Below are 72,089 nucleotides of genomic sequence, written 5' to 3'. Positions count from 1 at the left end.
TTTTCCATTTACTGTATAGTTCACTCTTGAATTGGATCTTCCAAAATGCATCACCTCGCATTTGCCCTGATTGAACTCCATCTGCCATTTCTCTGCCCAACTCTCCAATCTATCTATATTCTGCTGTATTCTCTGACAGTCCCCTTCACTATCTGCTACTCCACCAATCTTAGTGTGGTCTGCAAATTTGCTAATCAGTCCACCTATACTTTCCTCCAAATCATTAATGTATATCACAAACAACAGTGGTCCCAGCACGGATCCCTGTGGAACACCACTGGTCACACGTCTCCATTTTGAGAAACTCCCTTCCACTGCTACTCTCTGTCTCCTGTTGCCCAGCCAGTTCTTTATCCATCTAGCTAGTACACCTTGGACCCCAAGCGCCTTCACTTTCTCCATCAGCCTGCCATGGGGAACCTTATCAAACGCCTTACTGAAGTCCATGTATATGACATCGACAGCCCTTCCGTCATCAATCAACTTTGTCACTTCCTCAAAGAATTCTATTAAGTTGGTTAGACATGACCTTCCCTGCACAAAACCATGTTGCCTATCACTGATGAGCCCATTTTCATCCAAATGGGAATAGATCCTATCCCTCAGTATCTTCTCCAGCAGCTTCCCTACACTGACGTCAGACTCACCGGTCTATAATTTCCTGGATTATCCCTGCTACCCTTCTTAAACAAGGGGACAACATTAGCAATTCTCCAGTCCTCCGGGACCTCACCCGTGTTTAAGGATGCTGCAAAGATATCTGTTAAGGCCCCAGCTATTTCCTCTCTCGCTTCCCTCAGTAACCTGGGATAGATCCCATCCGGACCTGGGGACTTGTCCACCTTAATGCCCTTTAGAATACCCAACACTTCCTCCCTCCTTATGCTGACTTGACCTAGAGTAATCAAACATCTGTTCCTAACCTCAACATCCGTCATGTCCCTCTCCTCGGTGAATACCGATGCAAAGTACTCGTTTAGAATCTCACCCATTTTCTCTGAGTCCAAGCATAACATTCCTCCTTTGTCCTTTAGTGGGCCAATCCTTTCTCTAGTTACCCTCTTTCTCCTTATATATGAATAAAAGGCTTTGGGATTTTCCTTAACCCTGTTTGCTAAAGATATTTCATGACCCCTTTTAGCCCTCTTAATTCCTCGTTTCAGATTGGTCCTACATTCCCGATATTCTTTCAAAGCTTCGTCTTTCATCAGCCGCCTAGACCTTATGTATGCTTCCTTTTTCCTCTTAGCTAGTCTCACAATTTCACCTGTCATCCATGGTTCCCTAATCTTGCCATTTCTATCCCTCATTTTCACAGGAACATGTCTCTCCTGCACTCTAATCAACCTCTCTTTAAAAGCCTCCCACATATCACATGTGGATTTACCTTCAAACAGCTGCTCCCAATCTACATTTCCCAGCTCCTGCCGAATTTTGGTATAGTTGGCTTTCCCCCAATTTAGCACTCTTCCTTTAGGACCACTCTCGTCTTTGTCCATGAGTATTTTAAAGCTTACGGAATTGTGATCACTATTCCCAAAGTAGTCCCCTACTGAAACTTCAACAACCTGGCCCGGCTCATTCCCCAACACCAGGTCCAGTATGGCCCCTTCCCGAGTTGGACTATTTACATACTGCTCTAGAAAACCCTCCTGGATGATCCTTACAAATTCTGCTCCATCTGGACCTCTAACATTAAGCGAATCCCAGTCAATGTTGGGAAAATTAAAATCTCCTATCACCACCACCCTGTTGCTCCTACATCTTTCCATAATCTGTTTACATATTTGTACCTCTATCTCACGCTCGCTGTTGGGAGGCCTGTAGTACAGCCCCAACATTGTTACCGCACCCTTCCTATTTCTGAGTTCTGTCCATATTGCCTCACTGCTCGAGTCCTCCATAGTGCCCTCCTTCAGCACAGCTGTGATATCCTCTTTGACCAGTAATGCAACTCCTCCACCCCTTTTACCTCCCTCTCTATCCCGCCTGAAGTATCGATATCCTGGGATATTTAGTTGCCAATCATGCCCTTCCCTCAACCAAGTCTCAGTAATAGCAATAACATCATACTCCCAGGTACTAATCCAAGCCCTAAGTTCATCTGCCTTACCAACTACACTTCTTACATTAAAACAAATGCACCTCAGACCACCAGTCCCTTTATATTCATCATCTGCTCCCTGCCTGCTCTTCCCCTTAGTCACACTGACTTCATGATCTAGTTTCTTACAGGCTTTTGTTACTACCTCCTCACTGTCAACTGACCTCAATTGGTTCCCATCCCCCTGCCACATTAGTTTAAACCCTCCCCAACAGCGTTAGCAAAAGCACCTCCAAGGACATTGGTTCCAGTCCGGCCCAGGTGTAGACCGTCCAATTTGTAATAGTCCCACCTCCCCCAGAACCGGTCCCAATGTCCCAAAAATCTGAACCCCTCCTTCCTGCACCATCTCTCAAGCCACGCATTCATCCTGACTATTCTTTCATTTTTACTCTATCACGTGGCACTGGTAGTAATCCTGAGATTACTACCTCTGAGGTCCTACTTTTTAACTTGGCTCCTAACTCCCTAAACTCTGCTTGTAGGACCTCATCCCGTTTTTTACCTATATCATTAGTGCCTATGTGCACAATGACAACTGGCTGTTCACCCTCCCCCTTTAGAATGTTCTGCAGCCGATCTGAGACATCCCTGACCCGTGCACCTGGGAGGCAACATACCATTTGGGAGCCTCGTTTTCGACCACAGAACCGCCTGTCTACTCCCCTTACAATCGAATCCCCTACGACTATAGCCCTTCCACTCTTTTTCCCGCCCTTCTGAGCAGCAGAGCCAGCCACGGTGCCATGGACCTGGCTACTGCTGCCTTCCCCTGGTGAGCCATCTCCCTCAACAGTATCCAAAACGGTATACTTGTTTTGGAGGGAGATGACCGCAGGGGACTCCTGCGCTGCCTTCCTGCTCTTTCTCTGCCTTTTGGTCACCCATTCCCTTTCTCCCTCAGCAATCCTAATCTGCGGTGTGACCAATTCACTAAACGTGCTATCCACGACCTCCTCAGCATCGCGCATGCTCCAAAGTGAGTCCATCCGCAGCTCGAGAGCCGTCATGCGGTCTAACAAGAGCTGCAGCTGGACACACTTCCTGCACGTGAAGGAGACAGGGTCATCAGCCATGTCCCTGAGCTCCCACATTGAGCAAGAGGAGCATGATACGGGTCTGAGATCTCCTGCCATTTTTAATCTTAAGTTTAAACTTAGTTAAATTAAAAAGGAACGAAAAGTTTTTACCAATCACAATAAAACCAGAGAAATCGAAAAAGCCTTACCTTATAAACACCCCACCGAGTCCTTTTTTTTTTGGTTAGAGGAGGAGGGCGGGTGGGAGACACCACAAGTGTGGTGTCTCGGGTTCAGAAACCGCCCAAATATATAGTGTTTTACTTACCCAGCAGCCCCCTGGCCTCCGCCGAAAAACAAAAGGAAATTAAATTTACTTTCAAACTGACTTTCCCAGCTGCTCACACGCTGCTCCCGAAAAAGCTGCTGCACTGAAAGGAAAGTTATTTTAAACCGCCCAAATATATAGTGTTTTACTTACCCAGCAGCCCCCTGGCCTCCGCCGAAAAACAAAAGGAAATTAAATTTACTTTCAAACTGACTTTCCCAGCTGCTCACACGCTGCTCCCGAAAAAGCTGCTGCACTGAAAGGAAAGTTATTTTAAACCGCCCAAATATATAGTGTTTTACTTACCCAGCAGCCCCCTGGCCTCCGCCGAAAAACAAAAGGAAATTAAATTTACTTTCAAACTGACTTTCCCAGCTGCTCACACGCTGCTCCCGAAAAAGCTGCTGCACTGAAAGATCCTCTATTTCCGCAGGAGAGGTAGCAGAGGACTGGAGGACAGCGAATGTGGCACCATCATTAATTACAGGCCATTGAGTCGAGCATCAGTGGTAGGGAAAGTATTTGGGGAAAAAACTGTGAGACAGGATTAATCTCCACTTGGAGAGGCAGGGCTTAATCAGGGATAGTCAGCATGGCTTTGTCAGGGGGAGATCGTGTCTAACAAATTTGATTGTGTTTTCCGAGGACATGACTAGAGTTGTAGATGAGGGTAAAGCAGTTGATGTAGTCTGTGTGGACTTCATGAAGGCTTTTGATAAGGTCCCGCATGGGAGATTCGTTAAGAAAGTAAAAGCCCATGGGATCCAGAGCAATTTGGGAACTTGGATTCAAAATTGGCTCAGTGAAAGAAGGCAGTGGGTGATAGTAGAGGGTTATTGTGCGATAGGAAGCCTGTGACCAGTGATGTACCGCAGGGATCGATGCTGGGACCCTTGCTGTTTGTAGTGTACATTAATGATTTAGACGTGAATGTAGGAGGTATGATCAGTAAGTACGCAGACAACACGAAAATTGGTGGTGTTGTAAATAGTGAGGAGGAAAGCCTTGGACTACAGGACGGTATAGATTGGCGAGTAAGATGGGCAGAGCAGTGGCAAATGGAGTTAAATCCTCAGAAATGTGAGGTGATGCACTTTGGGAGCTTTAAGAAAGCAATGGAATATACAATGGATTGTCGGACCCTCGGGAGTACAGAGGGTCAAAGGGACTTTGGGGTGCTTGTCCATAGATCACTGAAGAATGTAGATAAGGTGGTTATGAAGGCGCCAAGGATACTTGCCTTTATTGGCGGAGGCCAAGCATATAAGAGCTGGGAAGCTATGATGGAGCTGTATAAGATGCTAGTTAGGCCACAGCTGTAGTATTGTGTGCAGTTCTGGTCACCACATTATAGGAAGGATGTGATTGCAGTGGAGAGGGTGCAGAGGAGATTTACCACGATGTTGCCTGGGCTGGAGCATTTCAGTTATGAATAAAGACTAGATGGGCTGGGGTTGTTTTCCTTGGAGCAGAGAAGGCTGAGGGCGGACCTGACTGACTATAGAAAATAATGAGGGGCATTGATAGGATGGTTAGGAAGAAACATTTTCCCTTAGTGGAAGTGTCAATAACTCCTGGGCATAGACTTAAGGTAAGGGGCAGGAGGTTTAGAGGGGAGTTGAGGACGGATTTCTTCACCCAGAGGGTGGTTGGAACCTGCAACACACTGCCTGAAGCAGTGGTACAGGCAGGAATACTCACGACATTCAAGCAGTATGCATATGAGCATTTGAAACACCATAACATACAAGGCTACGGGCTAAGTGCGGAGAAATGGGATTAGATAGGACGGGTGCTTGATGGTCGGCGCAGGCGCGTGGGCAGAAAGGCCTGTTGCTGTGCTGTAAAACTCTATGACTCTATATAACAATCTCTAACCTGCAGTCTATTTCTATCTCTCTGTTTTTGATTTTGAGTGTAGGGTTATCTGCAACCTGTCCACTTATTTTGTTAGAAACATCTTACTTTGTACATTTTCGCTTCAGATATATCTGTGTGTAGCTTGCACTCTGTCCCCGTCATTTGCTGGTCTCTGAGTGTAATTTTGCTTCTTTACATTTCATTGTCCGGTATATGAGTGTTGGGTTCAGTCTTTAGCCAGAGCACTGATTGTGAACTGAACTTTTCCGATGTCCCTTTTCTGTATTATTTAATAAAGATCTTCCTATAGTTTCTGACTGAGATTTAATTTATTCGTTTAAAGGACATGTCTTCCTAAACAAAGATCTCATTGAAAGAAAATTGAAGCTTAGCTTTCTGCGAGACGCACATGGATGACATGTGTTTTTTATTTGACATCGCATTGACAATATTTACTTTATAAAATGCAGCTGCATGGTACCAGAACTGAGGTCTGACCTGCAGTCGGAAACCAGGGTCAACTGCTTGGAAGGCCGATTTGCTCAGCAATATACCAACATCTCTCTGTGAGTTTGACATATGTAAATGCGTACCTTATTTATAGAAGCATTGAAAAGTTAAGACGCAGAAAGAGGCCACTTGACCCATCATGTCTATGCCAGCCGAAAAAAAACGATCCACCTATTCTAATCCCCGCTTCCAGCATTTGATCTGTAGCCATGTACTTGACGTGCATATCCCGACTCCTTTAAAATGAGTTGGGTCTCTGCCTCAACTAACCTTTCAGACATTGAGTTCCAGACCATCACCAACCTCTAGGAGAAAACGTCTTTTCCTCATCTCCCCTCCAATTCTTCTGCCAATCACTTTAAATATATGCCCCCTCGTCCCTGACCTCTCTGCTAAGGAAAATATACCCTTCACCTCCACTCAATCTAGGCCTCTAAACATGTTGTACATTTCACTTGAAGGAAACAAGCTTGCTGCAGGGTGATGCCGATCAAACAGGAGAGTAAGTCTGATTGGATGATGGGATTATTTTGTCAACTTCAATTCAGTAATGGCTTTGCCATTTTTCGTTGGTAAAATGTTGCTGCAAAGTTGCAGAATTAAAACACAGGTGCAATTGAACATTGCGTTCGCTGGAAACCGAACCCGGGTCAAGGGCTTGGAAGACAGTTACACTGACCCCTTTACTGCCATTGCTTACTTTGCAAAGCTTCTCACTCTTCATATATAGACCACACACATCCTAGCTGTTTGGAACTGGAATGTTTTGGATGAAACAATTAGAAACCATTTTAATCTGCACCTAAACACCACGTTCATGTTCCCATCATAGGATGGAATGATGGAATGGTGACAGCATTGAAAGCGGCCATTCGGCCCATCGTGTCGGGTCGGCTATCTGCAAGACCAGCTCACCTCGTCCCACTTCCCAACCTTTTCTCCGTAGCTCTGCTGTTTTGTTTACTCTTGATTTAATTATCAAATTCTCTTTTTAAGGTCTCGGTTAAATCTGCCTCCAACACACTCGATGTTATTACTTGATAATTTAAAATATTTATGAAGGAATGGCTATTTTCCGCCAGGAGATGGCACTTGCCTAAAATCATTTGGATCTTGCAACTTGTTTTTGCACATCTGCATCGCAATGGATGTGCTGCTGCGTGGGGATCTGGCCAAGCACGCCGTCTCGGCACGTGCAAAGGTGGTGACCAAGTAGACCAGCTCATTTCAGATCTCCACATTGTATAGAAATAAAGCACCAAACACAACATCTCTTTTAAGATCCACCGGCAGATTCTCTGAAAGAACTGCGACCACACCTCTCTTAAAGAATCGTTTTACTGTAGTGATTTCAAAAGCAACTCTTCAAATTTCAGACCGAGTTAATTTCCAGTTCTCTGACAAGCATTTTCACTGACCGGCTCCATCGCTGCATATTTTTAAAAACATTTTCCACTGTTCAACTAAATATCCACCAATAATCCGCTCTCTCCCCCGCACTCCGCCCCCCCCCCCCCACCCCCACCTCCCCTCCGTCCAGCCATGTCCTCGGACTCAATCAATTGCTGTCCCTGCACATGATCTTGATTTAAGTGTATGAGTCAGAGTGCTCCCATCTCCTTCACCATCTAGCCCTTTTTTACCTTTCTGTAATTATGATTTGGGAACAAATTCCATTTATTAACCTCAGACCCACCTGCAACCCAGACAAAACATGGATTATTTTGCAGACTCTTTCAGGGGTTGGCTTTTCACAGGAGTGTGAGGACTGGTTTCATTCCAACAGCAGGGCCTATGGGAAGGGATGTGCGATTTGGTCTAATTGGTTATCTTTAGAAAGATTGAGCTGAAATTTGTGGTGGTACACGATCTGAATGGGGCTTTGTTCCAGTCCGTTACAGGCAGTTTGAAAGTGATCGGGTTATCAACCTAACTTTAAAATTCACTCTGAAACTAAGTCTGTCATTGGTGAGGAAAATGCCGAATCAAGAATAATAGATGACTAACGTAACATACGTAAGAATTAGGTGCAGAAGTAGGCCATTTGGCTGATGAAATGTCGGGGGTGCTTGACAGGGTAGATGCTGAGAGGATGTTTGCCCTTATGAGAGAGACCAGAACCCGGACACAGTTTAAACATAATTCATGGCAGATCAGTTTGTGGCCTCAACTCTGCTTTGCTCTTTGCCCCCTAAACCTTTATACTCGCTTGTGAAATAGGAATTTGTGTAACTCAGTCTTAAAATTATGCAACGGCCCTGCTTCCACTGCTCCCTGACGACCCTCGAAGAACAAAGAAACAATCACCATGTTTATTGGTTGATTCCTTATTTTGAAACTGTGTTCCCTGGGTCTAATATCTCTCAGAACGGGAAACATCTATGTATCAGCATCCACCCTGCCATGGGCCCTGCAGATCTTATATTTTTCAATAAGATCACTTCTCATTCTTCTTACCGCCAATGGATACAGGGCAACCTGTCCAACCTTTCCCCTTAAGATAACCCCTTCATCTTAGCAATCAGTCGACTGAACCTTCTATGAACTGCTTATAATGCAACTTTATGCATTGAAGAGACGAAAACTGTACACAGTACGACAGATGAACTCTCAGCAACACCGTGTAACACTGCAGCAAATCTTGCTTACTTTAATAATTCATCCCTCTTGCAATTAATGGCATCATTCTATTTGCCTTACCAATCACTTGTGCGTGCATACTAACAATTTGTGTTCCATGTACCAGGACACCCAACTCTGCCCCGCAGAGTTCTGCAATCTCTCTCCATTTAAATAATAACTGGATGAGTTCACACTTTCTCACATGAAACTTCATCTTCACAATTGTGACCACTCACTTAAAGTATCTAAATCCCTTTGCAGATTCCTTGTGTAGACCACAGAGCTTACTCTCTTACCTATCCCTGCATCATCATTTAACAACGATACATTTGTTCCTTTCATTCAAGTCATTTATAAAAGCTTGTAAATAGTTGTGGCCCCAGAACTCAATCCCCTGGCACTCCACTAGTTACAACTTGTCAACCCAAAAATAGCACATTTAGCCCTACATTCTGTTTCTTGTTAGGTAACCAATTATCTTACAATGCTAAAATGTTACCCCCTAACCATGAGCTCTTATTTTGTGTGGCACCTTGCCAAATGACATTTTGTATTCTAAGTACAGCACATCAAATATTCCCCTTTATTCACTTTGGTTGGAACATCCTCAAAAAGCTCTAATAAGTAAGTCAACATGATTTCCCTTTCATAAAACCATGTTGACGCACCCGGATTACTTCACGATTTTCGAGGTGCCCTGTTGGACCCTCTTATTATCCTCTTGGATAATAAATCCAGCATTTTCCCTATAACAGAAGTTAGGCTACCTGCCTTGGAGTTTCCTGCTTTGGGGTGGTAGTGTATTTATTTATGTTATGGTGTGTGTGTGTGTGTGTGTGTGTGTGTGTGTGTGTGTGTGTGTGTGTGTGTGTGTGTGTGTGTGTGTGTGTGTGTGTGTGTGTGTGTGTGTGTGTGTGTGTGTGTGTGTGTGTGTGTGTGTGTGTAGTTAGATTTTTTTTCTGCAGCTGATCTGCTATCCCCACCCGCATCCAACCCCTCGCATGTTCCTATCTGTTATATATAGTTAAAGTACCTAAAATAAATCCCAGTTCCCTGCTGATTTCCAGCTGATAAACTGTCAGTGAGTATCACATTTTCTGTTGTTTAATAACAGTCACAGTCGAAAGCTGATACTCATTGAGGTTGCGTGTGTGTGTGTGAGAGAGAGAGAGATGGAGAGATTCAGAAAGTGTCAGTCAGTGCCTGGTTATTTATCTATTCTATGTCTCTCTGTGTTAATCTGTGTCAAGATGGGAATATTGTTTATATTTTGCAGTCTGTATTCCTATGTGTTATTGTGGCAGTAATTTTAATCTCTGCCAGTCTCTTGTGCTGTATATGAGTGTGTAACTATCAGTCTCAAGTACTGTGTGAGAATTAGATGAATGTTTTAGCTCAAAGTCTCTGGTGCTTTAGGTCACTGTGAAATTGAATCTATACATGTCCACAAAGTGCTGTTAGAGAGTCTGGCCATCAATTTTCAACCATTAGTCTCTGCTATTGTATGAAATGTGCCATTCATATTCTATCTGTTAGCATGTAGTAGGAAAAACGAGAACACAAGCACATAAGAAATAGGAGCAGAAGTGGACCATATGGCCCATCCAGCCCGCTCCGCCGTTTATCGATTCTACTTTTTTGTGCCCTGACTTACATAGAACATAGAACATAGAACATACAGCACAGAACAGGCCCTTCGGCCCACAATGTTGTGCCGATCCTTTGTCCTCTGTCAAGGACAATTTAATCTATACCCCATCATTCTCCTTTATCCATATACCTATCCAAAAGCCTTTTGAAAGTCCCTAAAGTTTCTGACTCAACAACTTCCCCGGGCAAGGCATTCCATGCCTCGACCACTCTCTGGGTAAAGAACCTTCCCCTGACATCCCCCTTATATCTCCCACCCTTCACCTTAAATTTATGACCCCTTGTAACGCTTTGCTCCACCCGGGGAAAAAGTTTCTGACTGTCTACCCTATCTATTCCCCTGATCATCTTATAAACCTCTATCATGTCACCCCTCATCCTTCTCCTTTCTAATGAGAAGAGGCCTAGAATGTTCAGCCTTTCCTCGTAAGACTTATTCTCCATTCCAGGCAACATCCTGGTAAATCTCCTCTGCACCCTCTCCAAGGCTTCCACATCCTTCCTAAAATGAGGCGACCAGAACTGCACACAGTACTCCAAATGAGGCCTTACCAAGGTCCTGTACAGCTGCATCATCACCTCATGGCTCTTAAATTCAATCCCTCTGCTAATGAACGCTAACACCCCATATGCCTTCTTCACAGCCCTATCCACTTGAGTTGCAACTTTCAATGATCTATGCACATAGACCCCAAGGTCTCTCTGCTCCTCCACATGCCCAAGAACCCTACCGTTAACCCAGTATTTTGCATTCATGTTTGTCCTTCCAAAATGGACGACCTCACACTTTTCAGGGTTAAACTCCATCTGCCACTTTTCAGCCCAGCACTGCAACCTATCCAAGTCCCTTTGCAGACGACAATAGCCCTCCTCGGTATCCACAACTCCACCAACCTTTGTATCATCTGCAAATTTACTGACCCACCCTTCGACTTCCTCATCCAAGTCGTTAATAAAAATCACAAACAGGAGAGGACCCAGAACTGATCCCTGCGGCACGCCACTGGTAACTGGGCTCCAGGCTGAGTATTTACCATCTAAGACCACTCTCTGCCTTCTATCAGTTAGCCAATTCTTAATCCAACTGGCCACATTCCCCACTATCCCATGCCTCCTGACTTTCTCCATAAGTCTACCATGGGGGACCTTATCAAATGCCTTACTAAAATCCATGTACACCACATCCACTGGTTTACCCTCATCCACTTGCTTGGTCACCTGCTCAAAGAATTCAATCAGGCTTGTGAGGCAAGACCTACCCCTCACAAAACCGTGCTGACTGTCCCGAATCAAGCAGTGTCTTTCCAGATGCTCAGAAATCCTATCCCTCAGCACCTTTTCCATCAACTTGCCTACCACCGAAGTAAGACTAACTGGCCTGTAATTCCCAGGGTTGATGGCATTGCATGTTTTTCTTTACATTAAAGACAGAAGTGCTTGGAACTATCTCTCCTGCTCAGGCGTTTCGTCTCATTGATAAAAATGCTGTGACATCTGTTGTCTGCAGTTATTGCTCTTAAATTCTTAAAGCTGCTGGATCTCTTACGGTGGCCTCAGTTCTCTTGTGGCTTTGGAACCTACCTTCACCTGATTAAAAGCACAAATTATTATTTGGATTAATGACACTCTGGCTCTGTCCCTGAGCCCAATGGCTTAATTTGTCCAATTATATGTCAATTTAGAAACTTAAAATGGAATAATTTCCAAGCTGCAGCGGGATTAATTTCATTTCTTGTCTCCAAGGGGATGGAGCCAAAGATTCTCAGATAAGTTACTTCAAGTAAATTTTAGAACAAACTTTCTCGATTGAAAAAAAGAACGAAACACTATTTTAAACTGTTTCCCCCCTAATTCTTTTGGTATCCTTATGGTTTAAAACAAGAAAATCTTGAGCAACATACCCGTGTATGTTGATTATAACAGGCACTTTGCAGCAAAATTATTGTCAGTTTTGGAATGTTGCAGATTTCTTTTTAATCTAATGCAAAGTATAACCGACAGGAGTATGGTAACGAATGGCATCGCACGTAAAGATCCCTCAGGATGGTTGCTTTGCCAAACAGCAGAACAATGATGGGCACAGTAGGGGGCAGTCTTTTGAGGTTTTTTTGTTGCTGTCTTTTGTTGTCCTGCGCATGACTTTGAGTGTTTGACGCTGACGCCGGGGGAATGAAGTCTGGACAGGTCTCTTCTCAGCACTGAAGTTCCTCTCCACGATGAGAGGAAAGCTTTCAAGCAAAGCATTGTTTTAGAGCCACCGTCCAACATCAAGCCACCGTCCAAAGGACTGTCACTGACCTCATCTCCTCTGGAGAGCTTCCCTCTACGGCTTCCAACCTCATAGTCCCACAACCCCAGACAGCCCGCTTCTACCTCCTTCCCAAAATCCACAAACGGGACTGTCCCGGCAGACCCATTGTGTCAGCCTACTCCTGCCCCACTGAACTTATTTCTTCCTATCTAGACTCTATCTTTTCTCCGCTGGTCCAGTCTCTTCCCACCTACATCTGTGACTCTTCTGACGCCCTCTGTCATTTTGACAATTTCCAGTTTCCTGGTCCAAACCGCCTCCTCTTCACTATGGACGTCCAATCGCTCTGCACCTCCATCCCCCACCAGGATGGTTTGAGGGCTCTCCGCTTCTTCCTGGAACAGATGTCCAACCAGTCCCCATCCACCACCACCCTCCTCCGCCTGGCTGAACTTGTTCTCACATTGAACAACTTCTCCTTCAACTCCACGCACTTCCTTCAAGTAAAAGGTGTCGCTATGGGTACCCGCATGGGTCCGAGTTATGCCTGCCTTTTTGTGGGATATGTCGATCGTTCTTTGTTCCAGTCCTACTCAGGCCCACTCCCCCAACTCTTTTTCCGGTACATTGATGACTGTATCGGTGCCGTTTCCTGCTCCCGCCCCGAACTAGAAAATTTTATCAACTTTGCTTCCAATTTCCACCCTTCGCTCACCTTTACATGGTCCATCTCTGACACTTCCCTTCCCTTCCTCGACTTCTCTGTCTCCATCTCTGGGGATAGGTTGTCCACCAATATCCATTATAAGCCCACCGACTCCCACAGCTACCTCAACTACACTTCTTCACACCCTACCTCCTGTAGGGTAGAATTCCATTCTCCCAGTTTCTCCGTCTCCAACGCATCTGCTCTGATGATGCTACCTTCCATGACGGTGCTTCTGAAATGACCTCCTTTTTCCTCAACCGAGGATTTCCCCCAACTTTGGTTGACAGGGCCCTCAACTGTGTCCGACCCATTCCCCGCACCTCTACCCTCACCCCTTCCCCTCCCTCCCAGAACCGTGACAGGGTTCCCCTTGTCCTCACTTTTCATCCCACCAGCCTCCATATCCAAAGGATCATCCTCCACCATTTTCGTCACCTCCAGCATGATGACACGACCAGTCGCATCTTCCCCTCTGTTCCCCTGTCAGCAATTCGAAGGGAACGTTCCCTGCGCGACACACTGGTCCACTCCTCCATTACCCCCACCACCTCGTCCCCGTCCTAGGGCACCTTCCCTTGCAATCTCAGGAGGTGTAATACCTGCCCATTTACCTCCTCTCTCCTCACTATCCCAGGCCCCAAACACTCCTTTCAGGTGAAGCAGCGATTTACTTGTACTTCTTTCAATGTAGTATACTGTATTCGCTGCTCACAGTGTGGTCTCCTCTACATTGGGGAGACCAAGCGCAGGCTGGGTGACCGCTTTGCGGAACATCTCCGCTCAGTCTGCAAGCGGGACCCTGAGCTTCCGGTTGCTTGCCATTTCAACACTCCCCCCTGCTCTCATGCTCACATCTCTGTCCTGGGATTGCTGCAGTGTTCCAGTGAACATCAACGCAAGCTCGAGGAACAGCATCTCATCTACCGATTAGGCACACTACAGCCTGCCGGACTGAACAATGTGTTCAATAATTTCAGAGCATGACAGCCCCCCATTTTACTTTCATTTTTAGTTATTTTTTCTTCCTTTTTTTTACATTCTTTTTTACATTTTTTACAATCTTTTTTTGCATTTATTTCATTTTATCTTAGTTTGTTCAGTTTGCTTACCCACTGCTTTTTTCAGGTTTTTTTTTAGGTTTGCACTTGCTGCTGTTCAATATTCAGTGCATCCACACCTAATCTGTACTAATGCTTCGTCTTTCAACACACCATGAACATGTTGTTTGCCTTTACTCCGTAGACCTTTTGGTCAGCTATGTGGCCTGGTCCAATCTGCACCTTCTCCTTTGTTATCTCTTGCCCCACCCCACCTCACTTGCTTATAATCTGTGATATTTATAATATTTGGCAGTTCCGAAGAAGGGTCACTGACCCGAAACGTTAACTCTGCTTCTCTTTAATACAGATGCTGCCAGACCTGCTGAGTGATTCCAGCATTTCTTGTTTTTGTTTCAATTTCCAGCATTCGCAGTATTTTGCTTTTCGTTGCTCAGGTACAAGTTGAAATCATTGTACAGCATTCTATTAATCAAAAGGCTGGACAAACCCAGCTCAGTAAGCGATGGTGGTGTATTGGTAAGCAGAACTACTTTCCAAGTCGTTGACCTGGGTTCTAATCCCGGCCATTGCAATCTTAAATTGCAGGTTTACTTTATGTTGCATTATTTCACGAACGAAAAAAATGTCAAAGCTTTGACAGAATTGAAATTGATAAAATATTCTTATCATCCAATCAGATTCATTCTCCCGCTTGATTGGCGTCACCCTGAGCAAGTTTGCTTCCTTCAAGTGTTTCTCCAATTTCCTATTGAAATCATTGATTGTCTCTGCTTCCACCACACTTGTGGACAGACTTTGCAGTTGCAATGCAGCAGGTAAAGCAAAAAGTGCATCCTCACATTTCCCTGCATCTCTTTCCCAAAACCATCAATCTGTGTCTCCTAGTCCTTGTACCATCAACTAATGGGAACGGGTTATCCTTGGCTAACTTACCTACACCTGCATCAGATCTCCCCTCAATCCACATTGCTGGAAGGAGAACAACCACTTACTCAGATAACACAATCCAGAGCCATCTATCCAAGCTTTTCAATAACAAAATAATAGTTGTGTTGTAAGTAGTATAGATAGGAGCATAACATCAAGAGACTTTGATAGATTAACTGATTGGCTCTGCCCAACGCACCAGATTTTCTGGATCACCTGAACACTGCTCACCGCTGTGTAAAGTTTAGAGTATTTTCATGGCTTACATTTATGCAAGAACTGCAATGTTAATGTTGGATTGTGAAGCATGACGGTCATCTTCACTGAACTATGTTAAAATGTCATGTTGAGAGATGTGTCAGTGTGGAAGATGCACGTAGCCATAGGAAAAAAAAAGGCAAGTCATGTAGCTGGAGGAGAATCCACAATGTGGGCGCGATGGACCGTGACATATTTTACATTTGTGCCAAATAAGGACAGCTAAAATAATAGGATTAATGATATGCTTTGTACATCAATATATTGAAGTCTGTTTGATCTGTTGCTTGCTTTAATATGAAATGTGTTTTCAAGACTATACTTTGTTTAAACCATTTTGTGAGAACAATGCGAGAGTCACCAGCACTCCTTGCATGGAGAGAGATGAGATAAAGGCAGAATTAAAGAAAAAAATGTCTGGGATCAGCAAGAATGTAACCTTTAGGATCCTTGCTAAAATAGAAAGAGTCGGGAAACATCGGTAATGTGTGTAGATTCAACCATTAACTAACAAGTGTCAAACAATGATGTCAACCTGGACCAATTAGGACACTTGGAACAATTCAAAACTAATATGGTAACATCCTTGCACCACAAGAAGGATAAAAGAAAGGGTGTTACAGGACATCGTCAGCACACTTAGAGAGGGGTCAACAGAAGATCGTTGGTACTTAAAAGGAGAAGATAGAATATAGTCAAAAAACACAGCAAGGGATGAAGAAGGAGAGAAGTCCGTGCGGCAGCAAGCACAGAAACAAGAACGGGGGTGTTGTGTGTTACTGAATATCTATTACCATTGTTAAGTATTAACTTTGTACATCTTAGTTAAGCCTAATAAACTCTCTGACTTGGTCACATAACTTGAGTTTGTACCTTGTAGGTCTATCTTGGTCAGGACTCTATAGGTGAGACGGGTTGGGCATTCTCTGTCTCACCTCTGTTCAGGTAATATCTAGCTGAAACTTACAGCTCTTTACTATATGCATACATTGCTGTGTATTTTGTCCTCCTTAAACTTCGAAATTGTGGGCCCGTTAAAAACATTGTTCTTCGTACAGTTTTCTGCGTCACTCCACTGCATAGTTCTGCCCAGTAAGCAAAAAGGATCAGTTCGCTACTGAACTCTAAAATAAAAGCAAAATACTGCAGATGCTGGAAATCTGAAATAAAAACAAGAAATGCTGGAAATACTCAGCAGGTCTGGCAGCATCTGTGGAGAGAGAAGCAGAGTTAACGTTTCAGGTGAGTGACCATTGATCAGAATATTTGCAGCACTTTCTGATTTTATTTCAGATTTCCAGCATTCACAGTATTGTGTTTCTGTAAACAAAATCGGATTGCTCAGGTACAATTTGAAACCATTGTTCAGCATTCTATTAATCAAAACGCTGAACCAACGCAGCACAGTAAGCGGTAGAAGTATAGTGGTGAGCATAGCTGCCTTCCAAGCAGTTCACCGGGGTTCGATTCCCGGCCATCGCAACCTTAAATTGCAGGTTTACTTTCTGTTGCAGTATTTTACAAACGAAAAAAATGTCAAAGCTTTGACAGAATTGAAATTGTTAAAATATTCTTATCATCCAATCAGATTCATTCTCCCGCTTGATTGGCGTCACCCTGGAGCAAGTTTGTTTCCTTCAAGTGCTTCTCCAATTAACTATTGAAATCATTGATTGTCTCTGCTTCCACCACACTTGTGGACAGACATTGCAGTTGCAATGCAGCAGGTAAAGCAAAAAGTGCTTCCTCACATTTCGCTGCATCTCTTTCCCAAAACCATCAATCTGTGTCTCCTAGTCCTTGTACCATCAACTAATGGGAACGGGTTATCCTTGTCTAACTTACCTGCACCTGCATCAGATCTCCCCTCGATCCACATTGCTGGAAGGAGAACAACCACTTACTTAGATAACACAATCCAGAGCCATCTATCCAAGCTTTTCAATAACAAAAGAATAGTTGTGTTGTAAGTAGTCTCGATAGGAGCATAACATCAAGAGACTTTGATAGATTAACTGATTGTCTCTGCCCAACGCACCAGATTTTCTGTATCACCTGAACACTGCTCACCGCTGTGTAAAGTTTAGAGTATTTTCATGGCTTACATTTATGCAAGAACTGCAATGTTAATGTTGGATTGTGAAGCATGACGGTCATCTTCACTGAACTATGTTAAAATGTCATGTTGAGAGATGTGTCAGTGTGGAAGATGCACGTAGCCATAGGAAAAAAAAAGGCAAGTCATTTAGCTGGAGGAGAATCCACAATGTGGGCGCGATGGACCGTGACATATTTTACGATTGTGACAAATAAGGACAGCTAAAATAATAGGATTAATGATATGCTTTGTACATCAATATATTGAAGTCTGTTTGATCTGTTGCTTGGTTTATTATGAAATGTGTTTTCAAGGCTATACTTTGTTTAAACCTTTTTGTGAGAACAATGGGAGAGTCACCAGCACTCCTTGCATGGAGAGAGATGAGATAAAGGCAGAATTAAAGAAAAAAATGTCTGGGATCAGCAAGAATGTAACATTTAGGATCCTTGCTAAAATAGAAAGAGTCGGGAAACATCTGTAATGTGTGTAGATTCAACCATTTACTAACTAGTGTCAAACAATGATGTCAACCTGGACCAATTAGGATACTTGGAACAATTCAAAACTAATATGGTAACATCCTTGCACCACAAGAAGGATAAAAGAAATGGTGTTACAGGACATCGTCAGCACACTTAGAGAGGGGTCAACAGAAGATCGTTGGTACTTAAAAGGAGAAGATAGAATACAGTCGAAAAAACACAGCAAGGGATGAAGAAGGAGAGAAGTCCGTGCGGCAGCAAGCACAGAAACAAGAACGGGTTTTGTGTGTTACTGAATATCCATTACCTTTGTTAAGTATTAACTTTGTACATCTTAGTTAAGCTGAATAAACTCTCTGACTTGGTCACATAACTTGATTTTGCACCTTGTAGGTATATCTTGGTCAGGAATCTAAAGGTGAGACGGGTTGGGTCTTCTCTGTCTCACCTCTGTTCAGGTAAATCTAGCTGAAACTTACAGCTCTTTACTATATGCATACATTGCTGTGTATTTTGTCCTCCTTAAACTTCGAAATTGTGGGCCCGTTAAAAACATTGTTCTCCGTACAGTTTTCTGCGTCACTCCACTGCATAGTTCTTCCCAGTAAGCAAAAAGGATCAGTTCGCCACAGAACTCTAAAATAAAAGCAAAACACTGCAGATGCTGGAAATCTGAAATAAAAACAAGAAGTGCTGGAAATACTCAGCAGGTCTGGCAGCATCTGTGGTGAGAGAAGCAGAGTTAACGTTTCAGGTGAGTGACCATTGATCAGAATATTTGCAGCACTTTCTGATTTTATTTCAGATTTCCAGCATTCACAGTATTGTGTTTCTGTTCACACAATCGTGTTGCTCAGGTCCAAGATGAAACCATTGTACAGCATTCTATTAATCAAAACGCTGGACTAGCACATAGCAGTAAGCGATGGTGGTATAGTGGTGAGCATAGCTGCCTTCCAAGCAGTTGACCTGGGTTCGATTCCCGGCCATCGCAACCTTAATTTGCAGGTTTACTTTATGTTGCAGTATTTTCCAAACGAAAAAAATGTCAAAGCTTTGACAGAATTGAAATTGATAAAATATTCTTATCATCCAATCAGATTCATTCTCCCGCTTGATTGGCGTCACCCTGGAGCAAGTTTGTTTCCTTCAAGTGTTTCTCCAATTTCCTATTGAAATCATTGATTGTCTCTGCTTCCAGCACACTTGTGGACAGACATTGCAGTTGCAATGCAGCAGGTAAAGCAAAAAGTGCTTCCTCAAATTTCGCTGCATCTCTTTCCCAAAACCATCAATCTGTGTCTCCTAGTCCTTGTACCATCAACTAATGGGAACGGGTTATCCTTGTCTAACTTACCTACACATGCATCAGATCTCCCCTCAATCCACATTGCTGCAAGGAGAACAACCACTTACTTAGATAACACAATCCAGAGCCATCTATCCAAGCTTTTCAATAACAAAAGAATAGTTGTGTTGGAAGTAGTCTCGATAGGAGCATAACATCAAGAGACTTTGATAGATTAACTGATTGTCTCTGCCCAATGCACCAGATTTTCTGTATCACCTGAACACTGCTCACCGCTGTGTAAAGTTCAGAGTATTTTCATGGCTTACATTTATGCAAGAACTGCAATGTTAATGTTGGATTGTGAAGCATGACGGTCATCTTCACTGAACTATGTTAAAATGTCATGTTGAGAGATGTGTCAGTGTGGAAGATGCACGTAGCCATAGGAAAATAAATGTCAAGTCATGTAGCTGGAGGAGAATCCACAATGGGGGCGCGATGGACCGTGACATATTTTACGTTTGTGACAAATAAGGACAGATAAAATAATAGGATTAATGATATGCTTTGTACATCAATATATTGAAGTCTGTTTGATCTGTTGCTTGCTTTATTATGAAATGTGTTTTCAAGGCTATACTTTGTTTAAACCTTTTTGTGAGAACAATGGGAGAGTCACCAGCACTCCTTGCATGGAGAGAGATGAGATAAAGGCAGAATGAAAGAAAAAAATGTCTGGGATCAGCAAGAATGTAACATTTAGGATCCTTGCTAAAATAGAAAGTGTCGGGAAACATCTGTAATGTGTGTAGATTCAACCATTAACTAACTAGTGTCAAACAATGATGTCAACCTGGACCAATTAGGACACTTGGAACAATTCAAAACTAATATGGTAACATCCTTGCACCACAAGAAGGATAAAAGAAAGGGTGTTACAGGACATCGTCAGCACACTTAGAGAGGGGTCAACAGAAGATCGTTGGTACTTAAAAGGAGAAGATAGAATACAGTCGAAAAAACACAGCAAGGGATGAAGAAGGAGAGAAGTCCGTGCGGCAGCAAGCACAGAAACAAGAACCGGTGTTGTGTGTTACTGAATATCTATTACCATTGTTAAGTATTAACTTTGTACATCTTAGTTAAGCCTAATAAACTCTCTGACTTGGTCACATAACTTGAGTTTGCACCTTGTAGGTATATCTTGGTCAGGAATCTCAAGTTGAGACGGGTTGGGTATTCTCTGTCTCACCTCTGTTCAGGTAAATCTAGCTGAAACTTGCAGCTCTTTACTATATGCATACATTGCTGTGTATTTTGTCCTCCTTAAACTTCGAAATTGTGGGCCCGTTAAAAACATTGTTCTCCGTACAGTTTTCTGCGTCACTCCACTGCATAGTTCTGCCCAGTAAGCAAAAAGGATCAGTTCGCTGCTGAACTCTAAAATAAAAGCAAAATACTGCAGATGCTGGAAATCTGAAATAAAAACACGAAATGCTGGAAATACTCAGCAGGTCTGGCAGCATCTGTGGAGAGAGAAGCAGAGTTAACTTTTCAGGTGAGTGACCATTGATCAGAATATTTGCAGCACTTTCTGATTTTATTTCAGATTTCCAGCATTCACAGTATTGTGTTTCTGTTCACATCATCGCATTGCTCAGGTACAAGTTGAAACCATTGTACAGCATTCTATTAATCAAAACGCTGGACCAGCGCAGCACAGTAAGCGATGGTGGTATAGTGGTGAGCATAGCTGGCTTCCAAGCCGTCGATCTGCGTTCGATTCCCGGCCATCGCAACCTTAAATTGCAGGTTTACTTTATGTTGCAGTATTTTACAAACGAAAAAAATGTCAAAGCTTTGACAGAATTGAAATTGATAAAATATTCTTATCATCCAATCAGATTCATTCTCCCGCTTGATTGGCGTCTCCCTGGAGCAGGTTTGTTTCCTTCAAGTGTTTCTCCAATTTCCTATTGAAATCATTGATTGTCTCTGCTTCCACCACACTTGTGGACAGACATTGCAGTTGCAATGTAGCAGGGAAAGCAAAAAGTGCTTCCTCACATTTCGCTGCATCTCTTTCCCAAAACCATCAATCTGTGTCTCCTAGTCCTTGTGCCATCAACTAATGGGAACGGGTTATCCCTGTCTAACTTACCTACACCTGCATCAGATCTCCCCTCAATCCACATTGCTGTAAGGAGAACAACCACTTACTTTGATAACACAATCCAGAGCCATCTATCCAAGCTTTTCAATAACAAAAGAATAGTTGTGTTGGAAGTAGTCTCGATAGGAGCATAACATCAAGAGACTTTGATAGATTAACTGATTGTCTCTGCCCAACGCACCAGATTTTCTGCATCACCTGAACACTGCTCACCGCTGTGTAAAGTTTAGAGTATTTTCATGGCTTACATTTATGCAAGAACTGCAATGTTAATGTTGGATTGTGAAGCATGACGGTCATCTTCACAGAACTATGTTAAAATGCCATGTTGAGAGATGTGTCAGTGTGGAAGATGCACGTAGCCATAGGAAAAAAAAAGGCAAGTCATGTAGCTGGAGGAGAATCCACAATGTGGGCGCGATGGACCGTGACATATTTTACGTTTGTGACAAATAAGGACAGCTAAAATAATAAGATTAATGATATGCTTTGTACATCAATATATTGAAGTCTGTTTGATCTGTTGCTTGCTTTATTATGAAATGTGTTTTCAAGGCTATACTTTGTTTAAACCTTTTTGTGAGAACAATGGGAGTGTCACCAGCACTCCTTGCATGGAGAGAGATGAGATAAAGGCAGAATTAAAGAAAAAAATGTCTGGGATCAGCAAGAATGTAACATTTAGGATCCTTGCTAAAATAGAAAGAGTCGGGAAACATCTGTAATGTGTGTAGATTCAACCATTAACTAACTAGTGTCAAACAATGATGTCAACCTGGACCAATTAGGACACTTGGAACAATTCAAAACTAATATGGTAACATCCTTGCACCACAAGAAAGATAAAAGAAAGGGTGTTACAGGACATCGTCAGCACACTTAGAGAGGGGTCAACAGAAGATCGTTGGTACTTAAAAGGAGAAGATAGAATACAGTCGGAAAAACACAGCAAGGGATGAAGAAGGAGAGAAGTCCGTGCGGCAGCAAGCACAGAAACATGAACGGGTGTTGTGTGTTACTGAATATTTATTACCTTTGTTAAGTATTAACTTTGTACATCTTAGTTAAGCCTAATAAACTCTCTGACTTGGTCACATAACTTAATTTTGCACCTTGTAGGTATATCTTGGTCAGGAATCGAAAGGTGAGACTGGTTGGGTCTTCTCTGTCTCACCTCTGTTCAGGTAAATCTAGCTGAAACTTACAGCTCTTGACTAGATGCATACATTGCTGTGTATTTTGTCCTCCTTAAACTTCGAAATTGTGGGCCCGTTAAAAACATTGTTCTCCGTACAGTTTTCTGCGTCACTCCACTGCATAGTTCTGCCCAGTAAGCAAAAAGGATCAGTTCGCCACTGAACTCGAAATTAAAAGCAAAATACTGCAGATGCTGGAAATCTGAAATAAAAACAAGAAATGCTGGAAATACTCAGCAGGTCTGGCAGCATCTGCGGAGAGAGAAGCAGAGTTAACTTTTCAGGTGAGTGACCATTGATCAGAATATTTGCAGCACTTTCTGATTTTATTTCAGATTTCCAGCATTCACAGTATTGTGTTTCTGTTCACATAATCGTGTTGCTCAGGTACAAGTTGAAACCATTGTACAGCATTCTATTAATCAAAACGCTGGACCAGCGCAGTGCAGTAAGCGATGGTGGTATAGTGGTGAGCATAACTGCTTTCCAAGCAGTTGACATGGATTCGATTCCCGGCCATCGCAACCCTAAACTGCAGGTTTACTTTATGTTGCATTATTTGACAAACGAAAAAAATGTCAAAGCTTTGACAGAATTGAAATTGATAAAATATTCTTATCATCCAATCAGATTCATTCTCCCGCTTGATTGGCGTCACCCTGGAGCAAGTTTGTTTCCTTCAAGTGTTTCTCCAATTTCCTATTGAAATCATTGATTGTCTCTGCTTCCACCACACTTGTGGACAGACATTGCAGTTGCAATGTAGCAGGTAAAGCAAAAAGTGCTTCCTCACATTTCGCTGCATCTCTTTCCCAAAACCATCAATCTGTGTCTCCTAGCCCTTGTACCATCAACTAATGGGAACGGGTTATCCTTGTCTAACTTACCTACAACTGCATCAGATCTCCCCTCAATCCACATTGCTGTCAGGAGAACAACCACTTACTTAGATAACACAATCCAGAGCCATCTATCCAAGCTTTTCAATAACAAAAGAATAGCAGTGTTGTAAGTAGTCTCGATAGGAGCATAACATCAAGAGACTTTGATAGATTAACTGATTGTCTCTGCCCAACGCACCAGATTTTCTGTGTCACCTGAACACTGCTCACCGCTGTGTAAAGTTTAGAGTATTTTCATGGCTTACATTTATGCAAGAACTGCAATGTTAATGTTGGATTGTGAAGCATGACGGTCATCTTTATGTTCAAATGTCATGTTGAGAGATGTGTCAGTGTGGAAGATGCACGTAGCCATAGGAAAAAAAAAGGCAAGTCATGTAGCTGGAGGAGAATCCACAATGTGGGCGCGATGGACCGTGACATATTTTACGTTTGTGACAAATAAGGACAGCTAAAATAATAGGATTAATGATATGCTTTGTACATCAATATATTGAAGTCTGTTTGATCTGTTGCGTGCTTTATTATGAAATGTGTTTTCAAGGCTATACTTTGTTTGAACCTTTTGGGAGAACAATGGGAGAGTCACCAGCACTCCTTGCATGGAGAGAGATGAGATAAAGGCAGAATTAAAGAAAAAAATGTCTGGGATCAGCAAGAATGTAACCTTTAGGATTCTTGCTAAAATAGAAAGAGTCGGGAAACATCTGTACTGTGTGTAGATTCAACCATTAACTAACTAGTGTCAAACAATGATGTCAACCTGGACCAATTAGAACACTTGGAACAATTCAAAACTAATATGGTAACATCCTTGCACCACAAGAAGGAAAAAAGAAACGGTGTAACAGGACATCGTCAGCACACTTAGAGAGGGGTCAACAGAAGATCGTTGGTACTTAAAAGGAGAAGATAGAATGCAGTCGAAAAAACACAGCAAGGGATGAAGAAGGAGAGAAGTCCGTGCGGCAGCAAGCACAGAAACAAGAACCGGTGTTGTGTGTTTTTGAATATCTATTACCATTGTTAAGTATTAACTTTGTACATCTTAGTTAAGCCTAATAAACTCTCTGACTTGGTCACATAACTTGAGTTTGCACCTTGAAGGTATATCTTGGTCAGGAACCTAAAGTTGAGACGGGTTGGGTATTCTCTGTCTCACCTCTGTTCAGGTAAATCTAGCTGAAACTTGCAGCTCTTTGCTATATGCATACATTGCTGTGTATGTTATCCTCCTTAAACTTCGAAATTGTGGGCCCGTTAAAAACATTGTTCTCCGTACAGTTTTCTGCGTCACTCCACTGCATAGTTCTGCCCAGTAAGCAAAAAGGATCAGTTCGCTCCTGAACTCGAAAATAAAAGCAAAATACTGCAGATGCTGGAAATCTGAAATAAAAACAAGAAATGCTGGAAATACTCAGCAGGTCTGGCAGCATCTGTGGAGAGAGAAGCAGAGTTAACGTTTCAGGTGAGTGACCATTGATCAGAATATTTGCAGCACTTTCTGATTTTATTTCAGATTTCCAGCATTCACAGTATTGTGTTTCTGTTCACATAATCGTATTGCTCAGGTACAAGTTGAAACCATTGTACAGCATTCTATTAATCAAAACGCTGGACCAGCACCGTGCAGTAAGCGATGGTGGTATAGTGGTGAGCATAGCTGCCTTCCAAGCAGTTGACCTGGGTTCGATTCCCGGCCATCGCAAACTTAAATTGCAGGTTTACTTCATGTTGCAGTATTTTACAAACGAAAAAAATGTCAAAGCTTTGACAGAATTGAAATTGATAAAATATTCTTATCATCCAATTAGATTCTTTCTCCCGCTTGATTGGCGTCACCCTGGAGCAAGTTTGTTTCCTTCAAGTGTTTCTCCAATTTCCGATTGAAATCATTGATTGTCTCTGCTTCCACCACACTTGTGGACAGACATTGCAGTTGCAATGTAGCAGGTAAAGCAAAAAGTGCTTCCTCACATTTCCCTGCATCTCTTTCCCAAAACCATCAATCTGTGTCTCCTAGTCCTTGTACCATCAACTAATGGGAACGGGTTATCCCTGTCTAACTTACCTACACCTGCATCAGATCTCCCCTCAATCCACATTGCTGTAAGGAGAACAACCACTTACTTCGACAACACAATCCAGAGCCATCTATCCAAGCTTTTAAATAACAAAATAATAGTTGTGTTGTAAGTAGTCTCGATAGGAGCATAACATCAAGAGACTTTGATAGATTAACTGATTGTCTCTGCCCAACGCACCAGATTTTCTGTGTCACCTGAACCCTGCTCACCGCTGTGTAAAGTTTAGAGTATTTTCATGGCTTACATTTATGCAAGAACTGCAATGTTAATGTTGGATTGTGAAGCATGACGGTCATCTTCACTGAACTATGTTAAAATGTCATGTTGAGAGATGTGTCAGTGTGGAAGATGCACGTAGCCATAGGAAAAAAAAGGCAAGTCATTTAGCTGGAGGAGAATCCACAATGTGGGCGCGATGGACCGTGACTTATTTTACGTTTGTGACAAATAAGGACAGCTAAAATAATAGGATTAATGATATGCTTTGTACATCAATATATTGAAGTCTGTTTGATCTGTTGCTTGCTTGATTATGAAATGTGTTTTCAAGGCTATACTTTGTTTAAACCTTTTTGTGAGAACAATGGGAGAGTCACCAGCACTCCTTGCATGGAGAGAGATGAGATAAAGGCAGAATTAAAGAAAAAAATGCCTGGGATCAGCAAGAATGTAACCTTTAGGATCCTTGCTAAAATAGAAAGAGTCGGGAAACATCTGTACTGTGTGTAGATTCAACCATTAACTAACTAGTGTCAAATAATGATGTCAACCAGGACCAATTAGGACACTTGGAACAATTCAAAACTAATATGGTAACATCCTTGCACCACAAGAAGGATAAAAGAAAGGGTGTTACAGGACATCGTCAGCACACTTGGAGAGGGGTCAACAGAAGATCGTTGGTACTTAAAAGGAGAAGATAGAATATAGTCAAAAAAACACAGCAAGGGATGAAGAAGGAGAGAAGTCCGTGCGGCAGCAAGCACAGAAACAAGAACGGGTGTTGTGTGTTACTGAATATCTATTACCATTGTTAAGTATTAACTTTGTACATCTTAGTTCAGCCGAATAAACCCTCTGACTTGGTCACATAACTTGAGTTTGTACCTTGTAGGTATATCTTGGTCAGGAATCTAAAGGTGAGACGGGTTGGGTATTCTCTGTCTCACCTCTGTTCAGGTAATATCTAGCTGAAACTTACAGCTCTTTACTATATGCATACATTGCTGTGTATTTTGTCCTCCTTAAACTTCGAAATTGTGGGCCCGTTAAAAACATTGTTCTTCACACAGTTTTCTGCTTCACTCCACTGCATAGTTCTGCCCAGTAAGCAAAAAGGATCAGTTCGCTACTAAACTCTAAAATAAAAGCAAAATACTGCAGATGCTGGAAATCTGAAATTAAAACAAGAAATGCTGGAAATACTCAGCAGGTCTGGCAGCATCTGTGGAGAGAGAAGCAGATTTAACTTTTCAGGTGAGTGACCATTGATCAGAATATTTGCAGCACTTTCTGATTTTATTTCAGATTTCCAGCATTCACAGTATTGTGTTTCTGTTCACATAATCGTATTGCTCAGGGACAAGTTGTAACCATTGTACAGCATTCTATTAATCAAAACGCTGGACCAACGCAGTACAGTAAGCGATGGTGGCATAGTGGTGAGCATAGGTGCCTTTCAAGCAGTTGAGCTGGGTTCGATTCCTGGCCATCGCAACCTGAAATTGCAGCTTTACTTAATGTTGCAGTATTTTACAAACGAAAAAAATGTCAAAGCTTTGACAGAATTGAAATTGATAAAATATTCTTATCATCCAATCAGATTCATTCTCCCGCTTGATTGGCGTCACCCTGGAGCAAGTTTGTTTCCTTCAAGTGTTTCTCCAATTTCCTATTGAAATCATTGATTGTCTCTGCTTCCACCACACTTGTGGACAGACATTGCAGTTGCAATGCAGCAGGTAAAGCAAAAAGTGCTTCCTCACATTTCCCTGCATCTCTTTCCCAAAACCATCAATCTGTGTCTCCTAGTCCTTGTACCATCAACTAATGGGAACGGGTTATCCCTGTCTAACTTACCTACACCTGCATCAGATCTCCACTCAATCCACATTGCTGTAAGGAGAACAACCACTTACTTAGACAACACAATCCAGAGCCATCGATCCAAGCTTTTAAATAACAAAATAATAGTTGTGTTGAAAGTAGTCTCGATAGGAGCATAACATCAAGAGACTTTGATAGATTAACTGATTGTCTCTGCCCAACGCACCAGATTTTCTGTGTCACCTGAACACTGCTCACCGCTGTGTAAAGTTTAGAGTATTTTCATGGCTTACATTTATGCAAGAACTGCAATGTTAATGTTGGATTGTGAAGCATGACGGTCATCTTCACTGAACTATGTTAAAATGTCATGTTGAGAGATGTGTCAGTGTGGAAGATGCACGTAGCCATAGGAAAAAAAGGCAAGTCATTTAGCTGGAGGAGAATCCACAATGTGGGCGCGATGGACCGTGACTTATTTTACGTTTGTGACAAATAAGGACAGCTAAAATAATAGGATTAATTATATGCTTTGTACATCAATATATTGAAGTCTGTTTGATCTGTTGCTTGCTTGATTATGAAATGTGTTTTCAAGGCTATACTTTGTTTAAACCTTTTTGTGAGAACAATGGGAGAGTCACCAGCACTCCTTGCATGGAGAGAGATGAGATAAAGGCAGAATTAAAGAAAAAAATGCCTGGGATCAGCAAGAATGTAACCTTTAGGATCCTTGCTAAAATAGAAAGAGTCGGGAAACATCTGTACTGTGTGTAGATTCAACCATTAACTAACTAGTGTCAAATAATGATGTCAACCAGGACCAATTAGGACACTTGGAACAATTCAAAACTAATATGGTAACATCCTTGCACCACAAGAAGGATAAAAGAAAGGGTGTTACAGGACATCGTCAGCACACTTAGAGAGGGGTCAACAGAAGATCGTTGGTACTTAAAAGGAGAAGATAGAATATAGTTAAAAAAACACAGCAAGGGATGAAGAAGGAGAGAAGTCCGTGCGGCAGCAAGCACAGAAACAAGAACGGGTGTTGTGTGTTACTGAATATGTATTACCATTGTTAAGTATTAACTTTGTACATCTTAGTTCAGCCGAATAAACTCTCTGACTTGGTCACATAACTTGAGTTTGTACCTTGTAGGTATATCTTGGTCAGGAATCTAAAGGTGAGACGGGTTGGGTATTCTCTGTCTCACCTCTGTTCAGGTAATATCTAGCTGAAACTTACAGCTCTTTACTATATGCATACATTGCTGTGTATTTTGTCCTCCTTAAACTTCGAAATTGTGGGCCCGTTAAAAACATTGTTCTTCATACAGTTTTCTGCTTCACTCCACTGCATAGTTCTGCCCACTAAGCAAAAAGGATCAGTTCGCTCCTAAACTCTAAAATAAAAGCAAAATACTGCAGATGCTGGAAATCTGAAATAAAAACAAGAAATGCTGGAAATACTCAGCAGGTCTGGCAGCATCTGTGGAGAGAGAAGCAGATTTAACTTTTCAGGTGAGTGACCATTGATCAGAATATTTGCAGCACTTTCTGATTTTATTTCAGATTTCCAGCATTCACAGTATTGTGTTTCTGTTCACATAATCGTATTGCTCAGGGACAAGTTGAAACCATTGTACAGCATTTTATTAATCAAAACGCTGGACCAACGCAGCACAGTAAGCGATGGTGGCATAGTGGTGAGCATAGCTGCCTTTCAAGCAGTTGACCTGGGTTCGATTCCCGGCCATCGCAACCTGAAATTGCAGCTTTACTTAATGTTGCAGTATTTTACAAACGAAAAAAATGTCAAAGCTTTGACAGAATTGAAATTGATAAAATATTCTTATCATCCAATCAGATTCATTCTCCCGCTTGATTGGCGTCACCCTGGAGCAAGTTTGTTTCCTTCAAGTGCTTCTCCAATTTCCGATTGAAATCATTGATTGTCTCTGCTTCCACCACACTTGTGGACAGACATTGCAGTTGCAATGTAGCAGGTAAAGCAAAAAGTGCTTCCTCACATTTCGCTGCATCTCTTTCCCAAAACCATCAATCTGTGTCTCCTAGTCCTTGTACCATCAACTAATGGGAACGGGTTATCCCTGTCTAACTTACCTACACCTGCATCAGATCTCCCCTCAATCCACATTGCTGTAAGGAGAACAACCACTTACTTAGATAACACAATCCAGAGCCATCTATCCAAGCTTTTCAATAACAAAAGAATAGTTGTGTTTTAAGTAGTCTCGATAGGAGCATAACATCAAGAGACTTTGATAGATTAACTGATTGTCTCTGCCCAACGCACCAGATTTTCTGTTTCACCTGAACACTGCTCACCGCTGTGTAAAGTTTAGAGAATTTTCATGGCTTACATTTATGCAAGAACTGCAATGTTAATGTTGGATTGTGAAGCATGACGGTCATCTTCACTGAACTATGTTAAAATGTCATGTTGAGAGATGTGTCAGTGTGGAAGATGCACGTCGCCAAAGGAAAAAAAAAGGCAAGTCATTTAGTTGGAGGAGAATCCACAATGTGGGCGCGATGGACCGTGACATATTTTACGTTTGTGACAAAAATAGGACAGCTAAAATAATAGGATTAATGATATGCTTTGTACATCAATATATTGAAGTCTGTTTGATCTGTTGCTTGCTTTATTATGAAATGTGTTTTCAAGGCTATACTTTGTTTAAACCTTTTTGTGAGAACAATGGGAGAGTCACCAGCACTCCTTGCATGGAGAGAGATGAGATAAAGGCAGAATTAAAGAAAAAAATGTCTGGGATCAGCAAGAATGTAACCTTTAGGCTCCTTGCTAAAATAGAAAGAGTCGGGAAACATCTGTACTGTGTGTAGATTCAACCATTAACTAACTAGTGTCAAATAATGATGTCAACCAGGACCAATTAGGACACTTGGAACAATTCGAAACTAATATGGTAACATCCTTGCACCACAAGAAGGATAAAAGAAAGGGTGTTACAGGACATCGTCAGCACACTTAGAGAGGGGTCAACAGAAGATCGTTGGTACTTAAAACGAGAAGATAGAATACAGTCGAAAAAACACAGCAAGGGATGAAGAAGGAGAGAAGTCCGTGCGGCAGCAAGCACAGAAACAAGAACGGGTGTTGTGTGTTACTGAATATCTATTACCATTGTTAAGTATTAACTTTGTCCATCTTGGTTAAGCCTAATAAACTCTCTGACTTGGTCACATAACTTGAGTTTGTACCTTGTCGGTCTATCTTGGTCAGGAATCTGAAGGTGAGATGGGTTGGGTATTCTCTGTCTCACCTCTGTTCAGGTAACATCTACCTGAAACTTACAGCTCTTTACTGTATGCATACATTGCTGTGTATTTTGTCCTCCTTAAACTTCGAAATTGTGGGCCCGTTAAAAACATTGTTCTTCGTACAGTTTTCTGCGTCACTCCACTGCATAGTTCTGCCCAGTAAGCAAAAAGGATCAGTTCGCTACTAAACTCCAAAATAAAAGCAAAATACTGCAGATGCTGGAAATCTGAAATAAAAACAAGAAATGCTGGAAATACTCAGCAGGTCTGGCAGCATCTGTGGAGAGAGAAGCAGATTTAACTTTTCAGGTGAGTGACCATTGATCAGAATATTTGCAGCACTTTCTGATTTTATTTCAGATTTCCAGCAATCACAGTATTGTGTTTCTGTTCACATAATCGTATTGCTCAGGTTCAAGTTGAAACCATTGTACAGCATTCTATTAATCAAAACGCTGGACCAACGCAGCATCGTAAGCGATGGTGGCATAGTGGTGAGCATCGCTGCCTTTCAAGCAGTTGACCTGGGTTCGATTCCCGGCCATCGCAACCTGAAATTGCAGCTTTACTTAATGTTGCAGTATTTTACAAACGAAAAAAATGTCAAAGCTTTGACAGAATTGAAATTGATAAAATATTCTTATCATCCAATCAGATTAATTCTCCCGCTTGATTGGCGTCAACCTGGAGCAAGTTTGTTTCCTTCAAGTGTTTCTCCAATTTCCTATTGAAATCATTGATTGTCTCTGCTTCCACCACACTTGTGGACAGACATTGCAGTTGCAATGTAGCAGGTAAAGCGAAAAGTGCTTCCTCACATTTCGCTGCATCTCTTTCCCAAAACCATCAATCTGTGTCTCCTAGTCCTTGTACCATCAACTAATGGGAACGGGTTATCCCTGTCTAACTTACCTACACCTGCATCAGATCTCCCCTCAATCCACATTGCTGTAAGGAGAACAACCACTTACTTAGATAACACAATCCAGAGCCATCTATCCAAGCTTTTCAATAACAAAAGAATAGTTGTGTTTTAAGTAGTCTCGATAGGAGCATAACATCAAGATACTTAGATCGATTAACTGATTGTCTCTGCCCAACGCACCAGATTTTCTGTTTCACCTGAACACTGCTCACCGCTGTGTAAAGTTTAGAGTATTTTCATGGCTTACATTTATGCAAGAACTGCAATGTTAATGTTGGATTGTGAAGCATGACGGTCATCTTCACTGAACTATGTTAAAATGTCATGTTGAGAGATGTGTCAGTGTGGAAGATGCACGTAGCCATAGGAAAAAAAAAGGCAAGTCATTTAGCTGGAGGAGAATCCACAATGTGGGCGCGATGGACCGTGACATATTTTACGTTTGTGACAAATAAGGACAGCTAAAATAATAGGATTAATGATATGCTTTGTACATCAATATATTGAAGTCTGTTTGATCTGTTGCTTGCTTTATTATGAAATGTGTTTTCAAGGCTATACTTTGTTTAAACCTTTTTGTGAGAACAATGGGAGAGTCACCAGCACTCCTTGCATGGAGAGAGATGAGATAAAGGCAGAATTAAAGAAAAAAATGTCTGGGATCAGCAAGAATGTAACCTTTAGGATCCCTGCTAAAATAGAAAGAGTCGGGAAACATCTGTGCTGTGTGTAGATTCAACCATTAACTAACTAGTGTCAAATAATGATGTCAACCTGGACCAATTAGGACACTTGGAACAATTCGAAACTAATATGGTAACATCCTTGCACCACAAGAAGGATAAAAGAAAGGGTGTTACAGGACATCGTCAGCACACTTAGAGAGGGGTCAACAGAAGATCGTTGGTACTTAAAATGAGAAGATAGAATACAGTCGAAAAAACACAGCAAGGGATGAAGAAGGAGAGAAGTCCGTGCGGCAGCAAGCACAGAAACAAGAACCGGTGTTGTGTGTTACTGAATATCTATTACCATTGTTAAGTATTAACTTTGTCCATCTTGGTTAAGCCTAATAAACTCAATGACTTGGTCATATAACTTGAGTTTGTACCTTGTCGGTCTATCTTGGTCAGGAATCTAAAGGTGAGACGGGTTGGGTATTCTCTGTCTCACCTCTGTTCAGGTAACATCTACCTGAAACTTACAGCTCTTTACTATATGCATACATTGCTGTGTATTTTGTCCTCCTTAAACTTCGAAATTGTGGGCCCGTTAAAAACATTGTTCTTCGTACAGTTTTCTGCGTCACTCCACTGCATAGTTCTGCCCAGTAAGCAAAAAGGATCAGTTCGCTACTAAACTCCAAAATAAAAGCAAAATACTGCAGATGCTGGAAGTCTGAAATAAAAACAAGAAATGCTGGAAATACTCAGCAGGTCTGGCAGCATCTGTGGAGAGAGAAGCAGATTTAACTTTTCAGGTGAGTGACCATTGATCAGAATATTTGCAGCACTTTCTGATTTTATTTCAGATTTCCAGCATTCACAGTATTGTGTTTCTGTTCACATAATCGTATTGCTCAGGTTCAAGTTGAAACCATTGTACAGCATTCTATCAATCAAAACGCTGGACCAGCGCGGCGTAGTAAGCGATGGTGGTATAGTGGTGAGCATAGCTTCCTTCCCAGCAGTTGACTTGGGTTCGATTCCCGGCCAGCGGATCCTTAAATTGCAGGTTTACTTTATGTTGCAGTATTTTACAAACGAAAAAAATGTCAAAGCTTTGACAGAATTGAAATTGATAAAATATTCTTATCATCCAATCAGATTCATTCTCCCGCTTGATTGGCGTCACCCTGGAGCAAGTTTGTTTCCTTCAAGTGTTTCTCCAATTTCCTATTGAAATCATTGATCGTCTTTGCTTCCACCACACTTGTGGACAGACATTGCAGTTGCAATGTAGCAGGTAAAGCAAAAAGTGCTTCCTCACATTTCGCTGCATCTCTATCCCAAAACCATCAATCTGTGTCTCCTAGTCCTTGTACCATCAACTAATGGGAACGGGTTATCCCTGTCTAACTTACCTACACCTGCATCAGATCTCCCCTCAATCCACATTGCTGGAAGGAGAACAACCACTTACTTAGATAACACAATCCAGAGCCATCTATCCAAGCTTTTCAATAACAAAAGAATAGTTGTGTTGTAAGTAGTCCCGATAGGAGCATAACATCAAGAGACTTTGATAGATTAACTGATTGTCTCTGCCCAACGCACCAGATTTTCTGTTTCACCTGAACACTGCTCACCGCTGTGTAAAGTTTAGAGTATTTTCATGGCTTACATTAATGCAAGAACTGCAATGTTAATGTTGGATTGTGAAGCATGACGGTCATCTTCACTGAACTATGTTAAAATGTCATGTTGAGAGATGTGTCAGTATGGAAGATGCACGTAGCCATAGGAAAAAAAAAAGCAAGTCATTTAGCTGGAGGAGAATCCACAATGTGGGCGCGATGGACCGTGACATATTTTACGATTGTGACAAATAAGGACAGCTAAAATAATAGGATTAATGATCTGCTTTGTACATCAATATATTGAAGTCTGTTTGATCTGTTGCTTGCTTTATTATGAAATGTGTTTTCAAGGCTATACTTTGTTTAAACCTTTTTGTGAGAAGAATGGGAGAGTCACCAGCACTCCTTGCATGGAAAGAGATGAGATAAAGGCAGAATTAAAGAAAAAAATGTCTGGGATCAGCAAGAATGTAACCTTTAGGATCCTTGCTAAAATAGAAAGAGTCGGGAAACATCTGTACTGTGTGTAGATTCAACCATTAACTAACTAGTGTCAAATAATGATGTCAACCAGGACCAATTAGGACACTTGGAACAATTCAAAACTAATATGGTAACATCCTTGCACCACAAGAAGGATAAAAGAAAGGGCGTTACAGGACATCGTCAGCACACTTAGAGAGGGGTCAACAGAAGATCGTTGTTACTTAAAAGGAGAAGATAGAATACAGTCGAAAAAACACAGCAAGGGATGAAGAAGGAGAGAAGTCCGTGCGGCAGCAAGCACAGAAACAAGAACGGGTGTTGTGTGTTACTGAATATCTATTACCATTGTTAAGTATTAACTTTGGACATCTTAGTTAAGCCTAATAAACTCTCTGACTTGGTCACATAACTTGAGTTTGTACCTTGTAGGTGTATCTTGGTCAGGAATCTAAAGGTGAGACGGCTTGGGTATTCTCTGTCTCACCTCTGTTCAGGTAATATCTAGCTGAAACTTACAGCTCTTTACGAAATGCATACATTGCTGTGTATTTTGTCCTCCTTAAACTTCGAAATTGTGGGCCCGTTAAAAACATTGTTCTTCGTACAGTTTTCTGCGTCACTCCACTGCATAGTTCTGCCCAGTAAGCAAAAAGGATCAGTTCGCTACCAAACTCTAAAATAAAAGCAAAATACTGCAGATGCTGGAAATCTGAAATAAAAACAAGAAATGCTGGAAATACTCAGCAGGTCTGGCAGCATCTGTGGAGAGAGAAGCAGATTTAACTTTTCAGGTGAGTGAGCATTGATCTGAATATTTGCAGCACTTTCTGATTTTATTTCAGATTTCCAGCATTCACAGTATTGTGTTTCTGTGAACATAATCGTATTGCTCAGGTACAAGTTGAAACCATTGTACAGCATTCGATGAATAAAAACGCTGGACCGGTGCAGTTCCGTAAACGATGGTGGTAAAGTGGTGAGCGTAGCTGCGTTCCAAGCTGTTGATGTGGGTTCCATTCCCGGCCATCGCAAGTTTAAATTGCAGGTTTACTTTCTGTTGCAGTATTTTACAAACGAAAAAAATGTCAAAGCTTTGACAGAATTGAAATTGATAAAATATTCTTATCATCCAATCAGATTGATTCTCCCGCTTGATTGGCGTCACCCTGGAGCAAGTTTGTTTCCTTCAAGTTTTTCTCCAATCTCCTATTGAAATCATTGATTGTCTCTGCTTCCACCACACTTGTGGACAGACATTGCAGTTGCAATGTAGCAGGTAAAGCAAAAAGTGCTTCCTCACATTTCCCTGCATCTCTTTCCCAAAACCATCAACCTGTGTCTCCTAGTCCTTGTACCATCAACTGATGGGAACGGGTTGTCCTTGTCTAACTTACCTACACCTGCATCAGATCTCCCCTCAATCCACATTGCTGGAAGGAGAACAACCACTTACTTAGATAACACAATCCAGAGCCATCTATCCAAGCTTTTCAATAACAAAAGAATAGTTCTGTTGTCAGTAGTATAGATAGGAGCATAACATCAAGAGACTTTGATAGATTAACTGATTGTCTCTGCCCAACGCACCAGATTTTCTGCATCACCTGAACACTGCTCACCGCTGTGTAAAGTTTAGAGTATTTTCATGGCTTACATTTATGCAAGAACTGCAATGTTAATGTTGGATTGTGAAGCATGACGGTCATCTTCACTGAACTATGTTAAAATGTCATGTTGAGAGATGTGTCAGTGTGGAAGATGCACGGAGCCAGAGGGAAAAAAAAGGCAAGTCATGTAGCTGGAGGAGAATCCACAATGTGGGCGCGCTGGACCGTGACACATTTTACGTTTGTGCCAAATAAGGACAGCTGAAATAATAGGATTAATGATATGCTTTGTGCATCAATATATTGAAGACTGTTTGATCTGTTGCTTGCTTTATTATGAAATGTGTTTGCAAGGCTAAACATTGTTTAAACCTTTTTGTGAGAACGATTGGAGTCTCACCAGCACTCCTAGCATGGAGAGAGATGAGATAACGGCAGAATTAAAGAAAAAAATGTCTGGGATCAGGTCGAATTTAACCTTTAGGTTCCTTGCTAAAATAGAAAGAGTCGGGAAACATCTGTAATGTGTTTAGATTCAACCATTAACTAACTAGTGTCAAACAATGATGTCAACCTGGACCAATTAGGACACTTGGAACAATTCAAAACTAATATGGTAACATCCTTGCACCACAAGAAGAATAAAAGAAAGGGTGTGACAGGACATCGTCAGCACACTTAGAGAGGGGTCAACAGAAGATCGTTGGTACATAAAAGGAGAAGATAGAATCTAGTCAAAAAAACACAGCAAGGGATGCAGAAAGAGAGGAGGGGCACAGTGGCGCAGTGTTTCGCACTGCAGCCTCACAGCTTCAGGGACCCGGGTTCGATTCCAGGTACTGCCTGTGTGGAGTTTGCAAGTTCTCCCTGTCTTTGCGTGGGTTTTTCCGTGTGCTCCGGTGTCCTCCCACAAGCCAAAAGACTTGCAGGTTGATAGGTAAATTGGCCATTATAAATTGTCACTCGTATAGGTAGATGGCAGGGAAATATCGGGACAGGTGGGGATGTTTGGCAGGAATATAGGATTAGTATAAATGGGTGGTTGATTTTCGGCACAGACTCGGTCGGCCGAAGGGCCTGTTTCAGTGCTGTGTCTCTATTCTAAAAAAAAGAAGTCCGTGCGGCAGCAAGAACAGGTGTTGTGTTTTACTGCATATCGATTGCCTTGTTAAATATTAACCTTGTGCATCTTGGTTCAGCCTAATAAACTCTCTGACTTTGTCACAGAACCTGAGTTTGTTTCTTGTAGGTCTATTTTGGTTAAGAATCTATCGGTGAGACGGGTTGGGTATTCTCTGTCTCACCTCTGTTCAGGCAACATCTACCTGAAACTTACAAATCTTTACTATTTGCATACATTGCTGTGTATTTTGTCATACTCAAACTTCGACATTGTCGGCCCGATAGAAGTAATGTTCTTCGTACAGGTTTCTGCGTCACCCCACTGCATAGTTCTGCCCAGTCAGCAGAAAGGATCAGTTCACTACTGATCTCTAAAATAAAAGCAAAATACTGCGGATGCTGGAAATACTCAGCAGGTCTGGCAGCATCTGTGGAGATAGAAGCAGAGTTACTGTTTCAGATCTGTGACCCGACTTCAGAACGAGCAAATATTAGAATTGTAAAAGGTTTATAAGCAAGTAAAGTGGGGGTGGGGCAAGAGATAACAAAGGAGAGGGTGTAAATAAGACAAGGTCACAGAATAACCTCCTATCCTTTAACCAACTACCATCTCAAGATGCCAGTGTCAATTTTTAACATGCATTTCTATTCTCCATATAAGTCTGTTATTCACTACTTGATCGAAAGCCTTTGGAAGAGCTTATATCCAATAATTACTGTACTACCTTCAGTAACTTCAACAACAATAATTCAATCAGGTTAGTCGCACATGATTTGCCCTTAGCAAATCCGTACTGGTTTTCCTTTATTAATTCACCAATGATGATAGAAATAATGGTCTTGGTTACCAGATTTTTCCTTCTCCTTTCCAGAACAGGAGTGTAATCGTTCAGTCACCTGGCACACCTTCCATATTCAAAGATTTTGCTCAGAGCTTCTGGTATCTCCCTCAGTAATATGGGATACTTCCTTTCTGGACTTATTAACTTAAAGAGATGTCTGCCTATCCAGAACGTTTTTATCTTATCCAACAACTCTCCACTCCTCCCATATCGGGATATTAACTTCACCCCTTTCTTTTGTGAACATACATATAACACACCATTTCGTTAACAAAAACAAGAAATGCTGGAACCACTCAGCAGGTCTTGCAGCATCTGTGGAAAGAGAAGCAGAGTTAATGTTTCGGGTCAGTGACCCTTCATCGGAACGTTCACTCTGCTTCTCTTTCCACAGATGCTGCCAGACCTGCTGAGTGGTTCCAGCATTTCTTATTTTTATTTCAGATTTCCAGCATCTGCAGTATTTTGCTTTTATATTATTACACCATTTCATTACCTTTCCCATCACATGAGCGTTTCTTTCTTTACCCATAAACAAAGCACAATTTTTTGCACTGTCATTTGAATTTATGTTTGTTTATTAATGATTTTTGATTTCCTTTGTTTTTACCCTTTAATATTTTCACATACTGTCTCTTATAAACTTGTTTCACTTCCCACCTGCACTCTCGCTATTCTATCTGGTTGGAATCATGGTGATAGGGTGGATATGGGATGTTTTGCACAAATCACTGTCATCATTATTTCAATGATTGGCGCTGCAAACAAACTTTGAAATATATTGATCAAAAGCAAATTTATGGTAACGTGTGTGACACTGAGACTGGAAGATGGTCGGAATAAAGCGGAGGAAGGGGTGAGGGGGCGGCTCCTGACCAGGCCAAACGGATCTCGTATAAAAATAAAAGTGAGTCCGAGTGTTTGAGGGATGAAAGTTAAACATCTGATAGCCTCTGCTTAATGTCATCAGAATGAATCTCTTAGTGACTGAAAATATATCTGAATGGCCTTGTCCTGCGAATCTGCAGAGAGTCCAACAGGTAAAAGTGGTTCAGTGAGAAATACAGTATTTGTTCATAATCTGGCCCTGTTTTGAGATTGGAAATAATGGAGAGGTTGTCTCTGGTCCAATATGTCAGCGAGAGACTAGTTTACATTTTTCTATCTTGAATAAGTCTTTACCCAAATAGAACAGGATCTCTGTCAATGTGTTACATTATATAATCGTCACAGGCCACTTCCCCTCCCTATTCTATCGCTCTGCTCTCGTTCTCCTCCCTATCCAGTTCATTATTATTGCTGATCATTATATTGGCCTATTTATTCTCTTCCATCTCAGACAGTCCCTCGCGATCAAGGATGACTTTTTTCCACTCCAGTTTGATGGGTTCTGAAATGGCTGATAAGTCCAATTCATGATCTGCAGACACTGTCACATCAGGGACAGGTGGTGCTGGAAGGGTCAGGTAAATGACTGCATCGGAGGTGTGGGTGCTGCCTTCGCTTCCTTCGCTGCCTCGACTTCGCCTTTGCATGTTCCTGACAAATATCACTGAAGAGTACAATGTCTTGCCAAATGAGGGATCATTTGAGGACATCTCTAAAGTGTTTCTACTTTCCTCCTGGGGTTATCCTACCATGACCAAGTTCTGAGTAGAACAGCTGCTTCTGGATATTGGATTTACAGGTTCTTGGAGAGTCGCCTATTCATGGTAAGTGAAAGACTAACACTGACTGTCTGAACACATGTCAGTTGTTCTCTGAGAGTGAGAGGCACTGGAACACTTTCCCTCACATAATGTCCCAGATACAGTAAGGAAAGATGGAGTGGACAAGCCTCTGTCTTTCTCCAGTACTGAATTATGGTGAGTTGGATGTTTAGTCAGTCCCGAACTGCCCTTGTTGGGTGAGTAGGCAATGGAATCCAGATCAGTTCCCGTCCCTGTGTGACTGTCACTCCTACCGTCCTGTGTGTGCAGGATTAACGCTGAGTCCCTCTATCCAGCTCTGTCTGCTATATCTGGAAAAATGCTGAACCTTTCACTTGTTGATCTGCTCAAACCGAGTTCAAGACCCAAGTAGTGAACAGAATGTCTCATTAATTGTTTGAATAATACTATGATTGAACAGCAGGTGATGATCGACTCAGCCAAAGTTTGGAAAAATTCCAAAATCTTTCAAAAGGGAGTGTGAGAATCTCCTGGCTCCGACTGTTTAAGGAATACAGGGCTAGGCATCGGCAACTAACCCCAGAGGATCACAGTAAAGACTGTGTACATGAGGACATTTAACAACCGGGAGCTGAAACTCTGGGACAGGCTCTATTGTCACTGTATTTGTGTGTCCGGTATAATCGCGGCAACTCCGTGTTTCTCTTGTTTAGAATGAAACGATGAAGATCGCCATTCGGTATTACTCACATTGACCGCGGGTTTCACTCCGGTTAGACCAACCTTTGCTGACTGAAATTAATTCTACAAGGTCCCACCAAACACACCAGCTACCTCCTTCCTCCCATGTTTCTGTCGGAATGTTTTGAGAGGAGGGTCTCAATAATAACAAACACCGTGCAGGGACAGACGGAAATTTGAACATCTAAATGGGATCAGCTCCCGGCTTTCTCGGTTATAGATTCCCTCCACCCCTCCCCACCCTCCCTCCACCCTAACCCCATGTTCAGTTTCATTGTTCAGACATTGATGAGGGTGAAATGGGCAAAGTTCCCTTAAATAAAAGCAAAATACTGCGGATGCTGGAAATCTGAAATAAAAACAAGAAGTGCTGGAACCACTCAGCAGGTCTGGCAGCATCTGTGGAAAGAGAAGCAGAGTTAACGTTTCGGGTCAGTGACCAAAGTTCCCATTGAGTTTTGATGCTGAATTGTTGCAGAGATCGGCACACGCGCGATATGACCCAGCCCACTATGACGTCATCATGAGGCGAAGACGGCATGCGCACCCCTCCCCCAGCTCTGCCTGTGAGCTCCATTCAGCGAGTGAGCGGAAGATTGTTTAGATCAGCGGCGAAAGGAAACATCTGGTTCCTGGGGTCAGTGAACAAACAGCATCTGCTTGCTGCAGCATCACCAGGTTTGGGAGCTTGTGCGGATGTGCTCAGAGATTAGCATTGAATTTTGGGGAAGCTCAGCTGTAATCGGGGACTGTTTGCAATGTGCACTGTGGAGCGGAAACTGGTCTCGGAACATGGAGTGAGCAGGGGGGATGGGAGACGTCACTGCTTCATCGGGTAGTCCGATTCATGGAGCGGTGAGGGGCATGGGTTGTTTCTGAATGTCACAAACTGTTGCACAGCCGCTGCAAACAGGTGGGAAGCAGAAGCAGAGTGCAACAGGAGACAGACACTGTTTAAGTTGCTGGTTTTCCGTTTCCGATTGTTCATAATGATTATTATTGAAAAGATTACATTGATCACTTTTGCATCATGTCAGTTCATTGTCAGGGGTGTGGGAACCAGCTGCAGGTATTAGAGAAGGATACCGAGATGTACACAACACTGGGCGAGACTGATAACACAACAGTAGGGAATAATAGGCTATCAGGTGGGGTCAAAATAAGGGAGAAAGTAATACAGTCTGAATCAGGGTACATGTATGTGAACACACGGAGTGTGGTTAATAAGACTGGTGAGGTACAGGCGGAGATTGTCATGTGGAAATAAGATGAAAAATAGGCTCTAACAGAGACCTGGCTCAAAGAAGGACAGGACTGGGAGTTAAATATTCCTGGATACAAGGTGTTCAGGGAAAACATGAAAGGGAATAAAGGGGGAGGGATGTCAGTTTTGATTAAGGAGAGTATTTCAGTGCTGGAGAAAAAGGATGTCCCAGAGGGGTCGAGGACAGAATCAATTTAGCTATAACTAAGGAACAAAAAAGCTGCAGTTACATTGCTCGGTGTTGTCTATAGGCCACCAGCAAGTGGGTAGGACATGGAAAAACAAATTTTCAAGGAAATTACAGCTCGGTGCAAAAATTGTAGGGCAGTTATAATGGGAGAGTTTAATTATCCAAACATAGACTGGGATAATAGTAGTGTCAAGGGCAGTGAGGGGCAAGAGTTCCGAGAGTATGTTCAGGAAAATTTTCTACAACAGTATGTTGCTAGTCCAACGAGAAAGGAGGCACCGCTGGACCTGGTTCTTAGGAATGAGGTGGGCCAAGTGGATCAAGTATCATTAGGAGTGCATTTAAGGGATAGTGATCATTGTCTCAAAAGGTTTAGGTTGACTATGGAAAAGGACAAAGAGCAATCCAAGGTAAGAATAATTAACTGGGGGAAAGTCAACTTCAATGGGGTAAGGATGGAGCTGGGGCGAATAAATTGGAGTCAAATGCTGGCAGTAAAACTGGTAGATGTACGTTGGGTTACCTTCAAAGAAGAGATAGTTCGGGCACAGTCGCTGAATGTTCCCTTGAAGTGGAAAATTAAAACAAACAAACCCAGAACTCATTGGATGGCAAAAGAAGTGGAGATTAAGATAAAGAAGAAAAAGTGTGCTTCTCAGAGATGCCAGGTAGGAAATATTGGTATGAACCAGGCTGAATATAGAAGGTCCAGAGGGGAAGTGAAAAAACAAATAGGAGAAGCAATGAGAGAACATGAAATGAGATAGCCAGCGAGCATTAAAGGAAATCCCAACGTTTTCTAAAAGCATATAAATAGTAAAAAAGGTGTTAAATGGAGGAGTGTGGCCGATTAGGGACCAAAACGTGGATTTACACATGGAGGCAGAGGGCATAGCTGAGGTATAAAAGGAATACTTTGCATCTGTCTTTGGCTGGGTTGCATCTTCTTCCTTGGTAATGTTGAAAGAGGAGGTAAGTCAGATATTAAAGGGTTTTAAAATTGATAAAGAAGAAATGTTAGATAGTCTGTCTGTACTTAAAGTGGATAAAGCACCAGAGCCAGATGAGATGCATCGAAGGAAACTGAGGGAAGTGAGGGTGGAAATCACAGAGGATCTGGCCATAATTTTTCACTCTTCCGTAGACTGGGAGGTGGTGCTTAAGGACTACCGAATTGCTTGTTCAAAAAAGGGTGTAAATATAAACCCATCAACTACAGGCCTGTTCGGTTAAATTCAGTGTTGGGAAAAGATCGAGAAAAAATTATTAGGGGCAAAATCAATAGTCACAGGGACTATTAAAGCAGAGAAGGCTGAGGGGGGACCTGATTGAGGGAAACAAAATTATGAGGAGCATAGATAGGATAGATTTTCTTTCCCCTTGAGCAGAGATGTCAATAGCCAGGGGACATAGATTTAAGGTGAGGAACAGGAGGTTTAAAGGGCTTTGAGGAAAAATATTATCACCCTGAAGATGGTTGTAAATTGGATCACACTGCCTGAAGAGATGGTGGAGGCAGAAACCCTCACAACATTCAAGAAGTATTTGGATGAACATTTGAACTGCCATAGCATACAGGGAGACTGACCAAGTGCTGGAAAATGGGATTAGAATACTTAAGTACTTGATGGCCAGCATGTACATGATGGGCCGAAGGGCCTAGTTATGTGCTGTAGAACTCAATGACTCTAAATGTGAGTTAATTAAGGAAAAGCAGCATGAATTTCTTCAGGGAAGATCATGTTTAAGCAAATTGCTGAAGTCTTTTGAGGATGTAACAAAGAGGGTTGATGAGGGCAATGCTGTTGATGTGGTGTACATGGACTTTCAAAAGGCGTTTGATACAGTGCCACACAACAGACTTGTGAGCAAACTTGTAGTTCGTGCAATAAAATGGTCGGTCGCAACGAGATACGAAACTGCCTGAGTTACAGGAAAGAAAGAGCAGTGGTTAATGGATGTTTTTTGGCTGGAGGAAGGTTGTGATGGAGTTCCCCCAGGGATCAGTGTTTGGACCCTTGCTTTTCCTGATATAGGTTAATCTCCTAGACCTTGGTACACAATTTCAAAGTATGTAGATGATACGAAACTTGGAAGCATTGTGAAATGTGAGGTGGATAGTGTAGAACTTCAAAAGGACATAGACAAGTTGGTGGACTGGACAGACAGGTGGCAGATGAAGTTCAATGCAAAGAAATTGAGGTGATTCATTTTGGTAGTAAGAACATGGAGGAATTGTATAGAATAAAGGATACAATTCTAAAGGGGGTGCAGGAGCAAAGGGACTGAGGTGTGTATGTGCATAAGTCATTGAAAGTGCAGGACAGGTTGAGAGTGTGTTTAATAAAACATACAGCATCCGAGGCTTCATTCACAGTGGAATAAAGTACAAGAGCAAGGAAGTTATGTTGAACTTCTGTAAGACACTAATTCAGCCTCAGCTGGAGTATGATGTCCAATTCTGGGCACCTCACATGAGGAAAGTCCTGAGGGCATCAGAGAGAGTACAGAGAAACTTTGCAAGTATGGTTCCAGGGATGAGGAATTTCAGTTATGAAGATAGATTGGAGAAGTTAGGACTGTTTGACTTGGGAAAGAGAAGACTGAGAGCTGATCTGATAGAGGTATTCAAAATCATGAGGGGTCTGGGTAGAGTCGATAGAGAATAACAATTCCCACTCATGAGAGGATCGAGAACGAGAGGGCACAAATTTAAAGTATTTGATAAGAGTAGCAAAAGGTACATGAGGAAAATCTTTTTTATGCAGCGAGTGGTTACGGTCTGGAATGCAGTGCCTGAGAATTTGGTGGAGGCAGGTTTGACTGAAGTATTCAAAAGGGAATTAGACAGTTGTATGAAAGGGAAGAATTTGCAGGGTCATATAGAGTAGGCAGGTGAATGGAACTGAGAGAGTTGCTCTTTCAGAGAACCGGTGCAAACACGATGGGCCAAATGGCCTCCTTCTGCACTGTAATGATTCTGTGATTCTTCTCACTGACCTTTCTACAAGTATAAGAATTACTTTTTCTTCCTGCAGGCAAACATTTGAAGGAACCAGAATGAAAGTCCTGACTCCTGGACACAAGGAAAAGAGCAGCCAGCTTGTTCCAACACACAGTGGGTAGATCCAGTATCACTCACAAAGCACAGTGACACAGCCAGCTCATCATTTCCACTGCAACAAACAAAAGAAATAGTCAGACCCACACTGATCCCAAGATCAAGAGACACATTTTAAATCCAACAGTCAAGCAGAGCAGGAGAGATTGAAGTTGTTTCTCTTTCACTGCAGCTGACTGGTAGATACATCAAACCCAGTCTAAAAACACACTCATTATCAGATTTAAATACACTGTGTCAATTTGACTACATTTCAAATAAGATATCTGAACTAGAACAGGCAAAATTTACCTGATAGAAAGCTAGAAAATAAGTCCTAATATGGACCCCACAATATAAACTGAGCTACACATTACAAACAAATCCAAACATTTCAATATGGGTCAGACAGAAACATACAGTATTCATTCTATTTTTTTTACAATACAGAGACATTTGACTGTACATACCAGGTCATGTATCAGATTGAAAGATTAACACTCACAATTAATTTGGCAGAGCTATGAATTGGATACCAATTCAAAACGCATGTACAAGAATTGAATAAAACAGGCAGCTATGAATTAGTTAATCCATATTTTAAATTAAACACAAGGGACAAATATTGATACACAAAAATATGAAACAGTAGCCAACAGAATGATTGAGGTACATATTAAGTACAGGATACAGTAGGATCACACAGACACGTACAACACAGAGACACATAGATGCAAATTGAATCTGACATTGAATCAGGGTACCAGAGCTTAATGGATGGAGAATGAATCACATATACAGACACAATACCCACAACTTACAGATACTGAATGGGTCCAACATGCATACACAGTACGGATGCTGGCTGATACAGAATTAATCTCACACTTGCACAATCCCCCAGAGGCAGATACATAAGGAATGAATTGCAAACACACATTCTGTATTAGAGACTATCAAATTCAGAATGAACCGACATTGACACACAGCACCAGGGATTTAAAGATACAGAATGTGGTCCACAATCATGTCAAGTAAGAGAAGAGCTTAAGAACATAACAAATATGAGCAAGAGTAGGCCACTTGGCCTCTCCACCCTACTCTGCCATTTAATATGATCATGGCTGATCTGATTGTGCTAAACTTCACTTTCCTGGCAGTCCCAATAACTCTTTACTGCCTTGTAGATCAAATGTCTATCTGTCTGTCTGTCTATCTATCTATCTATCGATCTATCTATCTATCTATCTATCTATCTCTCTATCCTTCGATCTATCTATCTATCTACCTGTCACAGCCAGATACTGACAACTATATAATGCATCCCACACTCACTTACATGACGTGAAACAGATGGACACAGTACAAACCTGATTCACATAGAGTAGGAATGCCTAAAAAACACTGAGTCCACAATGCCATTCAATAATATTTCCTAACAGGTACAGAATGAATGCCACACTCACAAACTCTACCAGTCACAGAAAAACACAGAATAAGCAACACATTCACAAACAATACCAGAGACAGAGAGATACTGAATGAATCACATTCTCACTGTCAGTTGTGGAGACGGATGATAAATGAATTAATCCACACTCACATTCAGTTTGAGAGACTGATGGATGCAGAAATATATTCACACTCACAGGCAGTACCAGAAACTGACATACACCACATTAATCCCACCTCATACAGAGTACCAGAGGCTGACATGATGAACTGGAACCAGACATAGTCACATAATAGAAAATAAATGTTACAGAATAATGTACTCATTTACCTACATTAAACTCACATAGTGATGGTGGTATAGTGCTGAGAATATCTGCTTTCCAAGCAGTTGACACGAGTTCTCTACTGCAGGTCAGACCTCAATTCTGGTATCATGCAGCTTCATTTTATAACTTAAAAATGATCAATGTGATTTCCAAATTAAAACTTACAAAAGACTCTCATCATCCATGTGCATCTCCCACAATGCTGAACTTCGATTTGTTTTCAAAGAAATTTATGTGAAAGAAGACATTTCCTGTAAACTAATAAATGAGTTCACAGTCAGAAACAAGAGTGTGCTGATCTTTGTTAAATAATAATAAAAAGGGAGATAGGTAAATTTCAGTTCACAAACGGTGCTCTGGGTAAAGATTGAACCCACACTCAGATAACACAGAATGAAATAAAATGAGGTAAACCCACACTCACAGACCAGGAACTGATGGGGACAGAGTACAAGCTACACACAGACAAAATACAAAAAAAAACAGTTTTAAAACTGAACAAGTCAATGCAATTTATAAAATGATTCTCATCATCCATGTACGTCTCCCGGAAATTTATCTTCTTTTTTTTGAATAACTATAGATTTGAAATAGCCTTTCAACTGATCAATTTTCAGTCTGAAACTAATGGTAAACATAAAGTTATTGACAGCACCGATGGAGGCTATTTGGCCCATCGAGTCCATGACAGCTCTCCACAGTGCAATCCAGTCACACTCACTCCACCGCTCGATCCCTGTCGCTCTGCAAGTTTAATTCCTTCAAATGCTGTGTCAATAATCTCTTGAAGTAATTGATTGTCTCTGGTACAGCACCCTTGTGGGAAGTGAGTTCCAGATCATCACCACTCACTCAGTGTTCGCCAGAAATCTCCTGCCCGAAATCCTCAATTTCTGTCACTATGTCCTTGTACAATGAGTTAATGGAAAGTATTTTACCTTGTCTCACTTGTCATGATGTTTCACACTTGTTGTAAATCTCCCTTCAGTCAGCTCGTCCACTGATCTTGCCTGTCACCTATCCACCAATATTCCTGACATTCTGACTCCCCCTGCTACTGTCTCTTCAACTGTTTCAATGTTGTTGATTCAGTGGAGAACAAAAACATCTCTACTGACTTCACACATTCTGATAAATCTCCTCTGTACCCTCAAATGAGCAGAACTGGACGCAATACTCCACGACAACACCGTAACTGTGGTTATTTTACACATCCGTATTTCTTGGTTAGAAAGAACCAGCGCACTCGAATGGAACACGAAGCCGGTGCTCTTATTTTAAACATTCAGAAACAAGGAGTATGGAATTCAAACCCACGCATGCAGATCACAACAGATTAGCAGTTCATCGTTTTAATCACTCGGCCACCTTGTATTCTGTGAGTAAACTGAAGTGCGGAGGAATGAACCGTGCAGAATGAAAAAGGTGACGGGCTGGTGCCAACAGAACTGAAACAGTTGAAGAGACAGTAACAGAGGGAGTGAGAAAGTCAGGGATACCGGTGGCTAGGTGACAGCCAAGAGCAATGGACTGAGCTGACTGCGGCAAAATATTGTGGCTTCGCCGAGCACTAAATTTTATTGGGTATCTAAAGTAACCAATCAGATAAATGCAGAATCAAAAGAATTGACATCATTGTAAACCAGCCAATCACGAACATGGTTTTCACCCATCCTTCATTCACATCGAGCTCTGGTGATGTGTATAAAATGCGAATTCCGACCTTTAAGAGCCACCCACAATGTCTCTCAAAAAGCTACAACATTATCTCTATAATATCAATTTGTTTTGATATTTTTAGCAAGCATTTTCTAACTGCCTTTGTGATTTCTGTTTTAATCCCACAGATTCTGGTTAATACAGTTTCACTGCCCGTGCGATCGTCCTGTCTCTACTTAATAATGTCCCGATCATTAATTACTGACCATTTGTGAGCTTTGTTCACGGACGCGTTCATATTCGGCCGCTTTGCTGTGTTTCGATAATAAAATCTGATTTAACGCACATACATCATTTCTCAGTCACTCATATCCCGAGATCAAGTTTGCCCTCAATAAGTAATCAGTACATTATCTAGAAACCCCGGTGGTGTGGGAACCCTCAGTCTCACTCTTTGACACCTGACACTAAGATTATACACTCCACTGTTGTCTCTCACCAATAGGGATCAATCTATAATCAGTGATGTGGTATCATTAGGAACATTGAGCTGAAATGGTTACAGAATGCTGTGAAAGAGGCTTTCTGTCCGCTGGTTATAGAATGTTTCAAAAAGGATAGAGAGTAAACCCGAATAGATGGCGGCATGTGAGAGCGAATCTGGAATTGTTACCACATGTGGAATAATACAATATGAAAAAGATTTTAAAATATTTGCGGTAAAACCGAGTTACCTATAAATGTGATGATCTATATTGAAGCCGCTCTGTGTTTTACAAATATATTGGCGGGCTTTTCAAATTTGAAAAATCGTTTGCAGTCTGACAATTTCGAGCCGTTATTTTCCACCCTCATCTCCTTGGCGTCTCCGGATTGGCGAATTCCGCAGCTCTCTGATTGGTCACCTGAAGAGCACAATATCACTCAGTGCGGAGTGGCCAATCACCAGTGACCCCCGGCACCATTCCTCCCGAAGGTATAAATGGGGCTATTGTGGGCGTTTCTCAGCATTCTTCCTGAAAGTGTTTGTCAGATTGTGGTAATGTCTGGAAGAGGGAAGACCAGTGGTAAAGCTCGGTCCAAGGCCAAGTCTCGCTCCTCCCAGGCTGGACTGCAGTTCCCGGTGGGCCGTGTTCACAGGTTCCTTAAAAAGGGGAACTATGCTGAGCGTGTGGGTGCCGGAGCCCCGGTCTATCTGGCTGCTGTGCTCGAGTATCTGACAGCTGAAATCCTCGAGCTGGCCGGCAACGCGGCCCGGGACAACAAGAAGACCCGCATCATCCCCAGACATCTCCAGCTGGCGTTCCGCAACGACAAGGGCTGCTGGGAGGGGTGACCATCGCTCAGGGTGGAGTCCTGCCTAATATCCAGGCCGGGCTGCTGCCCAAGAAAAACAGCGCTCCGAGCACCAAGAGCAAGTGAAGCGGACTGACTTAAATCTGCAAACCCAAAGACTCTTTTCAGAGCCACTCACTTAATCTGTGAAAGGGCTGCTTGCTGTTTGACAGGCGGCAATTTTATAATGCTATCGCTGCTTTGTGTTCACATAGAAAGAGGCCACTTAGCCCATCGTGTCAGTGTCGGCCGAAAAACGACCCACCTATTCTCATCCCACCTTCCAGCATTCAGTCCGTCGCCTTGCAGATTACAGCATTTGAGATGCATATCCAGATTCCTTTTGAATGAATTGGGGGTCTCTGCCTCAACTACCCTTTCAGGCAGTGAGTTCCAGACCCCCATCACCCTCTGGGTGAAAATAAAATGCTCGTTTTCCCTCTAATTTTTCAACCAATCACTTTAAACATTTGCCCCACAGTCACTGACCTCTCTGCTAAGACTCTTCACCTCCACTCTCTCCAGGCCAACCAAAATGTTGTATATTTCAATCAGATCTCCCCTCAACCTTCTCAGTCCTGGATTCGGACATTTAGCTGCTCGCCTCTTGTGATATTTGTCAGACATTTTAACAAGTCTAACGTTTAAGCAAACGAAAGCTTTGGCAAAATGATCGGCTCTCTAATAAAGTGAACTGCACCAGAGCACAGTTCTCTGATAACAGGTGATCGCAGCTCTTTGTTTTGCCGATTTGGTGGCTCTTAAAAGAGCCGTTGTGTTATTTGATGCCAAACTCAGTTCAGGGCAGGGTGAGTTTACGCGCGCTCCCCGCGAATTCGGCGGGCAAGGTGGATGTCTTTGGGCATGATGGTGACTCGCTTGGCGTGGATGGCGCACAGGTTGGTGTCCTCAAAGAGCCCCACCAGGTAAGCCTCGCTGGCCTCCTGCAGGGCCATGACGGCCGAGCTCTGGAAGCGCAGGTCTGTCTTGAAGTCCTGCGCGATCTCCCGCACCAGGCGCTGGAAGGGCAGTTTGCGGATGAGCAGCTCGGTGGATTTCTGGGAGCGGCGGATCTCCCGCAGAGCCACAGTGCCGGGTCAGTAACGGTGAGGCTTCTTCACTCCGCCCGTGGCTGGAGCGCTCTTGCGGGCCGCTTTGGTAGCCAGCTGCTTGTGGGGAGCTTTCCCTCCAGTCGACTTGCGCGCTGTCTGCTTGGTTCTGGCCATTATGGTAGAAGATCAGGAACAAAGACACTGTAAATGTTGAGGCTGCTCCTGGACTGTCGATTTAAGACATTAGAGGGACCGCCCTAGTGTTGTGATTGGATGCAGCCCAGTCCATCAGTCAAGTTGAAACCAGCTCCGGGAAGTCAAAGGGCGGAGGGAAATGCTGGGCCCTGATTGGTTGAACTGTAACTGAAACTGAAACGTATTCAATTTCAAAAAGTCCGCCAATTTCCTTTGAGCAAACAAGGCAAAGATTAAAAAACACCTAATTTGGCGGGAAGAATTATAAAATCTCACTCCTTGAAGCTTTATTTCTTTCGACCTTGATCCCCCTCTGTGTCTTACAACACAGTTTGAATAGTGTTCTCTGGCGGGAATAAAGCGCCAGTCATTACTTACTATAACGGCAGTAAATCCCGCTTCGTGCCGGCAGTTCAAACCCTCACGAACAAATTATCAAATGCAACCGTTTAATTCATGACGCGTTCAATAAATAATGAAGAGAAAAAGACAGTGAAAATTCTGCGATCTGTAAATTTACTGAGAGAATGTAATGATGCATAAAAGCCGTTGTTGATAAAGATAAACAATATACAGATTACTTGATCTTATTAATTCAAGTTGCAATGGCACTGCTCTCTATGTGAGTCTTTGGGTGGCTCTTAGAAGAGCCTTTGTGTTTGGTAGAAAGGGTGGATTTACTTAGCCGCCGAATCCATAGAGAGTGCGGCCCTGGCGTTTCAGAGCGTACACCACATCCATGGCGGTGACCGTCTTGCACTTGGCGTGCTCAGTGTAGGTGACTGCGTCTCTGATCACATTCTCCAGGAAAACCTTCAGCACCCCGCGGGTCTCCTCATAGATCAAACCCGAGATGCGCTTCACTCCACCACGGCGAGCCAGGTGGCGGATTGCTGGCTTGGTGATACCCTGGATGTTATCACGAAGCACTTTGCGGTGCCGCTTTGCTCCGCCTTTGCCCAGTCCTTTGCCTCCTTTACCTCTTCCAGACATGACGCTTCTTCACTCAAATCGCTGCTGAATGAGAAACGAGCTGTTTCTGCTGCCTTTTTTATACATCCCGCCCGGACCTGTCTGAACAAGGGACGGAGAGGAAACTGAGTGACAGGCAGAGCAGAGAAATGTCTTTCATCCTCCACTTGCTCGAACCGCCAATTCAAAGAAAAAATTCTCAACAACAGAGCTCAGCACAAAGCTTCCAGACTCAGCCTTTATAGTCAAAGATAACAGAAACCCGCAGCTGTTAAATAAGGATCTGTTGCAATGAAAAGTTGGTCATCTACCCGCCTAAGCACAGTGCTTCCGATCACAAGTCACACACCTCCCCTCCCAGACGGATTGAGTATTTTGCTAACACCTTGCTTCAGCTGAATTAGAGAAACTCATGTATTGGGGTCTGAGTTGTGATGCGGGGGTTTCTCGCCAGTATTCCTGTGTTGCAGCCTCTCACTCTGAATTAGTGAAAAGAGCATGAACTGAGACTGTACCGAACAGATCCCCAGTTACAGTGAGGCCGGGTCATCCCTCTGTTTTGTTGCAGAGAGTGGGGGAAGGGCTGAGTGGAGTGTATGTCAGCATATCACCAGGGATCCTGCATTTACTTCCCATCATTTCTATGCGAAATGTGCACACGGCAGCGGGCCAGGGATCATTTGATCGGGGGATCAGCTCTTTCCTGAGAGATGTGGGTGGCTCTGAAAAGAGCCTTTGGGTTCAGATGTCTACAAGTTTCCCGTGCAGTTTCACTTCTTTCCAGGGTCTGCTTTCTGAGCCTTTTCTGCTTACGGTTTGGTCTTGCCAACTTGAACTTTCTTGAGAGCCTTTCCGCCCGTGGCACTCTTGGGTTTTTTGGACTTCTTCGCAGGAGACTTTTTCGGAAGCGCTCCTTTCTTCGCTGGGGATTTCTTTCGCGTTGCCGCCTTCTTGCTGGTCACTTTTTTGCCTGCTGCTTTCTTCGCTGCCGATTTCTTGGCTGCTAGTTTCTTGACTGGTAATTTCTTGGCTGCTGATTTCTCTGCTGTCACTTTCTTTCCAGCTGCTTTCTTCACTAAAGCTTTTTTGGCTGCTCCTGACATCACTTTCCTTCCCACATTTCCCTTGGTTCCCTTCTTAGGGATTTTGATGGAGCCGGAGGCGCCCGTACCGCTGCTCTGCAACAGGGAGCCTTTGTTCACATTCCTCCTGATACTTTGCTTGATTTGGGTCCTGAACTTCCCCACATCCACACCGCTCCTACCCAGAGCCTTCTTTATGGCGGGCAGTGAGGTCCCCCTGCGATCGGTGCAATCCGCCACAATCTTGAGGATCTTCTCGCTCAACGTGGGACCGGCTGACTTGTTCCGGGGAGCTGCTTTCTTCTTCTTGGGAGTCTTGAGTTGAGCGACGGCGGCTGGAGGAGCCGTTTCGGCGGCTGCTGTAACGGTCATATCCGGGACTCTGCACAAATTCTCTCTGTCAGTCAGCACTGGGTCAGAAATGAAGCCGGTGGTGGCGGCACTGAGCAACTTAAAGGCAGTGAGCGGACGGGGACGGAGACAACCTGCTGTCAGCTCCCAGCTCCTGCTGCTTCTCTGTGTTTCTCTCTGGTCCTAAAATCTCCAATTCCACTGAAATTCGGGTACTGCAGAGTCCCATCCTTCCTGTCGCTGACATCAGAATGCTTGCTGTCCAAAAGTTTGCACTTGAAGTAAAGACTCCATTTTGACTGAAACCCATTTAATTGCTGCACTGAAAGCGCTCTCTCCCCGATTGCTGACATGTTCTTTAATTTTCGACTGAAATCTTGAAATAAACAAAGAAACTGCACTGAATTCTCACTTTGGGGACGAGAAGGGGAGCAATGTGCTTCTTTGACCAGAAAATCTTGTTACTTGACACAAGAGGGACTCGGAAATCCGGCGATGAGTCCGGACCCACAAACATAGTGACATTAGACTAACCCGCCAGCCACTTTAATACACTCTCTCTTACACAATATTCACATCTACACATTCTCATGCCAAACTGTTCGCTAAATGTAGAGTTCCCAGGACAGGTTTTGATCTCTCTGCTGAGGGAAATAGACCCTTCAGCTCCACGCTATCCAGGCCCTTCAACATTTTATACATTTCAATCAGATCTCCCGTCAGCCTTCTCTGTTCCAAGGAGAACAACCACAGTCTATCCAATCTTTCCTCATAGCTGCATTTTTCAGTCCCAGCAACATCCTAGTAAATCTCCTCTGTACCCGCTGTGGTGCAGTTACTGTAATGAGATGACCAGAACTGCACACATGACTCAAGTTGTGGCCTAACCAATGATGAGAAAGTTCCAGCATACCCTTCCTCCTCTTATATTCTATACTTCGGCTGATAAAGAAAAGGATTCCATATGTCTTCTTAACCATATTATCACCCTACCCTGTTACCTTCAGGGATCCGTGGACATTTACTCCAAGGTCCCTCAACTCCTCTGCACCTCTCAGTATTTTCTCATTAATCCTGTATTCCTTTGCATTGTTTGACCTCCCCAAGTGCATCACATCACACTTCTCCAGGTTGAATTCTATGTGCCACTTTTCTGCACTTTTGACCAGACCATAAACATCTTCCTCCAGCCCACAGCACTCCTCCTCGCTATCTACCACACGGCCAATATTGGTGTTGTCTGCAAACTTCTTGATCGTGTCCCTCAACATTTATGTCCAAATTGTTCATGTAGATCATCAAAAAAAACAGGGGACCCATTACTGAGCCCTGGGGAAAACCACTGGAAACAGCCCTCCAGTCTCAAAAGCAGCCGTCAACAATTACTCTTTGTTTCCTGCCACTGAGCCAATTTTGCCTCCACCTTGCTGCACTTCCCTGGATCCCATTAAATTTTATTTTATAAAGAGTCTGCATTTTGGGACCCTGTCAAAAGCTGAAATTCATGTAGAATCCATCACCTGCACTACCCTCATCTATCATCCTTTTTAAAATTAAATTCAGTTGGTCTGTGCCTTTCTAAGTGACAGTTTATCTTCTCTCTCAGAATAGGTTTCAATAATTTGCCCACTGCTGAGGTTAGACTGACTGGCCTGTAATTATTGAGGTGTCGGCTGAAATTTCAGATTCGTTTTATCTCGAAAGATCCGCCTGGGGAAACAAGACGTTACAATCTCATCTCTCACTGATATGGTGCCAGAGGAAGACACATTATTAATCTCACAGTCCGGGAAAGTGTCAGGGAGTGAGGCAGACAATGTCCCAAATGTAACTTTCTCTGCCCTGTTGAACTCTCTGTAATCTTTCAGCTCAAACCCTTCGCTATGACTCTCAGTGACAGACAGTTTCAATCTGATTAAATTGATCTGTGACTGTATCTGTCAGATATTAACTCCAGCTCCATTCCGGCAAACACATCGACTCCCTCGGAGGATCACTTTGAGAATTCGAGCGAATGAACAGGAAACATCGTGCAGAGAATGATCTCAAGTTGAGCTTGGTAAAGGGGTAATCTCCCAGCTGGAAACCTTCTCTAATCTTGCCCACAGTCCCGGTTCCATTGCTTAAAATCAGATAAAACTGAACTAGAGAAAGTGCCAATTGAATTTTGTTTTTGAAACCATTTTCGAATGAAGCGCATGCGCAGTACAGCCCCGCCTTCAGTTTCAGAAAAAGGGATCTCCCAATTTCGACGGAGGGAAGGAGGAATTTCTTCTCTCAAAGCGTCAGTCATCTTTGGAATTCTCTACCTCAGAGAGCAGTGGAGGCTGGGTTGTTAAATATATTCAAGGATGAGTTAAACTTTTGATCCACATGGGAGTAATGTGTTCTGGGAGCAGGCAGGATAATGGAGCTGAATCCACGATCAGATCAGCCATAATCTTATTGAATGGCGGATCAGACTCGAGCGGCTGAATGGCCTACTCCTGCTCCTACTTCTTAGGTTCTTATGTTATAATGTCAGATGGAAATAGAAACCTGATCTGAACAAACATCCCTCAGGTATTCCCAATCTTGGAGCAGTGCAGATGTTGGATTGTTTCTGGATGTCACTAAATTGTTGTAAATCGGTCAAAACACCTGGTGAGCAGATGCTGAGATCTGCAGTGAAATCAGACACTGACATTCTTTGTACTTCTGGTGAGTATTTGTGGTTAGTCATAATGATTATGAATTGAAAGGTAACATTAATCTCTTTAATAAAAGCAAAATACTGCAGATGCTGGAAATCTGAAATAAAAACAAGAAACGCTAGAACCACTCAGCAAATCTGGCAGCATCTGTGGAAAGGAAGCAGAGTTAACGCTTCGGGTCAGTAATAATGATTATTAATTGAAATGTTACATTAATTTCTTTTCTCGCTTCCACCTCAACTGATCTTCAGTTACAAGAGATATAGTTCTTCCTTGCTGTAGGCAAATTCTTCAAGGGAACAGAATGAATGTGATGATTCCCAGGCACAAGGAAATGTGCAGTCAGCTCCTTGCAACACAGAGTAGGTATGTTATTACTCCCAGAGGCCATCAGTTAATTCCAGAGTCACATGGAGCTGAAGTAGTCAAACTCTCACTGATCCCAAGTTCAGAGACATATTTTCAATTCAGCAATCAAACAAAGCAGAAGAGACAGACATTGTTTCCAATCCATTCCAATTCTGTACTACTGAAAGTTAGGTACATCAATCTCAGTTCAAAAGCACACCCACGATCAGATTGAAAGGCACTATATCAATCTCACAAGAGGGACACATCCTGGAGACAGTAAGATAGAGAGTGAACTTTACCCTCACATACCTGAAACTGTGTGCAGTTCTGGTCACCTCATTGCAGTCAGGATGTAATTGCACTAGAGAGGGTACTGAGGAGATTTCCGAGTATGTTGCCAGGACTGAAAAAATACAGCTTTGAGGAAAGATTGGATAGGCTGGGATTATTCTCTTTGGAACAGTGAAGGCTGAGGGAAGAGCTGATTGAAATGTTGAGAATTTTGAGGGATTTGGACAGAGTGGAGGTGAAGGGTGTATTCACCTTAACAGAGAGGTCATTGACGAAGCCATAGATTTAAAGTGATTGGTAGAAAAATTAGAGGGGAGATGAGGGAAAGAAAATCACCCACAGGGTGTTGGGGGTCTGGAACTCACTGCCTGAAAGGATAGTTGAGGCAGGAACCCTCAACTAATTCAAAAGTACTCTGAATATGCACCTCAAGTGCCATAAGCTACAGGGTTCAGGACCAAATCCTGGAAGGTGGGATTGAAAGACCTCTTTCTGTGCCTTAAACTATCTATGATTCTTTGAAACTGATGATTTAAAAAAACATACCCATATACAGTAAACAGACAGACAGAGTAAAATTCACATTTACAAATTATTAAAGTGTTAAAGTTAAGATTAAAACCTCCAGCCACAGAAGGGAGACTGACAGCTACAGAGAAGAAAATAAAACCACTCACATGCAAGAGACTGTCAGATAGAGAATAACCCCAGATTCACCTAACTGAAACTGCAGTTACCACGTCAGACACATGGACACATACCAGAGACTGAGCGGGACAAAGAAAAATCAATTCTCCAAGAAGAGAAATTGAATTATAGGAATAACACACAGACTTGTGTAGCAGACGTTGATAGCTGCAGAAAAAAAGAAAATGTTCACACACACCTATCAGGAACTGTAAGCTGCAGATTAAAACACACAGACCAAAAATCGAAAGGTTCAGAGAAAATCCCCATATCACACACTAGAGTTTGAAAGATACAGAATAAACCCACAGTGTTGTATCTTAACTTTACAGGTGCAGCTTAAAAGTGACACATACCAGAAACCAACTGGTGCAAAGTAAACCTCACTCAAGTAACAGAAACTGGCAGGTAAAGATCCAAAACCAGAATCATATCCAGAAAATGGCTGGTATAGAATAAAACAACAGTCACATATTGGAAGTTGGCAGGTGAGGGGGGCGGGGGATGGGTGGGGGGAAACACCTTCATGTTCCATTAACTGACAGGTAACAGATTAAAATAAACATTCATATACTATCAATGGACAGGTGCAGAATTAACATCTCATTCACTTAACAGAAGCTAAAAGGTGCTGCAGAAAGCACATAATCAAATTCCAAAGATTGAAAGATACAGAATAAACCCACATTCAGATACCAGAAACTGACAGGAACAGAACCCACATTCCATTCACAGAAACAGATAGGGACAGAACAAAGGTCACAATCACATACCAGAAACTGACAGGGAAAGATAAAAAAACTTCACACATTTCAGAAAGTAACAGGTGCAGAATAACTGTCTCCCTCACATATGAGAAACTGACAGATACAGATTGACACCCAGACTCGCATACTAGAAAATAACAGGTAAAGATTAAAATCTACATTTGCATATCAGAAAATAGCAAATGCAGTATAAAAGCCACACTCAACTATCAGAGACTGACAGACACAGAGTGAAATCCACAGTGAATTCCAAGAAATTTACTGTTAGAGAGTGAAAATCTCTCATCCATAACTGACAGGTACAAAGAAAACCCAACACTTGCACTTCACACACTGACAGATACAGAATAAAACACACACATAATTAAGATGATTTATATACCAGATACTGACAGATACAGACTAAAACTCAAAGTCACTTTACATAAACTGACAGATACAGAATAAATTCAGCAGTCACAGACCAGAGAATGAAATGTACAAAGTAAACCTCACAGACACATGTCCGAAACTGACATGTACAGATTAAAAATCACACTCACATTCTAGATAATGTAGAGATGTGGTGTACAATCCACACTCAAAAGCCAGACTGAAACACGTACTTGTGTACCAGACCGTGACATAGACAGGCTAAAAACCTGACGTGCACATTAGAAATGTAAATGCACAGGTTAAAACTTAAATTTACAAACCAGACAATCAAAGATAAAGAGTAAATATCACTCATATACAAGTGAGTGTTAGATTAACAGTCAAACCCACATTCACATGCAATAAACTGAGGGGCACAAGTTCAAGACACACAAACAAACATCAGAAACTGAAAGATACAGAATAAGACGTTTCTCACATAATACAATGTGACAGGTACAGATAAACCCACACTCAAAATCAGAAACCGACAGAGATAAACTATAGACTAGGGATTGAGAGATATAGAGTGAAACTTATACCCGTATCCAAGGAACTGAATAATACAGCTAAAGAAGTGAAAAAAAAACACTCACCCACTAGAAAATAAAACCGCACTAACATATAGAAACTGACAGGCATGAAGCAAACCCACTCACCCCACGCCTAATACAGAAAAACACAACAGAGACTGAGAGGCATGAAAGAAAAGCAACACACAAATACCAGAAAGTGACAATTACAGTTCCATACTGCAAAGTACAAAGGAAACAAGGTAAAAAACAACACTCACGATTCTAAGTTAGACTGATGTGGAGTAAAATCTAGATGCAAATACCAGAGATTGACTGGTACAGATATAAATCTCAATCACATAAGAAAGTGAGAGGTGCAGAGTGAACCCCACAAACAGGGATCAGTATGTAACTGGTACAAAGTAAAATTCAAACCAACTTTTCAGAAACAGACAGGTAATGAGAAGAAAAAGACACAAACACAAATACCAGAGTATGAGGGTTACAGAGTTAAATCCATGCTCGCTTTTCAGGAATTGCCATGTACAGATTTAAAAATCTCTCATTCACGCTAGAAACTTACAGACACAAAGGAAAACCCACACTCACACGTCAGAGACTGACAAATACTCAGAAAAAATTCCTTAAAAACAGAGACTGACAGGAACAGAATTAAGCACACCATCAAGATAAACAAATGGCAGATTCAGTATAAATCACAAATTCTCATTGCAGAGACTGACATGAACAGAGTAAAATGAACACCTATTGAGCAGAAATTAACAATTATCCTTTAAATGTACAGTCACAGAATAGAAACTGTCAGTTCAAGGACGAAGTAGATTCACAGAACAGATTGAAATATACAATGAGAACCTCATACTCAAATACCAGAAGTTAATAAGTACACAGTAAAACTGATAATGACATACCAGACACACATAGACAGAGAAAAACAATATCACATCACAGAATCTGACAAGTACAGAATAAAATGTAAAGTAGCATATCAGAGATTGACAGGAAAAGCACTACCATAAAGAAACAGGTACAGAATAAAGGCCAGACTGACAAGTGTGATATTTATAGGTACAGGGAAAACGTTACACTCACCAGAGACATGCAGAAACAGAATAAAACCCACATAGACATAAAGTAACTCAGAGGTACATTGCGAAATACACATTCAGATGCCAGAAACAGACAGGGAAAGTAAAACATATACTCACAAATCATGCACAGACAAATACAGAGTAACAGCCGCATTCACATTACAGAGACTGACAGATGCAGGTTAAAATCCACAATCAATTACCACAAACAAAAAAGGTACAGAATAAAACAGATATTTGCATTGCAGTAAATGAGAACACGCTGGGTAAAATCCACATTCACATATCAGAAATGAAAGGGTGAAGAGTGATCCCACATTCACTCGCCAGAATAAAGAAGGTACAGTGTAAATGAAAGCAGAAAATGCTGGACATACTCTGCAAATCAGGCAGCACCTGTGGAGAGAGGGAGACTGTTCACATTTCAGATCAATGATGTAAGGCCATTGACCTGAAAGGTTAACTCTGTTTCTGTCTCCATAGTTGTTGCCAGTCCTGAGTGTTAACAGCATTTTCCGTTTTTAAATTCCAGCATTCACAATATTTTGCTGTGTATTATGTGCAATGTAAAGAGCTTTCTGCTATTCCAGAAATTGACAAGTACAAAACAATGCTCATTCTCACATAACAGATAGTGAGAGATTCAAACCAAAACCACAGTTCACTTCAGCAGAAACTGACAGGTGCATGACAAAACCAACACATACATACCAGAAGCTGATAGATACATAATAAACCCCACACTCACATCAGAAGTTGGCAGGTAGATTGAAGCACATGCTCACACATCGGCTACTGACTGAAAAGAGTTAAACCCACACTCACATCAGATGTAGACAGGTACACTGGAAAGCACACATGTGCTTATCAGTAATTGACAGATGCAGAGAAAAACCCACAGTCACATTCCACATTCTGAGATAAAGAATGAATCCCTCACTCTCACACCATACAAAGAGTGAAAGATGGTTGGACAGATCTAGATGTGTAAGAGTTCCTTCATTGTTCCTTAAATATAAACAAACAGATCCTGTCTTTCAGAATGACAGATGTGGAATGACTTCCAAACTCATACTGTACCAGTGATGAACAGACGCAGAACAAATGTCATTCATATACACACCTTTATGATTATTTGTCGTGTATGTTTATGGGATGTGAGCATCTCTAGGAAGGCCAGTAATTGTTGTCCATCTCTCATTGCCCTTTAGAAGAAGGCGTCGAGTGGCCTTCTTGCTCCCTCCAGTCTTTGTAGTGTAGGTAGACCCAAAGTGGTGTTCGGTAGGGAGTTGCAGAATTTGGACTGAGTGATGATGCAGGAATGGTGTTATATTTTCAAGTCAGGATGACATATGAACAGGAGATGAACTTGCAGATGGTAATGTTCTCATACGTTTGCTGCCTATGTTCTACTTGGTAGCAGATGTTTGAAAGGTGCTGTTCACGGTGCTTCCTCAGGTTGATGCAATACATCTTGTAGATGGTACACACTGTGCATTGCTGGTAGAGGGAGTAAATGGCTAATCTGGTGAATGGTAAACCAATCAAGCCTGCTGTTTTGTCCTGGATGGTATAGAGTTTGTTGAGTGTTGTTTGGATGCACACATCCAGGCAAGTGGGGAGTAATCCAGCAGACTTCTGACTTGTGTCTTGTTGGTTGTGGAAAGTCTTTAGGAGTTAGGACGTGATTTACTAACCACAGAATTTCTAGCTTCTGACCAGCTCTTGAAGTCACAGTAGTAATATGGCAGGAAAAGAATAAATCCTGCAGTCATTTCCCATAAAGTAACATGCACAGAATAATGGACATATTAAACAAGATAGTGACAGGCCTAGGACACAAGCCACAATCACTAATCATAGGCTTGTGGATACAGAAGAAAACCCACAATCACATCCCAGTAACTGAGAGATACATAGTAAAATCCACATTCATATGTCAGGAACAGAAAGGGAAAGTTGCTGACAAATCTGACACAGACAGCGAAGACTGTGTACATGAGGACATTTAACAACCGGGAGCTGAAACTCTGGGACAGGCTCTATTGTCACTGTGTTTGTGTGTCCGGTATAATCGCGGCAGCTCCGTGTCTCTCTTGTTTGGAATAAAACGATGAAGATCGCCACTCGTTATTACTCACATTGACCTCGGGTTTCACTCCGGTTAGACAAACCTTTGCTGGCTGAAATGAATTCTACACGGTCCCAGCAAACACACCGACTTCCTCCTTCCTCCCATGTTTCTGTCGGATTGTTTTGAGAGGAGGGTCTCAATAATAACAAAGACCCTGAAGGGAGAGACGGCAATTTGAACATCTTTATGGGATCAGCTCCCGGCTTTCTAGGTTATAGATTCCCTCCACCCCTCCCCACCCTCCCTCCACCCTAACCCCATGTTCAGTGTCATTGTTCACACATTGATGAGGGTGAAATGCAGAAAGTTCCCATTGAGTTTTGTTGCAGAGATCTGCGCACGCGCGATATAGCTCCGCCCACGCTGACGTCATGGTGAGGTGAAGAGCACATGCGCTCCCCGTCCCCCAACACTGTCTCTGAGCGTCATTCAGTGAGGAAGCGGAAGATTGTTTCAATCAGCTGCGAATGGAGACATCCGGGTCCCGGGGTAAGTGAACAAACAACATCTGCTTCCAGCAGCAACAGCAGATTTGGGAGCGAGTCTGCAGATGTGTTCAGAGATTAACATTGAATAGCGGGAAGTTCAGCGGGAGTCGAGGACTGTGTGGAATGTGCACTGGAGGCCTGGATACCCGAGTCCAATCCGAGAGGGACCCGAGCACATGCGTCTGCCTCGGCTCGGGCCCAGCTTGCGGCTCCGGCTTTCGGGCTCGGGTCCAGTTCGGGTCGGGTCGGACACACTCGGTCAGTCTCTGCTGGTCAGTATTGAAATTCACAAAAACTGACCGGAGCTGGGAATCCGGGTCGGAGCTGAGTCTGTGCAGTGAGCCGGTGCCGTCACTTTGCCCTCATCACGCATGCGCTGCAGCTTCTTGCAGGTTGGGTGTCAGGAAGGGAAGTGAAGGGATGGTCGGGTCGGGCTCGGGTCCGCTGTGGTTCGGTCAGGTACTGTGTGTGTGTGTAGACTAGAGTTCTGACAGTGAACAGGTTATTTTTTTAATATAAATACTGTATATTTTATAATCATTTTGTAATAATTAATCACTCAGAACATTCCTGCTCTTTGCATCTCAGCTGCTCACTGGGTAAACTTGCAGCAAGTATTTCAACCAGTAAAGCAGGAGTCTAGGTAATGTATAATGATATTTACTGAGCCTTCAGGCAATTGCTGTGTCTATTTTAAGCAATACAGATACTGGTACAGTGTGGCACAACTCCATGGGTTTCTGTTCAACTCATGACCAAACAATCACTGACTTTGTGGCTCCAATCTTCATCTTTTTAAACAACCTTTCAAGTCCGATTAATACTGCGTTTGTCCGAACCGAGCCCAAGAGCTCGACCCGGAAGAGTGACCAACCCAAACCTGACACATGTCGTCAGATCCTGTTGGGTTCGGGTCTGGTAGCAGGCCTTTAGCAGGTACTGGTCCTGGGACATGGAGTGAGTCAGGAGAAGAGAGAGGTATTTCTCAGGCAGTGTCTGGACAGGGTGAGAGAGACAGAATGAGAAGAACACATTATTGAAAATCATTGCTGCTTTCTGTCTCCAAACTGTAATGAATGTTCCCAGTTCAGATCCAGAGTCTCTCTGTTCATTGTTATTGGACAGTGAACAGCAGAAGAAATGGCTGCACCATCACGATGCGGCGGTTTTTTAAAGATTAGGTGAGAAGTTTAAGGGCACATTTTAAACAGTGTCTGCTTGTTTTCCCTTCAACAATAGGACGTGGAAGTCGAAATCTGACTGAAAGCCTGGCTGCCTGACCCAAACACGATTACACCCGACTACATGTGTCCAAAGGTGATGTTACACTACAGTACACTATGGATGTAAAACAAATGCTGTCTACTGGAGAATGTTTAGCATTGGAAAGTCCTGTAGCTGGAAAACGTAAATCTTCCGTGTGGGAACATTTCAATGTTGTTGCTTTCCGCAATAGTAAAAGTTCAAGTGGATTTGTGCAATGTAAATCTTGCAAACTTCTACTAAAATATCACAGCAAAAAGACAGGAAATTCATCTTTGCAGCGGCACACTGTAAAAGGATGTACTCGACCCACAGCAGGGCCAAGTCGGTCAGACTTAACTTCCTTTGTACGGACAAGAAAAAAAAAACATACCCACTCACAAGAAATCAGAAATTATGGACAAATGCGTGAGTTTCTGTTGCAAAGATATTCGATCTTTCCAAACTGTCTCTGGTGAAGGGTTTGTTGAGCTAGCACAAGAGCTTATCAATGTGGGTGCGACATACGGTCAAGTAGAGAGGGAGCTCCCTCCACTTTATACATAGAGAGGGAGCTCCCTCCACTTTATCCATAGAGAGGGAGCCCCTTCCAATTTACACATAGGAAGCGATCTCCCTCCACTTTATAGGTAGAAAGGGAGCTCCCTCCACTTTATACATAGAGAGGGAGCTCCGTCCAATTTATACATAGAGAGGGAGCTCCCTCCACTTTTTGCATAGAGAGGGAGCTCCGTCCACTTTATACATGGAGAGGGAGCTCCCTCCACTTTATACATAGAGAGGGAACTCCCTCCCCTTTACACGTAGAAATGGAGCTCCCTCCACTTTATACATAGAGAGGGAGCTCCGTCCAATTAATACATAGAGAGGGAGTTCCTTCCACTTTATACATAGAGAGGGAACTCCCTCCACTTCAGACGTCGAAAGGGAGCTCCCTCCACTTTATACATAGAGAGGGAACTCCGTCCACTTTATACATCGACAGGGAGTGCCGTCCCGTTCATATGTTGAGGGGGAGCTCCCTCTAATTTTTACACCTGCCATGGTGGAATTTGAGCCTCTGTCCCAAGCCATTAGGTTGGGCCTCTGGATTACTTGACTAGTGATATTATCACTATGCGACTGCTTCCTTAATGGATGTGTACTGCGTCCGTCCCCTAATATCACTCACAGTAGTTTTTAGGCTGTCGCTCTCAACATGGTCCCGATGCAGAGACTCAAAGTTCACATTTTAACTGGGAAAAGGCAGGAACAGAGTGAAACGGGATTGCATTTGTCCCTGGATTCAGTGTCCAGTGCAGACAGATCAGTTACATTTACAATGGAAACGCCAGCAGTGAACAAGGTCAAGACAATAATATGGAAAATATAAATTACACCACTAGTAATTGGAGCAGCCATGCTGCATGAGTACAGATTTCAGGTTTATTCCCGAGAGAGGTCTTCCTCAGAAAATTTTATTGACATTGAATTGATTGTGTTTTATCTACCACATTATTTCCATCAGAGTCAAAGCTGCTGATGTAATGTGTTTGTTCAGGTGAGTGTAACTAATAGCAATGATCAGGGGTATAACCGTGTCAGTGGAGACGTATCCCCTGTATAAATCAGGACCCATTGGAATGGATCAGCTCAGAGTGCCTGGTGGAGCTTTGGATTCCAGGCTAATAGAAGTCCCTGCTTCTCACAGAAATGGGATATCCAAAAATGCATCATATAGAAGACATTTACTATCCTGTACTTGCAGCAATTGGAGTTCCTGGTAAGCAAGCATCTCAGATGTTAATGGTGTAAATCGATGTTAACTGTGCTGCTGTACTGGGTATTACTTCCCTCTGTGTGTGTGTTACACAGCTGCCTGTTCTTTTCCAGCAATTTACTGATGGAATCTCCTCATTGTCTACTCTTTCAGGAACTGCATTAAGTATTTAATGGTATTGTTTTAAGTAACTGTGGCATTGTTACTTGATTATTCTGTGTATTGAATGCATTGGAATGAGATGTTTCAGTGAGGATCAATAATCAGACCATCAGGAGTTTTTAACATTTTTATGATGTGGATCTCACCGGTCCTGGAATATTTTGATGATTTTTTTTTCAGTGATTGATAATGAGACATCTCACAGTCTCAGTGTTACAAGGGGACAGAACAATGTTCTCCCTCGCCAATGACATGTCTCAGTTTAACTGGGATTTCAATGTATTTAATGATTATCACTGTTATTAAATATGCTTTCATTCCTTGTGTGTCTGACTCTGCTTCAGAGGCCTGGCTACTGAACTGCGTTTGCTGCTGACACTTTCACTTCTCCTTCTCTGCTTCACTGTGGACCTTCACTGTCACTGGACTACATTGTAAAATAGCATGTATTGATGTGATGTTTTAGTGGTTATCACGCTATCAGTTGGAATCAAGAGTCTTTCCATTTATCTGTAGATTATCAGCCTTCGCAATCAAACAATCCCACAATCTAACAGATTACTTTATAATTCCAGGACAAGGAATTTCTATGATTGTGACATTTGGCTGGAACGAGCTTTCGATCCTGTTTATTCCATGTATTGTAGATGAAGTGAAGAGTGTAAGTGAACAGGTGGAGACTTGGGTGGACACCCGCCTCCAGCATTCTCCCTCTACCTGGACCCCTCACCCTGGTCTCTTACCCGCTCTTGATCTCTTCATTGAAAACTGTCGGCGAGACATTGGTCGTCTCAATTTCTCTGCCCCCCTCACTCACTCTAACCTGTCCCCCTCTGAACTTGAGGCACTCCGTTCTCTCAGGTCTAACCCCGACATGGTCATCAAACCTGCAGACAAGGGTGGTGCTGTTGTTGTATGGCGTACCGACCTCTACCTTGCAGAAGCTCAACGCCAACTTACAGACACCTCTTCCTACCTCCCTCTGGACCATGACCCCACCACCGAACATCAAGCCACCGTCCAAAGGACTGTCACTGACCTCATCTCCTCTGGAGATCTTCCCTCAACAGCTTCCAACCTCATAGTCCCGCAACCCCGGACAGCCCGCTTCTATCTCCTTCCCAAAATCCACAAACGGGACTGTCCCGGCAGACCCATTGTGTCAGCCTGCTCCTGCCTAACTGAACTTATTTCTTCCTATCTAGACTCTATCTTTTCTCCGCTGGTCCAGTCTCTTCCCACCTACATCCGTGACTCTTCTGACACCCTACGTCATTTTGACAATTTCCAGTTTCCTGGTCCCAACCGCCTCCTCTTCACTATGGACGTCCAATCGCTCTACACCTCCATCCCCCACCAGGATGGTTTGAGGGCTCTCCGCTTCTTCCAGGAACAGAGGCCCAACCAGTCCCCATCCACCACCACCCTCCTCCGCCTGGCTGAACTTGTTCTCACATTGAACAACTTCTCCTTCAACTCCACGCACTTCCTTCAAGTAAAAGGTGTCGCTATGGGTACCCGCATGGGTCCTAGTTATGCCTGTCTTTTTGTGGGATATGTCGAGCATTCTTTGTTCCAGTCCTACTCAGGCCCCCTCGCCCAACTCTTTTTCCGGTACATTGATGACTGTATCGGTGCCGTTTCCTGCTCCCACCCCGAACTCGAAAACTTTATCAACTTTGCTTCCAATTTCCACCCTTCTCTCACCTTTACATGGTCCATCTCTGACACTTCCCTTCCCTTCCTCGACTTCTCTGTCTCCATCTCTGGGGATAGGTTGTCTACCAATATCCATTATAAGCCCACTGACTCCCACAGCTACCTCGACTACACTTCTTCACACCCTACCTCCTGTAAGGACTCCATTCCATTCTCCCAGTTTCTCCGTCTCCGACGCATCTGCTCTGATGATGCTACCTTCCATGACGGTGCTTCTGATATGACCTCCTTTTTCCTCAACCGAGGATTTCCCCCCACTGTGGTTGACAGGGCCCTCAACCGTGTCCGACCCATTCCCCGCACCTCTACCCTCACCCCTTCCCCTCCCTCCCAGAACCGTGACAGGGTTCCCCTTGTCCTCACTTTTCATCCCACCAGCCTCCATATCCAAAGGATCATCCTCCGCCATTTTCGCCACCTCCAGCGTGATGCCACTACCAGTCACATCTTCCCCTCCCTTCCCCTGTCAGCATTCCGAAGGGATCGTTCCCTCCGCGACACCCTGGTCCACTCCTCCATTACCCACACCACCTCGTCCCCGTCCCAGGGCACCTTCCCTTGCAATCGCCAGAGGTGTAATACCTGCCCATTTACCTCCTCTCTCCTCACTATCCCAGGCCCCAAACACTCCTTTCAGGTGAAGCAGCGATTTACTTGTACTTCTTTCAATGTAGTATACTGTATTCGCAGCTCACAGTGTGGTCTCCTCTACATTGGGGAGACCAAGCGCAGACTGGGTGACCGCTTTGCGGAACATCTCCGCTCAGTCCACAAGCAGGACCCTGAGCTTCCGGTTGCTTGCCATTTCAACACTCTCCCCTGCTCTCATGCTCACATCTCTGTCCTGGGATTGCTGCAGTGTTCCAGTGAACATCAACGCAAGCTCGAGGAACAGCATCTCATCTACCGATTAGGCACACTACAGCCTGCTGGACTGAACATTGAGTTCAATAATTTCAGAGCATGACAGCCCCCCACTTTACTTTCATTTTTAGTCATTTTTAGTTATTTTTTCTTCTTTTTTTTGCATTCCTTTTAAAATTTTTTGCATTTATTTCATTTCATCTTAGTTTGTTCAGTTTGCTTACCCACTGTTTTTTTCAGGTTGTTTTTCTTCAGGTTTGCACTTGCTGATGTTCTATATTCAGTATATTCACACCTAATCTGTACTAATGCTTTGTCTTTCAAAACACCATTAACATATTGCTTGCCTTTGCTCCGTGACCTTTTGGTCAGCTATGTGGCCTGGTCCAATCTGCACCTTCTCCTTTGTTATCTCTTGCCCAACCCCCACCTCACTTGTTTATAATCTGTGACTTTTCTAATATTTGTCAGTTCCGAAGAAGGGTCACTGACCCGAAACGTTAACTCTGCTTCTCTTTCCACAGATGCTGCCAGACCTGCTGAGTGAATCCAGCATTTCTTGTTTTTGTTGTCTGTTGTCAGATTGTGTTCATTTTCCTGTTGGGCTTGATCCTCTGTGTTGATTTTTGTCAGGTCCTCATTTTGTTTTGTCGCAAGTTCCTATTCCTTACTTAGTGACTGAATAAACAGAATAGAATCAGTTCATCACTGATGGTAATTCATTATTTAAATACTGCACTTTAAAATCTCTGTGACTGCTGAATTCAATAAAGAGCGAGGCTGATATCAGAAATATATTTAAATTTATATTTAATAGCCTGTACAAACTAAATATAATGACTATATAGTATAAACAATGAACGGTTCTGCAACACCAATAACCACAGGGATTATTGTTTGAATGTATGAATTGAGTTGTATTACTGGGATCTATAGATTAGATTTCCTCTAACACTCTGTTGCAGTCTCTCCCTGTGAATCTCAGCCTCTCCTCTCACTGTAATGAATCCTCAGTCTCCTCATCCATTGCTTCAGTTTATCCACTTTCCCAAACCATCTGCTCCAGTCTCCCCTCCTGCTCCAACATCTCCTTTCCCTGGAATTTAGAAGGTTATGGGGTGATTTGATGAATGTTTTCAAGATAATAAGGGAAACTGAACGGGTGGACCGAGAGTAACAATTCCCACTTGCTGCGGAGTCAGGGGCTTGGGGGCATCGTCTAAAAATCTAAACGCAGTCTAAAAACCATTCAGGAGTGAAATGAAGAAACACTTCAACACACCAGGTGTATTATCAGTTTGGAACTCTCTTCCACAATCAGCAATTGATGCTGAGGCACTTGTTAGTTTTTAAATCTGAGTTTGATAGATTTTTGTTAACTAAAGGTATTAACGGGCAAAGATAGGTACATGGAGTAAGATCAAACATCAGCCACGAGCTCGTTGAATGACAGAAGAGGGTTGAGGGGCCACATGGCCTCCTCCTCTTCCTCTGTCCAATGACAAATATCTTGCTATCACTCTCTGTGTCTTGGTCTGTGTCTCTCTCTTTGTCTCTCTTTCTGTCTATCTGTCTGTCTCTCTCTCTCCTCTCTCAAATATCTGTGGAAATGCACAAACATTAGTCAGCCATTTTAGGCTGGTTCTCGGTGGCCATTTAATGTTACCACAACACTGGGACATTTATGCCAGAGATATAATTCAATTTTATATCCCATTCCTGGGTGCACAATCTTAAATCGAAATGAACACACTCAACAATCACTTTTCACACCCATTCAATTCCAAACAACTTAATAGACTCATGCTTTCAACATTAAAGCCAGGCAACAAAGAGTTAACGACAGTCATTTGGCAGAACACAAGCTGTCCAGCCCAGACATTCAATTCATTCGTGGACGCTTCCAACATTCACACATTCGAATCAAAGACACAGTAACTTGCTTTTACTCTAACACATAGTCTTTTATTTCACTCTGCCATAAACTTAGTGAATGCTTTTTTTCTTTTTGTCACCACTCCCTTTGTTTTGCGGCAGAGTCGTGGGGATTCCAAACTGAGTCAATCATCTTTCCTATTAACTTTTTGTGTTTCTCTGCCAGGTGGCATGTAAGGGACCCCTCCGGTCCCCACTCGTGCTCCATCTTTTCATGGGCCATGCTTGGGTAGGATTAGAACCGTTAGAATCTACTCTCAGAGGTCCGCTTTCAAACTAGCGCAACTTGTAGTAGACCGTCTCCTGGCTAACTGTCGGATCACAAGTCTGTCAGTATTTCACACAACAAGATTATGATATATAAAAACGCATACATATATTCCAAACCCTTCTCGACAGTGCCTACGTATCTTAACGAACTACCTACCACCGTTTGACCATTGGTCAGATCCTGTTCACAAGCTTGGCATTCAATTGTCGCGAAACACCACCCGATCCCGGAATAAGCTTTAAAGATACTCACCCGGTATTCCTGAGGGCATCAAGTGACTGCCGAATCCTGCTCTCAAGTTCGGGATCAGGCTCCAGCCAACTCCCCCTTGGCCCCTTTGTTTACCCCGCCCACTTGATCCTGGCCGTCACGTGGGAATCAGTCCTCTTAATTCAGGGTCAGGCTGGGTGATTGGGATATCGGGGTCGCAGAAGAGTTGATTACACCTTATCCTGCCGACTACACCAATTGTTAGCGGGAATGAATCGAGAAGAATCACTCGACACTCAGGTCTGCTCCAATGTCAAACAGTTTATTTAGTTACGCCAGCGGGGAGCAGGTCACTGGGCTGTCCAGATGCCTCTCCACCGAACAAAGGAAAATCATCAATACTTATACATTTTAAAACAGTTACTCAGCTCATTCTGGCTGGACATGGTCCAATCACAACGATTATAGATCATATACATTGATTATTAGAGCCCATAGAAGTAGTCACGAGGCATGGAGGGGCTGCACAACCGGCCAATAGACAGATAGGGGATTACTCATTATGTTTTCCATGTACGCTCACCATCTTAGCTTGACCTCGTTACAGGCTGGTACCTTTGTCAACATTCCACAAGGACATCTGCTTTCCATTTAATGAGTCTTTGTTTGAATTTATGTTTACTCAGCTCCGGTGTGGAATGTGGTCACGTTGGCTAAGCCCCACGATGCCTGGCAACCTCTTCATTGTTCACGAAGATTATACATTACTGGTTACTCAAAGAACAATTAAACAGCATGATATTTACTGCAGTTGCCTCTACGCTTGTGAATACCCTACAACAATATCTTCACAGGGAGAGTCACTGAGTGGGTCTTTTATTACAGTATCTCC

At 42.7% G+C, this 72,089-nt stretch overlaps 4 non-coding genes across 4 annotated transcripts; all 4 read left to right on the top strand.

The window, feature by feature from the left end:
- Positions 1–18,804: 18,804 nt before the first annotated feature.
- On the top strand, positions 18,805–18,876 carry trnag-ucc (transfer RNA glycine (anticodon UCC)). Its single transcript has one exon. It is a non-coding gene; the product is annotated as a tRNA-Gly (tRNA).
- A 6,204-nt stretch (positions 18,877–25,080) lies between these two features.
- On the top strand, positions 25,081–25,152 carry trnag-ucc (transfer RNA glycine (anticodon UCC)). The gene has a single exon. It is a non-coding gene; the product is annotated as a tRNA-Gly (tRNA).
- A 4,117-nt stretch (positions 25,153–29,269) lies between these two features.
- Positions 29,270–29,341, top strand: trnae-uuc (transfer RNA glutamic acid (anticodon UUC)). Its single transcript has one exon. It is a non-coding gene; the product is annotated as a tRNA-Glu (tRNA).
- A 2,025-nt stretch (positions 29,342–31,366) lies between these two features.
- On the top strand, positions 31,367–31,438 carry trnae-uuc (transfer RNA glutamic acid (anticodon UUC)). Its single transcript has one exon. It is a non-coding gene; the product is annotated as a tRNA-Glu (tRNA).
- Positions 31,439–72,089: the final 40,651 nt, after the last annotated feature.

Source organism: Heterodontus francisci, chromosome 45 (assembly GCF_036365525.1).
Source record: "Heterodontus francisci isolate sHetFra1 chromosome 45, sHetFra1.hap1, whole genome shotgun sequence".
NCBI classification, from domain to species: Eukaryota; Metazoa; Chordata; class Chondrichthyes; order Heterodontiformes; family Heterodontidae; genus Heterodontus; species Heterodontus francisci.
This window is presented reverse-complemented; position numbering and strand designations above follow the sequence as displayed.